This window comes from Bremia lactucae, linkage group LG6, assembly GCF_004359215.1.
Source record: "Bremia lactucae strain SF5 linkage group LG6, whole genome shotgun sequence".
In the NCBI taxonomy this organism is placed as follows: Eukaryota; Oomycota; class Peronosporomycetes; order Peronosporales; family Peronosporaceae; genus Bremia; species Bremia lactucae.
Window position 1 is genome coordinate 1,080,728 of NC_090615.1, and position 63,372 is coordinate 1,144,099.

General features: G+C 44.7%; 8 protein-coding genes across 8 annotated transcripts; 1 reads left to right on the forward strand and 7 right to left on the reverse strand.

Moving 5' to 3' along the window:
* Nucleotides 1-22,208: 22,208 nt before the first annotated feature.
* CCR75_007633 (uncharacterized protein) lies at nt 22,209-24,735 on the reverse strand (the record flags this gene model as incomplete). Its single annotated transcript, XM_067965691.1, has 2 exons — nt 22,209-23,263; nt 23,327-24,735. The coding sequence occupies 2 exons, from the start codon at nt 24,733-24,735 to the stop codon at nt 22,309-22,311; spliced, it is 2,364 nt and encodes a 787-aa protein (XP_067819114.1). The 3' UTR covers nt 22,209-22,308.
* A 1,768-nt stretch (nt 24,736-26,503) lies between these two features.
* On the reverse strand, nt 26,504-36,355 carry CCR75_007634 (uncharacterized protein; the record flags this gene model as incomplete). Its single annotated transcript, XM_067965692.1, has 1 exon — nt 26,504-36,355. One exon carries the CDS (start codon nt 36,353-36,355, stop codon nt 26,504-26,506), a length of 9,852 nt encoding a protein of 3,283 aa, XP_067819117.1.
* Nucleotides 36,356-37,135: 780 nt separating this feature from the next.
* CCR75_007635 (uncharacterized protein) lies at nt 37,136-39,122 on the reverse strand (the record flags this gene model as incomplete). The annotated part of the gene is made up of 2 exons (XM_067965693.1): nt 37,136-39,025; nt 39,114-39,122. The coding sequence occupies 2 exons, from the start codon at nt 39,120-39,122 to the stop codon at nt 37,136-37,138; spliced, it is 1,899 nt and encodes a 632-aa protein (XP_067819116.1).
* Nucleotides 39,123-40,118: 996 nt separating this feature from the next.
* On the reverse strand, nt 40,119-41,120 carry CCR75_007636 (uncharacterized protein; the record flags this gene model as incomplete). The annotated part of the gene is made up of 1 exon (XM_067965694.1): nt 40,119-41,120. One exon carries the CDS (start codon nt 41,118-41,120, stop codon nt 40,119-40,121), a length of 1,002 nt encoding a protein of 333 aa, XP_067819119.1.
* A 127-nt stretch (nt 41,121-41,247) lies between these two features.
* On the reverse strand, nt 41,248-43,518 carry CCR75_007637 (uncharacterized protein; the record flags this gene model as incomplete). Its single annotated transcript, XM_067965695.1, has 1 exon — nt 41,248-43,518. One exon carries the CDS (start codon nt 43,516-43,518, stop codon nt 41,248-41,250), a length of 2,271 nt encoding a protein of 756 aa, XP_067819118.1.
* Nucleotides 43,519-44,490: 972 nt separating this feature from the next.
* On the reverse strand, nt 44,491-45,963 carry CCR75_007638 (uncharacterized protein; the record flags this gene model as incomplete). Its single annotated transcript, XM_067965696.1, has 3 exons — nt 44,491-44,864; nt 44,925-44,984; nt 45,045-45,963. The coding sequence occupies 3 exons, from the start codon at nt 45,961-45,963 to the stop codon at nt 44,635-44,637; spliced, it is 1,209 nt and encodes a 402-aa protein (XP_067819111.1). The 3' UTR covers nt 44,491-44,634.
* Nucleotides 45,964-47,897: 1,934 nt separating this feature from the next.
* CCR75_007639 (uncharacterized protein) lies at nt 47,898-50,078 on the forward strand (the record flags this gene model as incomplete). The annotated part of the gene is made up of 1 exon (XM_067965697.1): nt 47,898-50,078. One exon carries the CDS (start codon nt 47,898-47,900, stop codon nt 50,076-50,078), a length of 2,181 nt encoding a protein of 726 aa, XP_067819110.1.
* Nucleotides 50,079-50,498: 420 nt separating this feature from the next.
* Nucleotides 50,499-51,842, reverse strand: CCR75_007640 (uncharacterized protein; the record flags this gene model as incomplete). The annotated part of the gene is made up of 1 exon (XM_067965698.1): nt 50,499-51,842. One exon carries the CDS (start codon nt 51,840-51,842, stop codon nt 50,499-50,501), a length of 1,344 nt encoding a protein of 447 aa, XP_067818762.1.
* Between the last annotated feature and the right edge of the window lie 11,530 nt (nt 51,843-63,372).

Here is a 63,372-nt window from a genome sequence, read left to right on the forward strand (position 1 = left end):
AAAGCAACGCGGAAATGATTGCTATAGTACCAAGACGAAACAAGATGAATGTGTTAGATTGCAGTCCGGCTAAGTCAGCCAACGTATGCGAAGAGACCAATCAAGAGCAAAAATCAAGTGACGGATCAGGAGCGGCTGATCTAAAGGTGTGGCATGCAAGATTAGGTCACCTGCCTACGAAGATGGTACAGGGTATGGCAAGTTGTGTCGATGTTTTAAAGATCAAGAAGCATCAAGGCGGTAAAGATGATACCGAGATCTGTGAAGGGTGCATCATGGGCGAAGCGAACGTCAGACGTTTCCGAAATCACCTTATGGACAGGTAAAATCCAAGGAACTGCTGGAGTTGGCCCATAGTGATGTCAGGATGTTCCGAAACGAAGTCTCGAGGAGGATCAAGATTTGTCGTGACATTTATCAATGATTTTAACGAGATATATAGTCGCATACTAATCGAAAGCAAGTTGGAATGACGGATCGCTTCATCGAGCACGAAGCACTTTTGGAGAATCAACGATCCAAAAGATCAAGTGTATCAGGACAGGCAACGGAACGGAATACGTCAACAGACATTTCTATGGTATGTGTCGGAAATTCGTATCGTGCACCAAATGACGGTACCATATTCGCCACAACAGAATGGGTTGGCCGAACGCATGTACGGGACACTTACTAAGCAGGCCAGAGGAATGCTCAGCCATGTGCAATTGGACAAGTTATGGTGGATGAGGCAATGAATAGAGCAGTATATGTGTAAAACCGAGTTCCATGTGTCAGTCACCCGACAACAACTCCATTTGACTATAGCCTTGGGAAAAAAACTGACCTCTCTGATATGTGTGTATTTGGGTCAAGGGATATGCACATGTCGACAAGTCAAAGAGGTCCAAGATGACCAAGAAGGCGATTCGATGTATTTTCTAGTTACTCGAAACAAATCAAGGAATTCGTATATGGAATGAAGGTGCTAAGAGGGTGACGTACGCGAGATCGGCGAAATTTGATAAGCAACCACCTCTTCAGTACGTGCAACATTACAGCAGAGTAAGTGACCAAGAAACTCGCGCTGTTCATGATGAAGACGTTGTTTTTATCGAGTTAGAGCAGACAAGAGGTATGGAAGACGTGGACATAGAAATTGATGACAGTCTTAATATACATGAAGAGAGTCACGTGCAAGATATGCGTACGACAACAATGGCTCTACCATCGAGATGCAACACTGAGATGCATGGACTCGTGGGATCTAAAGTAGAAGACCCCATGTTTGAGATTCATGGTGTGACAATGATTAAGAAGATCAAGAAACAATTGAAAAAGTGTCAAGACCAGGGCAAATGGTGATAAGACCAAGTCGACGAACAAGTGTTCAAACATCTTAAGAAACCGCGATGTGTCCATTTGAATCGGTGCAAAATGGACATTCTCAAGCGCTAGTACCAGTGGGTGGTACAGGTGAGGATTTTGATCATGGAACAGAAGAGTGTCAAGAAAGAGGTACAGAGAGACTGCGTATTGGGTATGAACAAGCATGAGCAGCGTTCGAGACCCCAGGGACATACGAAGAAGCTCTCAAGTCACCTCATCGCGATGATTGGTACAAGGCCATCCAAGGAGAAGAACAAACACCTGGATAGTACAAGCACAGCGACCAAGGCAGAAAGTGATTGGAATCAAGTGGGTTTTTGCGCTCAAACGGAACGAGCTAGGTGGAATTGAGCGATACAAGGCACGTCTTGTAGCACTTGACTACAGGCAGACGTATGGAAGTGATTACATGGAGACATATTTGCCGGTGGCAAAACTAAACTCAATTTGAGTGTTTTTGGCGGTGTGCCGTCAAAAGGAGATGTTAATTCATCAATGTGATGTCGACTCTGCTTTTCTATATGGCGTTATGGAAGAAGAGTATACGTATGCCCTCCTCTAAGAGTTCATGTAGGATGTGATCAAGTGCTCAAGTTGAATCGCAGCATTTATGGGCTAAAACAAGCGGCCGCAACATAGTACAAAACAATTTCGTGTATATTTGTTGATATGGATTCACATCATGCGCGGCAGACTCATGCGTCTTTGTTAAAGAGACCAAGGGATCGTGGATTCTCGCTGATTATATGTGGACGACTTTGTAATTGGGAATCTACTGGTGCGATGGATGATGTGGCAGCACAACTGTCATGTCGTTTTCAGATGAAGATATTGGGGGGGCGGTCGGTACGTTCTCGGAATCGAATTAAGTACCTGTGCGACAAACGACGTCTAAAGATAAGTAAAGGATCGTGTATAGCAAGAATGGTCGAGAAATTCAATCAAGTTGATGCAAAAGCTCAATTATGTTATAAGAAGGATCGTAGATTAAGTATCTAATCCAAGTGTTGAAGGGCAAGCGATGACCAAGATGAACGAAATTGACACGAGAATTAAGAATCGACCGTACGGCCGCTAGTGGGGTCGCTGTTGTATGTGGCAACAGGCACAAGACCAGATATTGCGTATGCAGTATGTCAGCTAAGTCGTCATTTAGAATTTCCGCACGAAGAACACTGAATGCGGCGATTCGGGTGTTGCGATATCTGAAGACGACGAAGAGCAAAGGAATTTGCTACGAAGGAGTTTCAGGCAATCTTCAGCTGAGTGCGTACACGGATGCGGACTGGGCAAGTAAAAAATGCAATCGCAAATCGATTTCTGGTAAACTAAGTCATGATTATGGCGCACCTGAATTTTTCAAGTCGAAGATGCAGCAGAGCGTGGCACTGAGCACGGCAGATGCAGAATATATTGCTCTTTATTTGTGTGTACAGGAGGTGCTATGGGCAAGAAGTCTACTCAAGGAGACACAAGTGCAAATCATTACGCGATCCCAATTCATGAAGACAACCAGAGTGCAATCGCTATCGCTAAGAATGACGGCTATCGAAGTCGAGCGAAGCGTATCGACATAACCAAGGAGCTAGCTGGATGATAATTTACTTTTCATATTACCTTCTTCTAAGCGTTTTCACCTTAATTCGTCCTTGGCTGCTGCCAAAAGTCATTATTTTGAGTGTCTCTGCGAACTCGCGAGGCAACAGAAAATCTCCGACGTGCTACAGATAAAGGAGTAGTATCGACTAGGGACACCTCCTTGAAGATCTTGGAAAAGGTGCAAAAAAGCATTGTTTGAGCTCGATCATGCTTAAGACGGCATACATCCAACGGAGATGACTAAAGTACTTAAGATAAGTTGACCCTCATTCATCAGATAGAAAATTTTCTACGGAAAATGTCCGTAACGTTCGCCCAAAATTCTAGTGAAAATATTTTTTTTGACAATTCTTCCAGATGCTGATTTCACATATAGTTTGTTTTGATAAGAATTCGCAAGACTGCTAATAAACCGCAACGAGAGAATAATGAAGTGTCTTTTTTACATGGCGCTACAAGCATAACCACAACTTTTGAGGATTGCATGCTCGAACTTAATAAAAAATGTCAGTCTTACAAATAATTCGTGTTTTTATTGAGGCGTGTATTATTCAGTTAGAAGTTGGAAAGAGTTTGTAGCGGGGCACCCTTCGCTAGTACTGCTTCAGTACTAGCCGACCTGCGCTGGTAATAGTATAGGTGAGGTGCCTCGAAAAAAATTCACGTGCACCACGTGCTAAACGTGTGGAACGGTGTCTCATTACATAAATAGTATTTCCTATAACTTGTGGAAAGAAATAAATTTTAAATGGTTGCGTGCACACCCAAATTATGCTGCAACCACACCTTAAAAATGATTTTTGTCTCCAAGCGTAATCCGCCCTATTTCACCCCACAAATATACCCCCTACTTCCGTACCGCCATGTCCGCCAGTCACACGTCCACTTCTAGGTGCTGAAAGTAAAGCCATGAAGAAAGACGGATATGTGCCAAGCAAAAGTAGCAGAAATCCCAGAAAGTGCATGTTAACAAGCTTCCCTTGAACATTCCGAGTTTCCGTGGGTTTTGTTTCAGGTTCCCTGCAACGGGGTGTCGCGTTGCGTAAATATTATTTTTATGATAGAAAATAAATAAAGAAGTACAAAAAATTATCTTGGATTAATTAAGACTTAATAGTTCCAATATTACAAAATCTGGTAAAATTGACGAAAAAAGGTATTAGCTTTATTGATTGATTGATTTAAGTTTAAAACAACCCCGCCAATCGTTACAAAACACGATTAGGCTTCGCGCAGAGAGCCACATTGCATAATTAGTTATTAATATATTATAGCCAGTAGATCGAAGATCGTTATGATATATATATAAATACAGTTTTGCGTTTCCTCTACTTTAAAGCCTAAGAATTTACCTTTAGTAGGTAAGACTTCTTCGCTACTTAAAACCTTCCTACGTGAAGTGTTCGAGGCTCAATACCTTCACTGTTATCAGTGTAGGTTCACTGGCAGAATTGACCAATGCTAATCCTAAGAGTAATACCGATATAGCAGTGGATATTCGTCACTGTAGTCGACACCGGAACTGAGATCCAACCTAGGTGGTGCAAAAGAGACCCGCGGTTTACTAAAACCGTCTCTAGTAAATGGTTCATGCTGCATGGCAGCGATAAGAATTCGCAACGGTCGGACATGGTTCGATTGATCCTTTCTTCCATGACGGGAAGATAAGAAGCGAGAAGCCGCGATAAGTCTGCAGATACGCGGGATAGGTGCTTTTTCAGCGTGATCCACGTGTGAAATGTAACGGGGCACCTTTTGCTAGTACAGATAACAGTACTAGTCATCTACAGTGATTACAGTGAAGGTGGGTGCCTTGACACGACGTGCAAAAAAGGATCAAATTAGCTAAATAATAGCTACTACAGTTAAATTCTAAGCTTTTACAAGAGAGGAAACGTACAAATATATCATTCTAAGTAATGACCTTCTATCTAGTACTGACTATATTATATTATAACAAATTATGTATGGCGTCTCTTTGCGCACCGCACAATCATGTCTTTTGACGATTGATAGGGTTGAATCAGCCATGAATTAACAATCGAAAGAACTATCATTGCGTTGCTTCACTATTATTTGGTGAATATTGGTAATGTTTAGCATGCAATTAATAAACGATAATAAATTCATTCTTCTTATTTATTTTCTCTCATTTGAGATAATATTTATTATTCCTTGTGTAGGTGATATATATATATATATGTTATTACGGACACCCGTTACATCATCCCACCTTAATCAACAGTCACAATAGTGGCTGATGTGGAGTGACAGAGAAATATTATCATGTAGTTCCCTGTAACTTTTGCACTATTTGTTTTGATCAAATCTCCAATTTAATTGATTACTCGTTCTTATTCGAAACTCAATAGCTACTGCGCGTCGACTGCGAGGTCGCAAAGCTGGCAGCTGCTAGTGATGCAAATCTTTCAGTAGACGCGACGCTACTGCATCTACTGTGGGAAAGCGTCACCTCCTACTCCAATTCGAGGTGACTGGTATAAGTCACCTGCTACTTCCATTGCAGGTGACGGTGACAATTCACCTGTTTCATTCATAGTAGGTGACTGGCACAAGTCGGCGTCATCGTTCGACTCAGTGGCTACTGTCAAGGCCTCCAATTTACCCGGGGCCATGTCCGTATAACCTACGGGCTCTAACGTGACAACCAAAGAGGTGTACACGAGGTTGTTTGACTCTCCGTAGATGTCATCTTGTGATGAATCCATGGACGATGATAAATACGGTGATGTCAGAATGCATCACCAGAAACGAAGTGATTCTAAAGGTCACTTCGATAAGCATACTACTGTTGGTGCTAGTATGCATCACCAGGGACGGAGTGATTACTCCGAGTGTAATGTTTGCGTTATCGTTAACATGAATTAAAGGGCGAGGGACCGCAATGTTATGCGGTTTGCTTCCGAATAGAAGCCCTGATTATCCTCCAAGGGCAACTTAATTGTTGGCTTGGTATGACCAACGATCGATATCAAATTCCATTCTTTGACTCACCCAGGCTTCATAAGCCTGGCCAGGATGAGACGGGACTCTTTATCGAAGTCCTTTTCCGGCATCGATGGTGTTAATGCAAACGGGCAAAGTATTTCACTTCTTTGTTCAAAGCTTGGGAAGCATTTGTACAGGATGTGCAAAGCATAGGCTCGAGGCCTGGCTTGACGAACTGGATGTTTTTCGTGACCGGTTCGAAAAACAAATGCACGTAACGAGTTTCACCGTTTGTCTGAAGATGCAATCCCTTCGCGATTGAGAGCCTCCAATCGATTTAAGAGCGGGGAATGCGCTCATTCTTTGATTGACCCTCTGTGGGAGGATCGGGATCGTCGTACTGTCGAGACCCCCAATGTCCATCAACAGTCAAGAGCGAGGTTTTTAGCTATCGTGCGAGGGTGGATGCCCTCGCCACCAAACAAGGTTACTCGTTCGAACCCCCTCTCCCCACGGCAATTTACGAAGCGTTCAGCTAGGAAACGCTTCTCACCACTCAAATCCGTCAACGAATGAGGAGGGAGAAAAAATCGGGCTCAGCTCATTCGCCGAACCCTAGTCAACATCGTAATTTTTTCACGTCCTCCATTTTTACGGGACGACGTTGATCACGAACGATCCCGTCGTCGCAATTTAGCGATGATGGTCGACGGTATTTTACGCGTGCAGCTGAAAAGCTGAGCCCAAGGTGCGGTTGATCAACTTGCGAGCGAACGGACACATTAGTCCCTTCAAAGAGAGCTGGTGGCAGCTCGTCAATCGAAGAGATAGATCGTGTGGCTTATGAGATCCTGGCTCTGTTCCGAGACTATCAGGCTTTGCTCGGGTCCATCAGTCTTTGTCTCGGACCGATCCGGCGTTTACGGATGCCTTAGACCGTGTCCGTTTAATTCGAAACTGAAACATTTCCTCGTCCTGATGGTACGGGCGGAGACGCCGACATGAAACGTAGAATGCGTACGCATTCTACTAAGGACTATCTGTGAAGTATTGCTTCGATAAGCCTTCTTACAATTGCCGCAGCCCTTTTATTGAAATCTATCGTGTATGCATTGCCTTGGCGGTGCAGTTCACGAAACGGGACGATATACCTGACGAGCAATTTATTACTGCTCACATTCGTCATTACATGTTCGGTAGGTTTACCGTAGACAGTAGGACTGATTCATTAATTATGTTGGCTCTTCTATTTATGTCAGAGTTCCGTTTTTGTCGGCCCACCGCATCAGCGATGTAATCCTGTACGAAACGAATCACTGCTTCTCTAGCCAGCAGGAATTCTCCTGCTGACTCGTTTCGTTTTTGACTTCATTGCGACCGGAGCGCACTGCGAAGATGTCATTCTCCACTTTGGTGAGAGCATTACTGTTCTCACTAAGAATATTATTTCCGATGCTGAGTATTTCAGCATCGTCATCGAAGTCAGTAATAGCCTTATAGATATTACTGCATTTTTCACATCAATTTTGATTGAATCAACATTGATGTCCTTCGCATTGACTTCGAGTCAATGCGTGACGAGCAACAGCTAGATAGCTCCTTGTTCGAGCGAGTTCTTCCATTGTCACTCCCAAAAAGAATAATTTTCATGGATGGCGTAAGCCAACCACGAAAAATGATGTAAGCTTGTAGAAGCAGGCACTAAACTGTTGATGGCAGATTCTATCATCGGCAAAAACTCGGTCTAACTCGTAAAAAAGTGGACGTAGCCGTGAAGTATCTCTTCGTGGATAAGATTTGCACATTCTGTCTGACCATTTATTTCAGGATGGTCAAAAGTTGACATTTTCAAATGTGTTCCAAGAGATTTGAAAACTGATTTCCAGATTTCGCCGTGATCTGGGGTCTAAAACATAGACGAGTTCACGGGGTAACCATAAAGATGAAATATCTTGTCAACAAAGACACGAGCACAGCCTTTAGATGTGATCGACTACGGGACTGCAGCAAGATATACCATCTTGCTAAAATGATGAATAAACACAAGAATACCATTTTCTCGTGGTCGTCTTCGAGAAATTTGAAGACGAAGTCCATAGATACGGACTGCCAACACTCTGCCGGAACAGGCAAAATTTGTATCATTCAAAAAGTCAATATATAATATTATCAAAAAAATTGTGCTGCAAATTATAGTAATAAAAACAAAAGATTTGAAATCATCTATACACGAGAGAGAGACCCTAACTTAGCTAGCGCGTGTTTCATGGCAAGGACTTCCTTGTCATGCACTAGATAGTTGCATTCAGCTGGTTGAAGCTGACGTGGTTGATAACAGATGACACGCTCTGCGCCGTCTATATTATAGCGCATTAAAGCACAGCCGATTACGAAATCGATGGTGTGGAGAACGGGATGAAGCACTATGCCTCATTCTTCGCAAGCACTTATGTACTTACGGACGAATTGATACTTGTGTGGCCAACAGATATCGCGGCTTATCGTGAGATAAATTTTCTTAAGTCCACGATGCCCACTTATTGGTGCATCGTGGCAATCACACATGATGCGTAGACGAAATCGATATGAGGGTGACGATACGAGGTGTGCCGCTAGCAATGGCAGTATAATACGGTAAACAATTGGATAATCAGCGTTCTATGATCACTTTACATTTTTCTTTAACAAAGAAGAAAGATGTGTGTCATTTTGACATAATTGCGGAAGTACTTATGTAAAAACGCCGCGGCATAAACCGTGTTTACCCACGATGCACCCATGAAGTGGTATTTCGCGTGCAGTGAAAAAAGAAAACTTCTTCAGGTTTGCATTCTACTTATGATTAGTGTAAGAGCCTTTCGGACATGGATGCGATGTGCTTCAACATCCGACTTTCCGTTAATGGCTCTGCTACGAACGAAGATGTCATCAAAATACCTCGGTGGGTTATCCTGCACCGATCTCAACAGATTGATTTCACATGTTGAATGTTGCAGGGGCATCACTAAGTCCATGTGGCATAACTAGCCATTACCATAGCAATCCACTTAGGGTGAATACTGCTGTGATCGGGATATCCTGTTCACACATAAGGATATGATAGAATGCATCCATCAGATCCATTGAAGACAACATTTTACTTTGACATACCATCATAATGATTACGTCTTTTCGTGGTATCAACGTTTGAACCGGTAATGTTGAGCGTTCAATTTATTAAACGCATGCACATTCACCATCTTCCTGTTGACAAAAGGTCGGAGACGGGAGGTCGACCCCTCACATGGCTCGCTGCAAAGCGAGCGGCAATGATTTATCGATCGCTAATACTTCACAAGGCAATGGCCACTACAGTATTTCGAACCTGGAATAAGGTCGATTCCGTGTCGAGTGCCGTTATCCTTCGGCAACTCGCATAGTACAGATTCAGGGAATACTTCCTTAAATTCGATCTCATCCTTATAAAAAGGTTTTGTCTTCGAAGATTCCCAGTATTGAGACGTAAAACGTTCAATCCGAGTATTCTCGTCAAGGACACTTTCGTCCATCGATGAACTGCCGATATACGTTCGTTCTTTGAAAATACTATTGCCGACCGAATATCGGCCACGTAGTTGTCATCTGTGACAAGTACGCTGAACTGGATGACTTCGCAATTACGTAGACCACGCAAGAACCGTTTCGGGTCTTGCGTTGCCAATTGACTTATCTCTGAAGTTAACTTCGGATGCACTATCATATCAAGTGTATAAGGCGCCTAGAGGCAGTTGGGGAGGATTCCCCACAATAAACTTGAGGCAATAAGTTACCAAGAATCTGACGAGAATAAGTTCCCAGGAACCTGTGGTCGAAGGTTTTCAAGTGCCTTTGGAAATTTCCAAAAGAAAATTGAGACATTAAATACCTTAGGAAATTTGGATTTAGTGTAGGCGCTTCTTAATAGAAAACTGAGACAGTAAATAAATGCCTTAGTAACGACGGATCAAGTATTAGCTGCGGTTGCCCAACCACAGAGGATCATCTACGATCGACTCTCCCCTCGATCAAGGACTTTCGAATTATCTTGTATAGACAGGCGCTGATTATTTTCGTGGATTTTGCTTTCCAAGCAAGCATTCTTGTTTACTTGTTTCTTACCACTCAACTTATTCGAGTGGTCTAACTTCGACGCTGCCAGAGCTTGTGCACAGCCGTTGATAACTATGTTCACGTCACAATGATAGACCTACGACGCTGCGTATGCTTGTGCACAGCCGTCAGGATCTAACTCCCCAGTGGGATGGGTATTCACACTGAGGTCTTGTGCAGTCGTTCAAACGACCGAAGTGAAGCTATCGCGCTCACTTGTAGGACATCCATACGCTTGTGGACGCCTTAAGACGCTCATCAGATGGTCATCCGATGAACGAGAGGCAGGAATTGTCACAGATCGATGCTGTCAGCTTTTTTGCATGGCTCGTACTTTCTGATCCATGAATCCTAGGATGACATCCAATTTGTTCTCAAATCAAGTACGATGATAGTATCATCGTACTGTTTACCCTTTTAACGTGTATAGGATACCAGCTACAGGTTCTTTACTGTTACAGATGCGCCTTTGCTAGGCGCACTGTCATCCTCGTTTGAGTGATATCGCACTCAATAATTTGAGCCTATGATCTTCTAGCTATTGGCGTCGAAGGAAATTGTTCGACGCCTCACAATCGAGTATGGCAATTTATTTGTCATTGTAATCTCTTAGGCGATGAGGTCAACCTCATCACCTGAGGCAGTTACGCACAATGTCTGTGTATACGGAGCAACTTTCGTCAAAAGGCCCGCAAATTCTATTGACGTTGCTGGATCAGTAGGATGTTCGCACATACTGACCCCGACCGTTTAGGACAATACTCGTCGCCGTTTCGATTTCGCAACAGCAGTGAATCCACGTCCTCCGCAGTTTCTAGCGGGAGGTCGATCATTTCGCTCAATTTGTCGAGGCACTGGGCGTGTGACATTATTCTCATAGGTACAGTGGCCGTTTGATAACGATTGCATTTTTGCAATCGTTTGTAACTTGAAGAGCGAGTTTTCCCGCTCTCTATATACGACCGGTCCATGGGTTTTTGAACCTCCGTTATCTTGTCGTCTCGGAAGACGATAGAAACTCCAGAATAAACGAAAGCCTGAGGCAGGCTGAAGTCCCCTGTTGTGCTACATAGATCGCTTAATGGTAGCGTCTCTAGTTCAAGCGGGAATAGGTGAGTCTTGACAGGACCGTCTGAATGACTTTTAATAAATACAGTTGCCTGTTTTGCTCATCTATTGGATGACTCACGATACACTTACTAGTATCGTTTATGTTGGGCATAAGCCTGAAGATCAAAATTGCCCTGCTTCAAATCCAGGAGATCGGCTCGATCCCTAAATTTGGCACGTGGCGACTCGTTGCCTGAGACGGGTCTTCAACCTCATACGACCGAAAAAATACAATGGGCCATGATGCTTGAGCGGTAAGGCCAAAGATTTGGTACGTCCGGCCAACTTGGACATGCCAGACTTCACTTTTGTCGCATCGTCATCGATGCGGTAAGCTTCTTTCGCATCGTCTAGTTCAACGAACCATGCCGTTCATCTGTGTTCAGAGTGAACAGCATGGTGCCAACGGCTGGCCCGCCTCCGACCGTTTTGGTCAAGGTCACTTAAATGAGTGAACCTTTCACGCGTTGCGCGATAGCCTCTTTGAGGGGTTTGAAAGCTTCATCCAACATGTTCATGTTGGATGGAACGTGCGCAGGCCGTTGAACGGATTACAAAGTTCTACCAGCTCTAACGGGGCACCTTTTACTAGTACTGATAAAAGTACTAGTCAACCTACGCTGATTACAGTGAAGGTTGGGCGCCTCGATTACTTTACGTACACGACGTGCGGAGGGATGTTGTAAAAAGCCAAGAAGTCTTAGCTACTACAGGTAAATTCTAACGTTTAGATTAGAAGAAAGTGAAACTGGATTAATATATTAAGGTTCCTAATTAACGATCTTCTATCTAGTTTTTCTGACTTTACTATATTAATAACAAACTATGTATGGCGCCTACTTGCGCGCCGCACAATCGTGTCTTTTGACGATTGGCACCACTTAACAGAACTGTATACGGAGTGCTTCAATATAATCGAAGTTGGTAAATATGGGGAATGTTGAGCATGCAATTAATAAGCGATAATAATGTCACAATTCTTAGTTATTTCCTCTCATAGGAAATAATATTTATTGTTCTTTCTTATAGGAAATAATATTTTTTTTATGTAACGGGATACTTTAGAGGACGCATCGGTAAGTACAAATTGCTTGTTGTATCGTTACATGAAATTAACACTTAAAGGTTGTTAATTAATATATTATCTAAAAGGCAGATAATATTTGGAGGATATTACTTTATATAGTAATGTTCAGAATTCTTATCCATAAATAGGTATAGACCATTATACCTATTTATTCCGCAGTCATAGAGAGGACAGATAAGATAAGGTAAGAATTTAATTGCATGTTTAGTATTAGATTATAATTAAGTTAGCATTTACAAGATAGAAAGAGAGATACTTAATTATATTAATACAGATTTCATTTTACCCTCTTTAAGCTAGTTACCTTAAAGAGAAGTCTTCCTCTGCACGTACTAGTGTACGTGAAATAACGTAAGGCACCACTCGCAACTGAAGCAGTGCGAAGTGGACTTGTACTGAAGCAGTACAAGTCGTAGTGCCCCGTTACACTTAGCGCTGCCCTCACAGCCTGTAGGGTTGGAAGATCAAGTACACCACCAAGTGTGGCCCATTACAAGCTGCCCGCCGTCCGCTGGCTTTAACGGGTGTGCGGCCGATCCTGGCGGATACCCGGGTAAAAGATTGCGTGGCCCACTCATGATGCGCTGTGTGGATTAGGTGCGGCGAGGTCAAAATGCATTGGTGAACCGTTGATGTAGTAAAATTTACTTTATGGGTAAAACACCCTTTTGTTCTATATAGAATTAGGTTATCACTAAAATCCTATGTGGCAGCCGCCAGATATGCTAATTAATTTAGCTAGGGTAAGGTTTATAGATTTAAATAATTAAATAAAGGTGCGACTATTCACACAGACGTGTTGACTTATTCGATAGTGTGGTGTGGCTTTATTATTGATTCTACGTAAGATACATTAAANACTTAATTATATTAATACAGTTTTCATTTTACCCTCTTTAAGCTAGTTACCTTAAAGAGAAGTCTTCCTCTGCACGTACTAGTGTACGTGAAATAACGTAAGGCACCACTCGCAACTGAAGCAGTGCGAAGTGGACTTGTACTGAAGCAGTACAAGTCGTAGTGCCCCGTTACACTTAGTTGATGAAATTGTACAAAAAGTGCTTTTTGTGATCAATGTTTGGGCGCTTCTATAGCAGCCACGCTCTACTTAAGCGCACACTTTCAGGCACAGTGAGAGAGCGGTTTGACTGTAACGGGGTGTCTCGTCACAATAATATTATTTCTAACAAGACGATTAATCAATATTATTTTCAATGAGAGGAAATAATGACATTATTATCGTTTAATAATTTCATGCTTAACATTCCCAATGTTTACAAAATTCGGTAAGTTTCAAGCAACCGGTTGATTGGTTAATTCAAGCTTGTATCAACCCCGCCAATCGTCATGAGATACGACTGTGCGGTGCGCAAGTAGGCGCCGTACATAATTTGTTATTAATATAATAAAGTCAGTAGTAGATAGAAGATCGTTAGATAGGAACCTTTATATTTAATTCAGTTTTACTTTTCCTTTATTCTAAAGCCTTCGAATTACCTTTAGTACCTAATTCTTCTTAGCTTTTTCGAACCTAGCTCTGCACGCCGTGTACGTGAAACAGTCGAGGTGCCCCGCCTTCACTGTAATCAGTGTAGGTTGAAAAGTACTGCTATCAGTTCTATAAAAAGGTGCCCAATTACACCTATAAACGCACTTCGTAGTCCGTTCAACGGCCTACCCACGTTCCATCAGACATGGACACGTTGAATAAAGAAGAAGCTCTCAAGCCCCTCAAGAAGGCTATCACGCAACGCGTGAAAGGTTCACTCATTTGAGTGACCTTGAATGGAGAGCGAACAAACAGAAGCGTTCGTTCGTAAGCAGACCAGTCGTTAGCGCCATGCTGTTCAATCTGAACACAGATTAACAACATTCGGCCATGGTCGAGCTCATACGACATGAGCTTGACGGGGCCTAGGGAAAAGTAGCCTTGCTTCATCAGAAAAGCTCTCAACACACGGAGGTGTTGAGAGAACAGCATGCTTAATAATTGGAGTTGTTGAGACCGCAGCATTTACATGCTACTGGGGGGGCGACGCTGGCGTGTCGCCCGAAAGCTGAAAGATCGAAATCTCTATTTTTAAGGCAGTCGAAGGCGACTTCCTTTTATAAGACGACGCCATTGAAACTGACCGCATCAATGATGATGCGACGAAAGTGAGCTTTAGCATATCCTCCGAATACAGAAAAGGGTCATTTAAATAGACAGACAATAGGCGCTAAGGTCTTTAGTCACGATATTTAGCCGGACGTGCCACATCTTAAGCTTTAAGGCCCGAGATTCACGACCCGTTGATTTTTAAGTCGAATTCGAGCCGCCACGTGCCGAATTCAGAGCTCAAGCCGAGCTGCTAAATTTGAAGCAGGGCAAGCGTCACATTCGCGCTTATGTCTAGCATTCACGATACCTCGTCAGTTGTATCGTGAGTCATCCAATTGATGAGCAAACACAGGTAATTGTGTTTATATAAGGGCAGACAGTCCTGTCTAGACTTACCTGTTCCGGATAGAACTATTGACGCAAGGTCAAGTGATCTCTGTAGCGGAACAGGAGGACTTCAGCCTGAATCAGGCTTTCGTCTACGAGGAGGCATTGGTTCTTAGCAGCATCCATCAGTGCAGACGGTGCCTGATAATAGCGACGATTTCACCCACATTTTCGCGACAGCCACTCCCGCTTCCGTTCCGTCGCAGGCGCTGAGCGCTGCTGAAAGACGGATCGGGGATCTCGAAAGTCAAGTCTCGCGACTGCGTTTGAATTTTCGAGATGTTCGCTCGAATGATCGCCAGGTTACCAAAGCCTGAAATTTCCGCTGGACCTTTTAAAGAAGCTTTTGCTGAAAGATCCGCGTTACGCGCGCAATATCTCTCGCTCTTCCAGCCCATATCGCGGTTGGAAAATCATTCAATTTGAAGTCTTTTCCTTGCCCGCATCCTTCACCCGCCCGACGCTCGACTCACAGTCGGCGTCAATATTGTTCTTCTTAGAAAAATGAGGATGTGTGATGTCTTCTGGATATACATATCGTTTCAGACAGCCAACGCAAAAGATGGGGTATACGGTGGGAGTGTGAGCCTATAATGAAGGTCTTCAACCTCCTTAACCACTGTAAACGGCCCGACGAAACGCGGCAATTATTTCGTGATACCTCCAGGTAGTACCGGAACTGCATTTTCAGGTAGAAGAGCATTGTTTAATAGTACTTCGTAGCACGAGACACACTATCATGGTGTCTTACCTCGAAGTCTAGCCTGCACAACAACGCGTCAGCCAAGACATTCGACTTACCCGGCTTGTATTCAACTTAAAAATTAAATTCAGAGAAGAATTTGAGCCATGTTGCCATTCTAGGCGAGAGGTGCGGTGAGTTTATTGCGGTACACAGTGATGCGTGATCTGTATAAACCACATATGTTTCAGTGCCCGATAGGTGCAAACGAACTTGACAAGAGCACACTTTATTGAAAGTAGCTATTTGTTCAATGACGGGATAATTTAATTTCGAATTGATAAGAGATAATACGGCCAATGCCGTCGTCATCCTTTTGCATGAGCGCGCCACCGATTGCAAAACTACTTGCATCGCAGACAACGCTTAAGGGCTTATCGACGTCTGGCAATACCAAGACCGGTGCCACTACAAAAGATTGCTTCAATGGTGTGGGCGCATCTACTTGTCTCTTTGAGCAAACTCATTTTGCGTCCTTTTCGAGGAGGTCAGACAAGGGGTAAGTTCGCTACGCATAATTCTTGCTATACTTTTGCAAGTATTTACTGAGCCCTAGGAACCGACACAAATCGTTCACGTGTCGTGGGGTTAGCCTTCTTTTACACATTTTAACTTGTCTGGGTCGTGCACCATGTGTACCCACGAAGCATTTTTGCAAGTTGGCGCACAATTAGGGGTCCTCCAGAGTCTGCAACACAGCATCTTGATGACACTTGTGCAAAATCAATTTCGCTTGCCCGGCCTCGGCGCTCTTATGAACAGATTGTTCGTCAAAGTAATGGGGCGCGTAGTCACGGTGCTGACGCATCACGTGAGCCATTCTGACGGATACCACTTGTGGTGCTTGCAACCGTTTTGGCTACATCGGACTTTCATATGAGGACCTGATTATGGCCATCATTCAAATCCAACGCGAAAAAGATAGTCGACTTTTCCATGGAGTTCAACTGAACATCTTTTCGTGAGATTGGCGTTTGTGCCGAAATTGTGGCCGTGTTCAGCTTACTGTAAGCGTGCACCATGCACCATCCACCTGTAACTTTACGCTCACAAAAGGTTGGGCTGCAGTGGCGCGATTTGCTCTCACGCACATGTCCCGCCTTGGCTCGTTTGTCGAAGAACTCGTCGATATAATCGACTTGCTCTTTCGGCAACGGCCATTGCCTGGTCACACAATACTTGGTGCCAGGTTCCAAATCGATTTCGTGCCCGGTGCTTCTATCTGCTAGTAGGCGGCTCGGCACTTCTTCCGGGAATACATCGCGATATATTTACAGAAGTTCAAAGAACGGGTTGTCTCCCAAAGCATCCTAACCTTGAGCAGCGAGCCGTTTCTTTTTGCCGTTCGTAGAACGCTCTCGTCCATTGTGAGCGGTGAGCAATAGTCCACCAAAATCTCTTCTGGTACCGGTGCGACCACTTCGTAGATCTTTCTTTCCTTTACTTCGGACAGGAATAGATCACACGACATCCCCGGGAGTTTCACAATCTCCTCGGTAGATTTCAAGACGTGCTGGAGCACCTCAACTGAGGATACCTCCGCCATTCCGTCTTCGACGGCCTCGAACACCTCGTTCGAAGCCCTGTCCTCCTTTACTGGGGCCGATCCAAAGGACACTCATTTGACTCGTCCTTAGTTGTCGGTACTCGTTTTCGAGTCACCACGACCTTTGACTGGGAAGCGGGTGACGTTGTTCTCATTGCTGACGCATCCCTTCAAACCACACCGGGCTCTAGGCTCAGTGCCGGCTCTTGCGACGCGTGACTTTTTGTCAGCACGCTATCTACTGGCACAGGCTCTCGGCTCAATGCAGGACCATTGGACGCATGACTACTTGTCGTCGTCCTTTAACTACGCAGTCTTTTCCGAATTGGGTAGGCATTGGCGACGGCTGACATCCAGTCAACGCACCCTCAACTATGTTGTACACGGCATCAGTTGCATAAGCTTCTCGCAGGAGCACATCCTTTTCGGTGTCCTGCGTAGAGTTTGCAACTGTTTTGTGTACGCCGGTCTATCCGTAGCTGGTGTCTTGCCAACTTTGGCATGCCTAGAATGACGTCATACGGACTCTCATACATAGCACTGTGAACTTCTCTTTACAAGAGAAGTCAATAAGCTGAAGCGAGTTCAAATACAACTCCTCTGATTTTGCAAGCGTGCTGATCTAATTGAACGATTGCATCTACTCGCTTACCAAACTGGCAAAGCGACTCATGAATCGCCGGTTTCTGCTTAAGAGCCGCGGGTTTCACAAAATTTTGTGATGCATTCGAATCCTAGAGAAGGGTCATCACGTGGTCATAGCCTATTACTCGCATCAACGCTATGGAAAAGCAGGGTTGAGGTCCGAAGTTTCGAAACCTTAAGACTTTGCTAAAACATTTTCGATGACTCTGAACTTAGGTATAGCATCCACGTCAGCAAGGCATCCCGCCCAAAATGCACTCCCGCATTTCCCAAACACCTATCGGTTGACGCAGAACTCACGCGTCTTGTACCCTGGCTCTTGCCATCACCCTTCGGGTAGGGAGTCCTCTTGCTGGGCGTCACAGGGACGCTCGCATAGCAGCGAACCATAGTATTGCCGTGTTTGCCGCACTTGTAGCAGACCTAGTTTACAGTGCCCAACCTCATTGGAGTGGCATCCGACCTCTCAACCGGCGGCTTGAACCAAGCAGTCGCCGAGGCACTGTTGAAGGATTGCTCTTCAACCATGGCAATTCTTGCCTCTTCTATCGTTGACGGCACCTTTCTAAAAAGGGCCTGTCGCGATGGGCCGTGCCGAAGTCTGTTCAGAAACGTGGGCACCTTTAGTGTGTTCCAGTATCGGGTCCACGCTATTGGATTCCGGCAGCGAGCGCATCTCCTGCACACATTCTTGCAGGATTGCTTCACCTGTCGCGCTCCAAGAAGTGCGCCCAAAGCAACACTTCCTTGTTCGGCGGCTGATACATGGAGCGAATTCTTGTCTTAAAGATCGCCTATGAAGTGGAAAGCTTTAACGTCCGTCATAAGCGCTGTGGAAGCTATTTCTGAGGCCTTACCACGCAAATGTGACAGGGTGTACGACACCACCTAGGTGTAGTCCTCGATGAGCTGGACGACACCGCATTGTATCACGGCTAACAACCAGTTGACAAAGTACATTTGATTATTTTACTTTCTGTAGTTAACGAGTTTGTGTAGCGTATGGCAACTTAGTCCGTTACATCCATAGATTCCGGACGTCCATTTTCTTGTCGTCCCGGAGGACGATAAGTTCCAGCCCAAGAAGTGGTATTTCGCGTGCAGCGAAAAAAACACTTCTTCAGGTTGCATTTAACTTATGCTTACGCATTAGTGTAAGAGCCTTTCGGACATGGATGCTATGTACTTCAACGTTCGACTTTCCGTTAATGGCTCTGCTACGAACGAAGACGTCATCAGAATAACTCGGTGGGTTATCCTACACCTATCTCAACAGATTGATTTCACATGTTGAATGTTGCAGGGGCATTACTTAGTCCTTGTGGCATAAGTAGCCATTACCATAGCAATCCGCTTAGGGTGAATACTGCTGTGAACGGGATATCCTATTCACACATAAAGATCTGATACAATCTATTCATTAGATCCATTGAAAAAAACGTTTTACTTTGACATACCATTAAATGATTACGTCTTTTCGTGGTATCAACATTTGAGCCGGTACTTTGAGCGTTCAATTTACTAAACGCATGCACATTCCGCCATCTTCCTGTTGATAGAAGATCGGAGAGCTATGTGCGGAGGTCGACCCCCTCACATGGCTCGCTGAAAAGCGATCGGCAAATGATTTATCGATCGCTAATACTTCACAAGGCAATGGTCACTACAGTATTTCGAACCTGGAATCAGGTCGATTTCGTGTCAAGTGCCTTTATCCTTCGGCAACTCGCATAGTACGGATTCATGAAATACTTCCTTGAATTCGATCACATCCTTCTATAAAGGTTTTGCCTTCAAAGACTCCCAGGATTGAGTTGTAAAACGTTCAATCCGGGTCTTCTCATAGTTGTCATCTGTGACAAGTACGCAGAACTGAATGACTTCGCCATTACGTAGACCACGCATGAACCGTTTCGGGTCTTGCGTTGCTAATTGACTTATCTCTGGAGTTAACTCCGGCTGCGCTATCATATCAAGGGTATAAGGCGCCTACTCTTGATCCATCGTTACTAAGGCATTTAATGTCTCAATTTGTTTCGGAAATTTCCAAAGGCACTTGAAAACCTTCGACTACAGGTTCCTGGGAACTTATTCCCGTCAGATTATTGGTAACTTATAACCTCAAGTTTAATTTGGGGAGTATCTCCCAACTGCCTCTAGCTGCGGTTGCACAACCACAGAGGATCATCTACGATCGAATCTCCAGTCGATCTAAGACTTTCGAATTGTCTTTTATAAACAGGCACTGATTATTTTCTTGGGTTTTGCTTTCCAAGCAAGCATCTTTTTTCACTAGTTTCTAAACCGCTCAACTTATTCGAGTGGTCGAACTTCGACGCTGCCAGAGCTTGTGCACAGCCGGATAAGTATGTCCACGTACAATGCTAAACCTACAACGCTGCCTATGCTTGTGCATAGCCGTCAGGATCTAACTCCCCAGTGGGATGGGTATTCTCACTGAGGTCTTGTGCAGTCGTTCAAACGATCGAACGAGAAGTGAAGCTATCGCACTCACTTGTAGGACATCCATACGCTTGTGGACGCCTTCAGACGTTCATCAGATGGTCATCTGATGATCGAGAGGCAGGAATCGTCACGGATTGATGCTGCCAGCTTATTAACATGGCTCGTCCTTTCTGAGCCATGATAATTCTAGGATGACATCCAATTTGTATTCCAAACCTAGTACGATGATAGTATCATCGTACTGTTTATTCTTTTAACGTGTATTGGATACCAACTACAGTTTCTTTGCTTGTGACAGATGCGCCTTTGCTAGGCGCACTGATGATAGTATCATCGTACTGTTTATTCTTTTAACGTGTATTGAATACCAGCTACAGTTTCTTTGCTGTGACAGATGCGCCTTTGCTAGGCGCACTGTCATCCTCGTTAGAGGAATATCGCACTCAATAAAATTTGAGCCTACGATCTTCTTGCTATTGGCGTCGAATGAAATTGTTCGATGCCTCACAATCGAGTATGGCAATTTAGTTGTCATTGAAATTGTCAAGGCGATGAGATCAAACTCATCAGCTGGGGCAGTTACGCACAATGTCTATGTATAAGGAGCAACTTTCGTAAGAAGACGTGCAAATTCTTTGCCGTTGATGGATCAGTGGGGCGCTCCACTTCCACTATCCCCGACCGTTTAGGACGATACTCGTCGCCGTTAACAGCAGTGAATCCGCGTCCTCCGCAGTTTCTTGCGGGAGGCCGATCATTTCGCTCAATGTTTCGAGGCGCTGGGCGTGGGACACTACTCTCATAAATATAGTGGCCCGTTTCATAACGATTGCATTTTTGCAATCGTTTGTAACTTGAAGAGCGAGTTTTCCCGCTCTCTACATAAGATTGGTTTATGGGTTTTTGACCCTTCGTTTTCTTGTCTCGGAGGACGATAAACTCCAGAATAAACGAAAGCCTGAGGAAGGATGAAGTCCCCTGTTATGCTACATAGATCGCTTAATGGTAGCGTCTCTCATTCAAGCGGGAATAGGTGAGTCTTAACAGGACCGTCTGAATGACCTTTACTAAACACAGCTGCCTGTTTTGCTCATCTATTGGATGACTCACGATACAACTTACTAGTATCGTGTATGTTAGGCATAAGCCTGAAGATCAAAATTGCCCTGCTTCAAATCCAGGAGATCGGCTCGAATTCTAAATTTGGCACGTGGCGACTCGTTGCCTGAGACGGGTCTTAAAGACCTCATACGACCGAAAAAAAAACAATAAGCCATGATGCTTGAGCAGTAAGGCCAATAATTTTGGCACGTCCGGCCAGGTTGGACATGCCAAACTTCACTTTCGTCGCATCGTCATCGATGCGGTAAGCTTCCATAGCATCGCCGAGTTCAACGCACCATGCCGTTCATCTGTGTTCAGAATGAACAGCATGGTGCCAACGGCTGGCACTCCGATTGTTTTGGTCAAGATCACTTAAACGAGTGAACCTTTCACGCGTTGCGTGATAGCCTCCTTGAGGGGTTTGAAAGCTTCATCCAACATGAACATGTTGGATGGAACGTGCGGAGGCCGTTGAACGGACTACAAACTTCTACCAGGTGTGACGGGGCACCTTTTACTAGTACTGATGACAGTACTAGTCAACCTACGCTGATTACAGTGAAGGTTGGGTGCCTCGACTACTTTACGTACACGACGTGCAGAGGGATGCTGTAAAAAGCTACGAAGTCTTAGCAACTACAGGTAATTTCTAACGTTTAGATGAAAGGAAAGTGAATCTGAATTAATATATTAAGGTTCCTAATTATCGATCTTCTATCTAGTTTTTCTGACTTTATTATAATAATAATAAACTATGTATGGCACCTACTTGTGACGATTGGCACGTTGATTAAAACTTGACTTCACCACTTAACAGATTATTTACGGAGTGCTTCAATATAATCGAAGGTGATAAATATAAGGAATGTTGAGCATGCAAGTAGTAAACGATAATAATGTCATCTTTCTTCGTTATTACCTTTCATAGGAGATAATATTCATTGCTCTCTTTTTATAGGAATAATAATTCTGTAAATGACCCCACACAATAACAATTCAAGTCTATTATAGTTTAAAAAAAACGGTTTTGATTATTCGCACTCGTTGTTTTTCCAATTCAATAAAAAACACCACCCTCACGTCGTTAAGAGTCCTAACGTCCCCGTAAACGACAATTGAAAGACATTTCCCGAATCCAAATCCGTGACTGTCATCAACGACAATTCCCTCCTTTCTTTCCAGGTGACATCGTCCTCTTTCCATGTGCCACGATCCCCTTGTAATTGTTGCAAATGGGTCTTTCGAAGCTTTAAAAGCACGGGATGAGTACACGAATCCAACACGTGACTTACGTGATTAATCAATTCCCCAGGCGTTAACTCCGCCCACACCCGTCCCAATGTCGCACTCACACGTTCAGCACTGGCATCCCTCTCCAGTTGCTTTAAATCCTTTTCCGCTACACAACAAAGGGCCACGGCCACACAAAAGAGGCCATCGACTCCCAATAAAAAACACACATCCCAACAACACAAGAGGGTTTCAAACCGTAATTGGGCTTGGGATGCCAATAACGTGACATCCGAAAAAAGTGTGGGAAACCACTTGTATGCAAGTAAACAAACCGGAAGCCCCGCGTGGTCTAAACGCATTGCAAATGACGGAAGATACGTTTGAATAACGTCTTGAAACACCTTTCCAACTTGAGGAAGGGAATGAAACAATTCGAAATGATGGCAACGCGTGAACTTGGAAGGGTTCATACAAATACCAAAGACATGGGGTAAAATACATGCCACAATGCCACGTAAAAAGGAGACAATCGTGTCGTGATTGTCGTGTTGCAAGACATGTAATAGGATAAAGGCAAGACCATTCATGCCTTGCATGTAGAAACTCGTGGGACACGATGAAGTTGTGGTAGTGTCGGTACGACGAGCGGTATGACAACTCGAGAGAAAGGCATGTAAAATAATGGCAAGGTCCTGGAGGGATTGTGTCCGTTCGAGTGGCGTGAATTGAGGCGCGTTGGCCGATGCTGCAAGCCATTGTGACGTGCGTGGAAGATCTTTTTGGACTTGGACGGCATCACTAATGACAGTTATTAGTGACTATGACATCGTCATGAAAGAAGAAGAAGAGGGGGGTACGTACTCTTTGGAAAGAGGACGTTTGATCAAGTCGGAGATGGTGGTGTTGTTGGGATCGTAGGTGAGAGCATAGTGAAAAATTAATGGCCAGTAGTCTTGTCGAAGTGTTGTGTGTTGATGCATGAGTTGCAATGCTTCTTTCATGCGGCCATTGCGTTGAAAGTGTGGCAAGAGTGTTAATACGTCGTGATTCGAAAGACACGATGGCGTTGGTATGTTTTTGGCGGGAACACAGACGGGTTGTGGCGGGAAGCGGATAGGGGAATATGGTGTTTGTTGCCAATGTGGCGTTGAGTGGCAACAATTGCTTGTGCGCGTTTGTGGCAACACAAGGTGTTTGGGAAGAACGCCGTGGGCAATGGCAAGAGCTTGTTGAATGGCTTGGATCCATGCATGGCAATCGTGTTCTGAATGTGCTTGAAAACGCCATGAATGCGACGTTGTGGTGGTGACGAGGAAACAATCTTGACGATCGAAAGTCAATTCAGGCACTTTTTGGACACTGGTTAAGACCATCACTCTTTTCGTGTTTTTGTTGCAAGGACGAAGTGTACCCGATGGGGTACGTTTGGAAACTTGACACGTTAAGTAATTTCCAGTTAATTCGACGGTATGGTCTTTCCACTGCATGCGACTTGTAGGACGATACTTACCAAAAGACGCCGAGTAAGTGGCAACTTGAATGCGAAGGGTACCCCATTTGACAGGACTGGGACAAAACCGTAACGAAATCGGTAACGTATCCGTCGCTTCTAAGAGCAATTTTCGAACGTTCTGTGACGTGAGCGTTTCGAGGTACACGTCATTGGCACTTACGAGTAACGACCCTCGTGGAATGTAAACCCCCGCGATTGTGACGTTCTGGGACGTTTTCACACATTTGTCGTGTATCCATTCATACACTGAACTTAATTGCGCCATATCGGCTCGTTGTGGCCTCGTCACTTCAAGAAATGCGTCTTCGTGGGACACCATAGAGTCATTCTCGCTACGCCAGGGACTCGAGCTGCTCATGTGTCGAGGAATTTCAAGCTGTAACGCAGCAGACTTAAGCGCCGTGATCCAATGAGCCATGTCATCGGCGTGCCGGGCACAAAGTACCAACTTTAGACACACTTCGTTCTGAATGATGGTCACTTGAAAAGCATGCTGTCGATTGACTCGTAAAAATGGCAACTGTTCAATTTGTGCACCTCGAATATTGACTTCTTGACGTAAAATTAGATCGTTGCGATCGGAAAAAGACGACGATTCGAAAGAAGGGCGACGGAGGCGTGATAGCAACTCCTTTTTCTTTCGCTTGTCGGACGTATATTCCTGGAGCGTACTTGCTTCGGATAATACGAAATAATGTCGGTCCCAGCCTCGTAAGAGCTTGCTGCGACCGTCTCGTGTCCACAGTATTCCTTCCATATGTGTCGGGAATTTGTTTACTTCAGACAATAGAAATAAGTTACATACGTGAACAATGTATACATTCTCACAAGTTACAAAAGTTAAAATAGAAATGGACTTTGGCCTTTTTCATTGTATACTCTCCCTTGTGTTGATTTTTTGCCAATGAACGACTAATTTGGTTGGGGTACTGGTGTTGGATTGGATAAAGCCATTCATGACCAATCACAATGCTCGAATGATGCAGTTTGAGTGGTGGGTATTTGTTTACTTACTAGACGGCCAGTTGGTACCAGGAGCTACGATATGGAGAACGCCGCTTCTCGCTTCGGCCAACATCTCGCGCATACTGGTTTGTGTGTAAAAGTATTATGTTCACATGCCATATAGTAAACTTCGTTGTTGTCATTCGACGGCGTAGAGAAAAAGTATCGCGACCGAGCATTTAAGAAATTGTCCGTCTACTTAACCAAGAAGATTAATTGGACACCTATTGAATGGGACAAGCTCTGGAAGGCGCTCTTTTACTGCATGTGGATGAGCGACAAACGCCAGATCCAAGACGAATTGTCAACGAAACTAGCTGCTCTCGTCCATAACCTTCCGAGTCCTGAATTAGCATTGCAATTCGTACACTCTTTCTTTCGGACGATGCAGCGCGAGTGGCACGGTATCGATGGGCTTCGTCTTGATAAATTCTACACTCTTGTGCGTAAATTTATACGCGAGACTGTGGTCTTTTTACGTCATCAACAGTGGAACCAAACATATGTTCAAACGTTTACAACCATTCTGTCCACGGAAATCCTGTCTCAGTTGCCCAATGGATTACGTATGCACGTTGCGGATGTATACTTAATTGAAATCCACACGGCAGCTGGCAAAGACGTAACCACGGCCGCCTTCCTTTCCCTTCTTGAGCCTTTTGTAACTTTGTTACGCTCCGAGTACAATGTAACCGTATGCAAACGAATCTGCGACGTGGTATTTGCTGCTTTGGCGCAATCATTTAAGTTCCACGGCCCGGACCTCGAGTCCCAGGACGAGACTGATGGAGAGGAAGAAACGACGCGCGTGTTTGCGTGCGTAGACCTCACAGCTGTGCAGCATCGGCTCTTTGCGCTAGCGTCTGCTGACGACGTGGCAGAACGGAATCGAGGCGCGCTTTATGCGCTGTATCAAAAGCTGCGTGCGATCACCCACGTGGACTCGCTCCAAGCTGTGCAAATACTGGAGAAACCTGCAAACGAAGCGCTTCTTTCCACGACAAAAGACACGGTGAAGACATTCCAGGAAGACGACAAGGCTACTGAATCGGGTGTAACTACAAGTGGCCAGTTGTTTCCGCGCTGTAGCAGTTGTGGAGGCTTTGGCCGTGGTGTTCTTTCAAAGCACAAGGCGCTGTGTGGACATTGTACGCGACAGGAAAAAGCACGGAAAAAGGAAGCAACGAGGTCGCGTAGGAAACGAAAAGCCGAGACACGGACGGTGAATCAAAACCTCGTGAAAGCCAGGAAAGTGACGTTTGGAAGAAGTAAAGCGTTGCGTCATGGTGTGTCGGTGAAGCGCTTGAAAGCTTCGGCGACACGGAGCGTTGTTTCAAAGGACAAGGACGAGCTTAAGAGTGTCTTAAAGGGGGCGAGGATTAGGACTAATGCATGATAGTACTGTGCTGCTGCCTTCCTACAAAGTATGCAATCATTTACGACCGGTTCTTATATGAGTACTACCGTTCCAAGGTATTTACAATATTCATTCCGTACTGCTTCCCTTCCTTCTTTTCTCATCATGACCAACACTTGGCAAGCAACCACCCTTGTGACGGATACGTACTCGAGAAGAGTGTCACAAAGAATTCATCGTGGTCCGCAAGACTTCGTTGGGCGTCACCAGCAAACAACACGACTCCATCCACGCGTCGTCCCAATTGAAACGCATCTTTACTCTGCAGCATCGTTTCGAGTGCATGCACGTGTTTCGCAGTCGTGCGCGTCATGTTCAATGGAATGCGATTTGTTACTCGCAAAGGTGCGCTACTTCGCGTTTGAAGACGTAAGAAAATTCCTGCGGCCAAACACGATACGTGAAATTCAATGCCATATTGCAAGGCTCCACCAAGCCCAATGGCTTTCATTAGGCCATTATGTCGACGGGCATGACCCGATTCGAGCAACAAGTCGCTCAATTGACGAAGCATTTGTTTCTTTAGGGTCGATGGAAGTATTGTAGCCAACGGCTTGCATACAAAACTTGTCACTTTGGCAGTTAGAAACAAGAACTTCATTTGAGCTACTGGACTTGAATCAATTCGAGCTCGAGCCATCCAATTCATGACTTTTGTCAGTAGCGCGAGACTCAACGACTCGGTCAAGACGGGTGCACGACGTAATTGTTGAAGAAACAAGACCAAGAGTGTCAAGAGGTTCCCATGCTCTAAACACGACGCCTCAAACTCGTCACTACTGAGCTCAGGCACTTGCAACCGCCTTGTCAATGCCTCCCACGTATCTCGTCGTTCCTCAATAATCCACTTTTCAATACATTTCTCAGCAACGTGACTCATCACGTGCACCGAAGCAAGCGCACGTCCACACGCCGCCAAACAAGCCAACTCGCCCCCTCGAAACGCCAAGAAACTCCACAATATCTTTCCAAGATAAATACCAATCGCATCAGCAGACGGTGTCCTTGCGTCTCCCGTCTTCGCAACGTCTTTGCCACCAATCGCCACGTGATCTCCGCACAAAGCTGTTTCTTTTGGCTTTGCAAATGCTTTTGGACACGATGCATAGTCACGAAGAAGAACATCAATCTCGACAAACACCACAGTACCACACTTGCTCCAATTTAAACACGTCGTTCCAGAAACTGCACCACGACTTTGTCCATTCCCTGCAAAACGTTGCATTTGCTGGAAAAACGGTTCGACTATTGATAAATTACAAAAACGCAAGACACTTGCAATCGTGATTGTCAAGTCTTCTTCCGTAATACTACCTTGAGTCGACACGTCCCTTGCATTCAAAATCTTGTCACACTTTTCAACATTCTTCTCAACCTTGTCCAATTGTGCAATTTCGTCCAGCTTTTCGTACAACGCAGTACAAGTGGCGCCGTACAATACCAACAGCCAGGCGTCGTGATCGGTACTATCCCGGTTGTCACGAAGACGCACAGTGCCACCGTCATAGACACCAAAGAGAAGATTGACGAAAAGATTCACACGTGACAGACTCTCTCGATACAAAAGTTTTTCGTGATGCATTGCCGTGATTTGGCCAAACAGTCGAAGAACCAACTGCAATCGAGTGAACGCATCTTGCATTGTCGCTGCACTTGGTGCCATTGGAAACAATTCCGTCGACACAATGCCCATTCGACTTTGTTTTCGACTATAAATGGGCTCCTTCAGTGCTTCTAATGTAAATTGCTGCAAATCTTTCAAGTCTTCCATCGTCATCTTCCACTTTCGCCAAAACACCGCCTGTTGAATCATAAAATTCATAAAATACGGAGGAAGTGCATTCGCTGACACAGCAGGACCCGACTGAAGCTGAAAGTGCGGCATGTCGAGCACCAATTCGATACATAATTTTGCAAAGGCCAGCAAAAACGATGAGCAAATGCTCTCACTTTGGGCGTCAAGCCACGTGTTGGTGGCTTTCCACGTGGTACGACACAAAATGTCACGTACAAGCCAAGATACAAAAGGATACGGTGACAATCGAGAGGCAAGCGGTGGAACGATTTCGTCGGTACTTTCAATAGCCACACGCGACAATTGCTGCTTTTCGGTTTGCACGAGCGCGCACATTTGCTGCACCACTTCAAGCGTAAGACACCAATGCTCCCATGCTAATCGCGTCAGATACTGATAAATGTGCTTGCAAATATGCATTGGTGCATGCGGAACGAGTGCTGTCAAATAAAACGACCAGATCTGTGAGAGTTTAGTCGTTGGTGTGAGCTCATTATGTTGTGAAGGGCTTGAGCCGATCGATCGGTAAATTGATGGCTTTAAATACTCGGAACAGATCGCAACAAAGCTAGAGCAGATGCTCGTTCCTGTTGACACCGAATCGTGTTCAGACCAAGGAGCACTACTCGCTGAGCCTTCCGCACTTGTGGCTGGCTGATACAACGTCGACAGCAGTGGTTCAAAACACAAGGAGATTATTGACCACTGGTGGTGTTCGGGAGCCACACGACAAAAGAGTGCAAACAAATCCAAAAGACTCTTGAGCACACCAAGACGTTGCCAGTAAACTAAAGGATAAGTCGTCAATGCTCCAGTCGACGCACTTGATGCGTCTTTAGTATTTCGTGAAAATTCACCACTTGTAGACTGACGACGACTCGACCAAATTCCGCCTTGCCATCGTATGGTTAGCATGTGCTGACTAAGAAATGTGACACATGCCTCAATCTGGACAAAAGCTAATTCCTTCCACGTACTGATTGGTATACCACCAAGAGCTTCCCACACCACAGCATCTACGGGACGAGGTAGTGCGGTCAATGCTGACTCGGTAATCTCGTCACGGCTGTCACTACATGGTAATAAACCTCCACTGGAAACGCTCGACGATTGAAACTGGTAATCATCTTGCACGTCGACTACCGCACGAATCATCGTTTCGACATGATCTGCCAAATGCGCGGAACAGATCACCAAGAGAATTTTTGCATACACACGTAGCACTTGGTTTAAATGATCCAATACAATCGTATCCTTTGCTTTTTGAGCCGTTTCCACCAGATTGCGGTCAGCAGGAAATTGAACGCGTACATCTTTTAAAATAATGCACAAAATCGTGTCGCGATCAAATTTAAATTGTGTCTGTGATGTTTTCGATTGCAACCACGTTTGAAAGTCAAAACGATACAACAATGTAAGCTTTTGTTCACTTGATAGCTTGGACGAATTGCTTGGACTCATGAGCATCGCAAACATTTCCACAAATCGCGATGGAGCGGCGGAAGGACAGAAACAATCGCTAAGGAGGTGGATTCGAGAAGGATCTTGTAACATGAGCTGGAGTAAAGTACATGTTTCGCGTTCATCAATGCACACAAAGCTGCGTCCCAATTGCTTGACAGACCGCCATAAAGCTTCACGCACCGATGGCACTGAGCGTAGAAGCTTCGTATCAAGGTTTGTCAACAGATGAAACCACTCGAGTCCCTTGCTGTGCAAGCACTTCAACTCTTGTTCAGTCTTCTGCAAAGGTGTCAATTCCTCGACAGCTGCACCACGAGTCTGCTCGCTCACATCTACATGTGCTTCAATCGCCACTGTCTTAACAAGCGCTTCTTTTTCCAACATTTTCTTCAGACGCTGAAGCTCCATGCCTAAAGCCCGCACAACTTGGTCAATGAGCAATATTTGCATTAACACAACATCATATTTCCCGTCAAGCTGTAAGAATTCTGTCGCTGTTACTGATGCTGGCAGAGCAAGGTCACGATTCTCATGTAGCTCATCCCCGTGATGACTCCGAGATGAAATCTCACTCGGTCGCACCATTGACGGCAAGTCACAGCGCTCTCCTTGTGCACGGATAGACAGAATCATGTCATCCATGCGTGGATCCATCATCCACTCGAGATACTCAAACTTGAAAGCCGCTGGACTGCGGCACTGCGTTCCTTCATGGCACGGCACATTTTGCATCACCGTCCTTGCCTTGCTTACATAGAGCTGCGAGACACTTTCCATCAATTCCGAGTCCAATGCTAATATCGTCGACAAATTCTCTGAAAATTTCATCGCCACTGCATTCAATCCAACGTGGTCGAGTGCGATGGATGGAGTTAAACGACATTGATCCTTCGTCAGGGTGACTGATACAGTAGGAAGTTTCGTTAAACATAGCGAGCTACACCAGTCAGACAGCAGCGGGAGCGGTCGAATCGTGAGGCTTGTCAACCCGTAAACACCTCCAAAGCCGTGACGTTGTTTCGAATATTCTGTTGCTTCTTCTACGAATGAAAAATCGTCCTCTTCACCCACCGGAGCGAGTGGCATTGTTAGCGATTGGGCCATCGTGTCAGCGCTGCTACTCTTTCCGCCAATGATTGTAGGATTTATTCGCCTACGAGTAAATTCAAACCCACACAAGTCTGTCCACAACCGCAATTGAGACCATGTTATGGCGTGTGATGAATTACAAAGTAATGCATCACTAAGTAGCAAAACCTCTTTCAAACGCTCTACTTCATACAGTCGTGGCAAACTCGTAAGATTGTCTTCCTTTAGCCACATATTCGGATCACGTTCCTCCATCCACGCATCCATTGCAGTATAAAGTTGCGAAAGTGCCACATAGTGCGCGTATTTCGGCTCTTTTAAATCAGCAGAGGAGCCGAAATGACAATCCGTTTGAGAATGAGATGAAGTTCCCGTGGCAGTCAGAGCCACTTGAGCTTGATTAGAGCAATAGCTTACAAGTTTACGCAACTTCATCTGGAGACATGTTCGCAAGTGCACGTGCTTCGGGCTACGGACGCCGGTATGATCGAGAAAGTGGTGACCATAGACACGGAAGCTACCCGCTGTTGCAAAGTAAAGCGCGAAAAATACTTGCCAGTATATAATTTGGAGAGGCTCCGACTCGGGTAGATCAAGACAATAGTTACACCAGCGATAGATTTTATACTGGGACAATGAATCCATACTTGTGTGACTAAATTGAAAAGCATCACTTAAACGTGACGTGCCATCCAAAGCTTCGTCCCGTTGCTCCTTTTCTTCGTTCTCTACCGCGTTATATTGTCCAAGAGCTGCAGCCAATTTTCCTTTCACTCTTTTCATTTTTTCGATTTTTTTCATTGTTTTTGGCTCATACTTAATCATTAATTGCCCCATGGCAAGAAACAGCGGGACTTCTTTCTGCGTTTCCACAAGCAAAATCCAAAACGACAAGTATGGGCATCCACCAATGTATTGCGCTACGTCATCTGTGTCTCGAAAAATCGAAGCAAATGTCGCTGACGTAGTGGCCGCTGGTAAGAAGCTCATCACAACAACTGATTCATTCTCGAGAAATTGTAGCTCTGGATCTCTTGCTTCTTCTCTCCGTGCAATTCGCTGACAAAATGCGTCAAAAGTAGCTTGAATAAGCGCGACTAGCTCGCTTAAAAGATCAGACTTATCACTATCGTGGACTGATTTGTTCAGCAGAGAAGATTCGAAAGATTTCTCCATGCTACACTGCAGCATCACGTCTAATACATGCCGAAAAGCAGCATTCTCATACCAAAACGGCACTTGTAGCAATGACTTGGCCCAAAATTGCATCGATTGCAAAAGCCTCGAGTCGTCTACCGAGTATTCAAACGACCGTCGAATAAAAGCACACAATGAAGTGGTGGACATTGAATAATCACCTCCTGAAAGAAAAACGACGGGTGCTGGCGTTGCAGTAAGGGAAGAATTTCGAATCAATAGAGCGGCACTTGTTGATGAAGCAGCCGACGGTGACAGTGCTCCAGTGCTATTCTCTCCACCCAATGTCGATGAAATCCATGATATAGCACCGTGATATAAAGCCGAGGTAGTGACGAAGACTGGACTTGATTGTGGAAAGCACTCATTAATTAGAGCGGGTAATACAACCGGATGCAAGTAGCGACTGCACTCACGGACAAAGCGAAGCTTTGCCAGTATTCTTGCTTTCGCTGTACTCTCCCAGCCACCAATGTAACCCTTCTTCAGCACTTCTTGCATGCGATGAAGTTCGTCGGTGTTAATGTACGAAAATTCGTGCAATGAGTCTAAGAGGCTCAACAACTCGTCAGTTGATAGCGCTTGCATTGCTGCCATACACACTTCCACCTCATAATCAAGTTCCACCGCAATAGCATTGTCAGAAAGTAAAGCACCTGCTTCTGTCTTCGTCTCATCAGAGCTAGCTGCCTCTTCATTCTTTTCGCTGTGTGTCACACTGCCATCAGGTTGAGATATCAAATCATTCTTCATCTCACCACGTCGTGATAAGACTGGAATAATGTTCTCCAGCACCTTTATAGCAGCGTCAAATAGCTCACTCTTCAGAAGCACAAGCAATGGTTCCCAACGATCAAGACGATCACTAAATACAAACGTCGTCAACTGGCAGATAACGTATGCTACAATTGGCTCTGTTCGTGACGCGACGGTAGCGGACACGGTGGTGTCACTATCCCCACTTTTCATGTTGTTCGGTGTCAGCAATAATCTGTTTTCATGATGGATCGGAACGCCTGTGCTTCTACCACTCTCTAACGCTACGGTGTCTTGTTCCTTCTTGTCAGTACCTCCGGAACGTTTGATATGATCTTCATGTGACCTATAAAACGGAAGCACTTTGCGAGAACGAAGAACTCGCAATACTGACGCTCCAGCAAACCATCGACGCAGCGTCAACGCTTCACGTGTCCGGTCGTGGCGAAGGTCAATAAGTGGCAGTAATGGCTCGTGTTCTTTTGGCGAGTAAAAGCGTAGCTTTAGCATTAATTTCCAGCACCACTTTTCAAAATCCACAGATTCGTTAAACCAAAGAGCTCGACGAATCGACTTGGCAATGGAAGTGACTTCGAGTTTCTGAGGAGATATACCACCGGAAAGCATCATAACCGATTCTGAATCGCTTGCCCGCTCCTTTCGCGTTTTGTAGAGCACAAGAGCTTCAGCAACCATAAGCGCTACTTGACGATGGAGCATTGCATCCGTAAATAGCCGCTGCATCTTGACATCGTATTCCCAATTAATGTGATCCAACAAGAAACGCGCTAATGCACTGCGAGGTGCGCTTGTGTCCTTTAATAAAAGCCATTCTTGTAGATTAACTAGATCCTGATGTGTTGGCATCCATCGATTAATTGGAAACGTCTCGAAAATATGTATCCAGGTGGCGGCACACTTGTGAAACTTGTACAGTAGCGTGATTAAAAGCGATAGTACCCACGGGTGAGCCAGACACAAGATACTCAAAGGTTCAGCAGCTCGCTCTCCATTTGCACCCAACGCTTGTTGACACGACTCGACAGTAAAGCCTGCCATAAATAATTCATGCACTGCTACAACCACGAGATCATGCCGATCGTCCAACGTTTGGGTCGTGCACGATGCGGCAATACTCGCTACGGCATTAAGGAGACAGAGGGAACTTTCTGTATCCGAGTCGATAAGATCATAGAGGTGTTGACGTACTAAAGCTCGCGTATCTACATCTTGCGATGTCGGCTTGCCAACAAATCGCATCCATCCAGACGCTGTTTTTGCTTCGTGAGGAATGCTATTTAGATTAAAAAGCAGCAAAGCCACAACATCCCACTTTGCCAATTCCGATAATGCACCAAATGGAATCAAATGCAAACTTCTCCAAGCCGCACGATTGCATTCAACCGCCATCAGACCATTCAAACTTGCTAGCACCAACTGATCAAATAAAGTCGGATACAAAGCATATTCCTTCGAAATAGTTGCAGTCGCTCGACCAGATCCAGCCACTTCAGCCGCCTCACACAGCAATTGGCCTAATAGCTGGGCAATACGCGTCGGTAGCTGCTCAAATTCCTGAAATGCCCGCAAACTATTCGTCAATTCATGCACGAGCGTCAATGCACGGCTAAAACTTTTTTTCACGTCCAATGTGCAGCGAAATACTTGTCCAAAAGCAAAGGTGTTTGGGAATTGATTGAGCACTGCCACAAAATCTTCATCCGAAAGAAAATAGCGGTCCAACATCGTCGGGTTCTCCAAAAGCACCCATTCAGGTGAGACCAATCCATTCTTATCAACAACACCAATCTCGGCGCTGTTTGCAGCTTTCGTCGCATTTGATGGTTTGCTTGACACAATTGTCGCCATTTGTCGCAGCTTTTCTGGGTGGAACACCAAATGGAGCATTGCAATGTAATGATCGACAAGATCTTCGCTCCATTCATTACAAAGAGATCCATCAGTGCGTACCATTGCACGCGGAAATTGAAAAAAGCGTAAGAACCACGACCGCTCGTCCGTGGAAATTCGTGGCAAATACATCACGTGCATCAAGAGATATGGCATATTCTGCAACGATGTTGTGCGTATAAGACTTTGTACGCAAATGGAGATCCATTTTTGCAACGACTGGCGAAACCGTAGCACGCTTGAATACCACTCACTTGACTTGGTTGCGACCGACGATGGCGGAATGTATAGCACCACATCGCAGCTTTCACATCGTTTACACCACTGATGGGTCTTCATTTCACCATTAATGTAACCACAAGCATAGCACTTGGTTTTTCGCTCCATCCCACTAGAGTGCCCTTTTGTCTGCGTATGTTGCCATATCAATTCACCCCGATAAAACGATTGTGGCACGCGACTAAAGACGCCCTCTTCTTCGAGTGTCACCTTCTTTTCAAAGAAAATGAGTACATCCAAGCAATATTTTAAATGATCTACGATAGCTGCAAGTAGTGATCCATGAGAAATGCCTCCGTAAAAATTGACTCCTTCAGGCACCAGATCCAAGTCTTCTCGACCATTGCTACCACCACAACATGACCTCATTTTGTTTACATGGGCTACTAAATTTGGATCTTGCAAGACCCTCGTTAAGTATTGCTCGACCTGAAAATACGAAATGGCGCGATCAGATGTATGAATCGATGCCTCCACGGTTCGCAATTGCCGCAATTGATCCAAATGCGACTTTAATCTCGCAAGATGCAAAGTCTCGAGCTTTGCGGTTTGAAATTCCATTTGTTGCTCCATTGCAACATGATCACCACAGCGTTTCGACATTGTCAGTCGTTTCTTTTCGAGCGTCCAGACTTTCTTCAATAAAACGTCCATTTTCCGCTTTAAACCCTCCATGGACGATGCAGCCATGTGTAAAAGATACTCGGAAAACAAATAGCGTTCGAGTCGCGCATACAATTCGCCCTTGTTCGTTTCAATGTGTCGCATCTTCATTTCTTGACGCTTTTGCGACGCTTCAGTACGCAACAAATTCATTTCATAATTTACAAATGGCTCAAGCTTTACTCGCGTCAAATTCTGCCGTAGGAGCTGCTTATACTTGGCATTGGCATCGTTCTCCACTCGTTCTACAATACAATCACGCGCGTGCTCTTCCAGTGGCAAAGATGGATACAGAGTTGCCTTTTGTTCGTTTAAGTGCGATTTTGAAAATGAATTCCGCACTGCAGCACTAGCTTCTTCCACCGTCACTAAAATGGATACATTTGTGTCAGTGGCGCCATTCGAGTAAGTGGCTACATTTGATGAAATGGCTCCATTCATGGATTTTCGAGCTACGGAAGGGGACTTCTCGGAGTTCTGTTGCGGTAAAGCTAATCGACACAACTTCTTTGACGTTGTAGGTGATAGCGAAGGCGCTGTGGGTGTTGTCGCTGGTAATACCAAATCATTCTCTAAAGGAGCTGACGGTTCATCCGTTGCAACTTCCGCTAACACTGAAATCTCATGGAAAGCCCGCAGCGTGCTCGTCTGTAGCCGTTGCTGCTCCACTTTAGCCTCCACACGCTCCGAATCGTCATTTTCAAGCGCTGGGGCGGACGGAGCCGCATGAATATGTCCCGAGTTTGTGCTGGCATACATGGTCTCCTGAGCATTCTCGATTACCTGATTCTTAAAATTCATTACATTATACAATCACATGAGTCAATGTCAATCGCCGCAAGAGGTTCTTGCTTTTCTTCAACACCCATCAAATGCTCTTCAGCGCTCAGATGCTCCTTCTCTGTTGTCTTGTGCCCGAATCTTCGTTTGCGGCCCGCAGTGCCACAACTATCTCTTCTTCATGATCGCTGTGACGATCACGTCGCTTGTTCTGTTCAAGCAAGTCCGATGGAATTTGAGCACGCACGGGCCGCTTGCGCACTGCTTCCATGTCGTAAAATTCCAACAAAAATGAGCTTAAGTTGAGAGATTAATCACTTAAACTGAGGATTTATTCGCTTCAACGTAGCTTTAAACCAACTCTTGAAGAACACAGGTGAAGTTCAATGAAGAATGAGTGCGGACGGCTGAAGTCCGCGCGGACAGCGAGAATGTTGGAGATTCGTTGCCGTTTGGTCAGATAAAAAAAATGGACTGGGGGTTGGGTGGATTCGGCGATGCTGATTGGCTGGATGAAGAGAGGTAGTAGGAATTTAGGACGAATTAAAGTCCTTGTGACGCGTGAACTGACATTGATTGGCGTTTAATGAGTCAGTGTTTGGCCAGAGTAGATTGTAATTTTATGAATGCAAAGTCGAGCGGAAAAAGAAGGGTATTGTAAATGAAATCAGAGTCCTAACACATTACGTGAGACAGTCGCAAGCTACACATTTTGAAAAAAAGATTTGTACATGCAATTGCTCAAAGACTTTTCAAATATTTTCAATTGAACAATATTTTCAATTACATTAGCTACAAAAATTAGCACCCGTCTCCTCCCGCAACAGTCAGACAGGATGTCGAAGGGTGAAGGGCAAGGACGGTAATAATCACAGAATACAAAAATAATGCCGCCGCAAATGTAACAATTGCTGAGCTAGCACACTTGGTGTACCCTCCAAAGCTGCGAAGCTGTTGGGTGTATAGCTTTTGTCTTGGCAAGAAATAGAGCCCAAAGAGTGCAAGCGCATTAATGCCGTAGTTGAATAAAAGTGCGAGAAGAACATCCATTCGTGCTTTCGAGGTGTCCAAAGCCACTTGAGCGATGTTGTAAAAGTTCGTACCATTAAGAAGGCCCACTGCGTTGGTCTGCACAAAAGCTTTGACTGAGAAACTCAGTGATAGCATCAGTCCAACCATCGCCCCCTCCGAACCTTCTTGTATAATCTCCGTGAGTGGCACCATACTGGCAAGCCAGCCCATTCCTTCTGCAACACTCGTAAAAATAGTCATCAAGTGAAAGAAATAACGGTCTCGAATGAGTCCTTGAGTAACAAAAATCGCCACAATTGTCCGTGGGATAACAAGAAGAACGATCGCCATGCCGTAGAACGTCCGCCACGATTGATTCATAAAGTAGTAGCGCCATGCCACAATCGCCACCAACATTGCACCGTACTGCAGCACTTGCTGTTGAAAAACATTGTCTCCACTCGTGCCAGACCAGACACTTATGACCATGGATGGACCACCAAACGCAATGCCACCAAAGAGGGTGAAAAAACACAAGAACGTCAAGATGCTCCATACGGCTTTTTGTTGCATAATTCGCCACAAAATCCGACCACGGGTCTTCATGGGCGTCGAGAGGGAATAATACTTTTCCTGCCACACTTTCCAGACGACGGGGATTGACAAGGTCACGACAAGACCGAAAACAGTGAGTGAGACGAAACGATTCGTTGACGTACTCGAGAAATAAAACACAATGACGTCCGTCATGATGAATACAATGCATTTAAAGATCAAAAACGTGCCAGTGATGGCTCCACGCGTGCTAAGTGGTTCACGCTGCGAGAGCTCGAGCACTCGAGTTTGCACACATACGTGTGTTGCGACGATTCCAGTGCTAGCCAGTGTCGAGAGCGCAATAATGACGGTGCAAAAAGCAGCCCCTGGCGCCCCTTTTTCCAACGTGTCAATGTATCGGTCAACCACAGCGAGCAGGAAAAAACTCACGGCTGTCATTGATAAACCAATAATGAGGTACCCTTTTCGACGAAACCCGAAGATCGGATAGCAGTCCGATAGCAATCCGACAAAGAAACAAAAGGCAAACGGAAGAGTTGTTAATCGCTCGGAAGCTGCTAAAGTCGCAGGTTTGAAACCATAGTGATCGCGAAGCATGGGCTGGACAATACTATTCAAGCATTCCGTTGAAAACGTAAAAGCAAACGTTGCGGCCACAAGGCCAAGACAATTCTGTGAAAAGAATGCAACGGCACCACCCTTCCGGAGGCTTCCGTAAATTTCGCCATTGTAAAGGGATTGACAGGCGCCAAATTCCACGACCGAGTTTTCGAGATCGTCCGTGTCGGCCGAAAGGTTATGAGGTGCGGTTGCAACAATTAAATCACTTCCAACTGGTGACCGATGGGTCTTAAAATCCGAACCGTGGTCAATCATGGAAGCCAAACGCAGGGCCGAGGAGCTAAGGAACCCCGACAGATCAAAAATCGGCACCTCGTCCAGAAAGTCGGAGACGCGACGACCCGATCGCACGGACCCTGGTGGGCAAGAGTATTCAACGGACGACACTATATTGCTTTGAAACTTGACGAATGGGTCGGTCTGTGGCTTAACTTCATGAAAGGCGTGCCAGATGCCTTTTCGTGGCCTCGGCTTGCTGACGGGGTTAGGAAAAAGGAGACGCTAGTAATACGCTACTATGCTCAATATAGCATCTAAACATTATCAAGCTTGCTTGTATGCTAAAATAATCCAAGTAGCACGAGTTTACCCCCGACATAAGAGGAATTGGAGTCAGTTTATTCAAAGATAGATTTTATTTGATACCGAACATCAAGTTCCTGTGTATTATTATTAAAACCCGCCAATCTTATCGAACCCTGCATCTTCTTGATCCGCTGTTCCTGGGCTCTCCCATGGACGCTTTTACCACACACACGATGGTGGTATAAGCGTATGAAACAGATGTCCTCGTCCTGCACCAACAAGACAGTTTCTTATCAATTGCAAAATATGCTTTTGCAAGACTGTAAAAACTTATGTTGGCTTTCTATATACTTATACCACCTCTGCTCGGCTTGCTGCAACTTTCGGTATGCATAAAGCACATTGCGGTGCGGCAGCGTGATGTTATTTGCCTCGCTAGCTTTGCTCGATTGATCGCCGCAGAATCAATTTATTGCACAGTTGATTGATAACATTTTGTAATTTGCCGGTGGCTTCGAAAAAAAATAATCGGTAGTGAAGTTACAAATTTTATAATCTATAGATACCATGTTTTAAGAAGTTTTACAGAACGCCAGTGGTTCTCGTTGCCATATGACTTCAAGAGGAAAAAGCTGAGCAAATTAAACACATAATCATTTGGGAATGCCTGCACAGGTGACTAAAGTTTGCGCATATGAGCATAGTCCTTTCGGAATGGTCTACAGCTCTTCATTGTAAATAACAGTAATACGACGTTTCCAGTTATAGCAACCTTTAATTTACGAGGAGTTGTAGGGTTATTAGCACACGTGTTTCGTCATGTACCCCTTCCGCTGCTAAAATTTTTCTAACAGAGGTAAAGCGAAGATCGATGTCACTAAATTACTGTTTTTATCATTATTTTAAGATTTGGAACCGGTATCGCGCATAATGAATGTAATGCGAATCGTTTTTTCTATATTTATTCAAAATGTAAATTGTGCCACATACACTGTTTAACATCCGAAAAGTGTGCCCTGATACAAAAGCATTGCCAATCGGAAAAGCGTGCATTTTTAAGCTAAATCATTTACTCGAGGTCCTCAATTTTGCGCTTTTTGCGCAAAGACCGACGCAGTGGTTGGCCAATTGTCTTCTCCTTTTTGCGCTTGATCAAAATACTGTCACAGTCAAGCTTTGAAAGACTGGTCGCTGTGTGTCTCTCGATTGCACTTGTGCTCTTTATCTTCTGCATTGCTGCCTTCTGCGCCGCCCCAGAGCGAATGAACACGAGCTTCTTTTGACTCGAACCTGAACTTGAATACGAGTACCCTTCAGTATGAAACCCCTTGAGATCCTCTATGGAGTCTACACGATTCTGAATCAGGTATCTACACATCAATCCTCGAGCTCGTTTCGCGTAGACAGATTTGATTTTGCCGTCATCCTTAAAAATACACTCGACCACCGAAATATTAGCAGTTTGTAGTGCCACACTGGGCAAACTTTTAAAATACTCCTGAGAGGCAACATTGATCAACACTCTTGTTCCTGTTTTGCCGTCTATTGCCTCTTGTTTACGAAACAATGCGTCCAGCTCGGACACAATAGTGTCCCCCCAGAATTCGTAAAGGTCTTTTCCACGCTTGGTTGCCAATTTTTGACCCATTTCCAGACGATACGGTTGAATTAGGTCCAACGGGCGCAAAATTCCATAAAGACCACATAAAATACGCAAATGGGTCTGGGCGAATTCGAGGTCCGATTCGGACAATGTAGAAGCCTCTAGACCTTGGTAGGCTGGACCATTAAAGGCCAGAACAGCTTGTTTAAGTGTCGCACTTGCAATTATAGGTTTTGTTACGCTTTCTGACGTATCAAAGTGCTGAAAGCGGTCACAATTGAGCTTAGCCAATGAGTCACTCACTCCGAAGAATGACTTGATCTGGGACTGCGATAGCTTCTGAAGTCGGTCAATTAATTCATGAGCATGTGAAAGCAAACGCGGTTGCGAACACTGCGAGAAGCGCGGACTCGACAAATCCAAGGTCTTGGCCGGAGACAGCACAAATACAAGGCGGGCCGAACCCATTGGACCCGTGACGTCTTTTAGCTTGCGTTTTTTCACGTGATTGGCTTAAAAATGGATATGATTTCCTTGCGAACTTTTATTTAAATATTTTGGCGAATAATGTACGAAGACGAATTGTACCAACTTGCTAGACAAAGTTTTGACTGTAATTGTCCTTTGGCCTTTGGTTTGTGGAGTGACTGAGACTGACACTAAAATCGTCAAAGATACTTGCAGCCATTTTTGCCTGTGCGCTTGTCTTTGTTAAGAGTTCGGCCTCTTTGCGCACTGAAAGCATACTCGAGTACACTGACAAGGCCGATAAAAATACAATAATCCCGGCAACACTTACCGAAAGACCCATCGGGGGTCCGTACGTACGACTCGAGAAGCTACTAGCACTTGTCGTCGATCCGGACAGTGGAGTCGTACAGCGTGGACCACCCCACGACGTCGCGTGCGTACAGTGGCAGCGTTTTTTGATGCACTTTCCGGTTTTAAGTACCGTGGCCCCGACGTTCCCACCAATGGTACAATCGTCATCCGTGGTACAAAAAGCTTTTCCAGAAACTTCTTGCCACGGATTGTCATTGTCCACGTATTCATCCAAATGGCCCTCGATCCATTGCTTTGTCGGATGCGTGGCGGGATCACACCCTACAGTCATGTAGTTATCACTTGGCAAGTCCTTGCTCTTCTCTTGGTACAATCGAATGTAATCAATCTTTAAATACATGGGAAATGCGTCACAAATGGCGTTAATGACACGGTCCGTGCCATTCCCACGACATTCTTTCCCCGGATTCGGTGGTGTCGTACTCCACGAACTCGATAAAGCTACATTAAATATAAGGTACATGGGTTCTTCTAACATGACCTTCTGGGGGTTACTCTGTTGAGTATTTTGGGGTACCTTTGAAAACGCATTTGTCGTGACTTCAAAGAGCGGAAACCCGTCGAGCATCCACCGAACGTACCCATCTTCCCCTGTAACCCACTCGATCTGATACTTGAGGTAATCGAGGTACCCTCCCAAGTGAATCGGCCAATTGGAAGAAATGGCATCCATCTGATAATTAAAACGACTCATGGTTGTCGTCTTGGGCGTCGTGCTATTTCGAGGAGTCTCACACTTCGCGTTTGTATTGTCGGGATCACACAAATACGCACCCATGTACGAATTCATGAGCGGATAGCACGTGCCATTGGAATTAATGCCCCAATGCAAAGTGTTGGTAGTATCAATATATCCCAAGTCGCTATTAACATCCCCGGAAGCAGGACACGTCTGCAGAGAACACGTGTTTTTAGTAATCCCACTCTTCATGGAAGCAGCCACGGTCTCATACTTTTGTTTCTCGGATAACACTTGTTGACAATTATGATTCGCTCCGTATCGTAACCCTTGGTACCACGATTCGTGCCCTCGTTCTTTCTTGTAATACGCCGTCGGCACACCAATTGTATTCGCCCCTGGTGTGAGACAGTCATTTGTGTAGATACAAAACGGATTGGTCGCGTCCTTTCCTTGCGTATCGACGGGAAAGAGGCGGTACTCGGGGGGCATTCCAGGCGCAATCTGTAACGATGACGAAATTGTCAAGCCACCACCTTCGAGTAGATCAATTTCAGGAGCCCCACGGCCTTGATTTGGGTGCATTCCAAAGCCCGGATTGTCGTCACACGCATTGATGCGCTGGTTCTCGGGGTTAAAAATTGCAGGTTCGCACGCGTTATACGAAAACGGCCACATGCGATTCGTCGAGGCTGAAAAGATAGCTCGACCGAGGTTCCCCATCATCCAAATACCAGGCCACGTCGGATAAAATTCCGCAGTCTTGACTTTGCTCGTCGGACCCGACGCGAGATCGGGATTCCCCGACTCTTTCGAAACCGCTCCTGGAAGCTGGGCGCGAACTTCAAGGAATCCTCCTTGAAAACAGAACTTGTTCCACGATTGCACCATCGCGGCGCGGTAGTAGAAATAGGCGTCTTCGAACCCTGGTGGGCGGGTATACATGTTGAATACGTGCATGACATTCACTTCGTCCATGGCTTGGATATAAAAGTAGCACGTCTCGTCGTCACACGCAGTGCTCGTCATATTGTGTGAATAGAGTTCCAACGCACCATTGACCCCATCGGGTTTTTCAAGCGACGTCCACATGTGGTCATCCCCAGGACGAAAACTGCGATTTTTGGTATTAAACTCGTCGCTCATGACAAGGTCCCACGTTCGTCCCCGAGAACTCGTGTACTGATAAAGCTCGATTGGCGTCGCGGGATCCACCCATATGTCAATACCAGACTTTGTGGGGTACGTTGCGCCAGTCGTGGCTTTCGACGTCGCTAGTCCCGTCGAGATTGAAAGTAACAGAACGGTAGCACTCAAGGTCGTTGGGATTCGTGGCATCGCCATGGGCCAAGTAGCAGATTTTATTGAAAGCGTCGAACGTAGGATCTTGTGAGGAGGCGCGTGAGCTTTGCTTTCTTTCTTTTCAAATGGCCCGCAAAGTGTCGGAATCGAATACTTTGCAACGAACGGGCGAGCGAGAGTTGCATGTTCTCGCTTCTTGCTTGTAAGCGAGCTTTTAGACGGCAGAGAGATAAACTTGATGTCGAGTTGTATTACATTTGGCTGAAAAGACCAAGCTTGAGGCGTTGGATCGAAGCACTTTTGTTGCGACTGACTCGTGAAACGACCGAATTGCGTAGGGTCGTTATTAATCGAAAGTTTAGATACTTTTCTTGTGTCGGAGACGGGCGCTGTCGATTTTGTTTTCAGTAATGAGGAGTACTTGCATAAAAGAGCAATTAGTTTTGGTCTTGTTTGTTATGAATCCTTGATAGGAAGTCATTTAGAGTAGAATTTTTTGGCAAGGAACTTATTGACAACAATACGATGCATTAACTTTGGGTATGCTTGACTGAAGTTAGTGTTGTAATTATTCCGAGTGGCAGCGTCTCTTCGAATGATAGTGCCGCGTGCGCACCACGAAATACAAATCAAGCAAACACAGCGACAGAAAACTTAAATAGCTCAAGTTTCACTGATTGGCTGTATAGAAAACTCAAGTTAGCGCAAGTGTCACATTGAACGCGCATAATGGCCAGACTTTGACTCTTCATTGCTAATTCGCTTTGCATAATTGATATTTTCAGCTGGGCCTTCTGCGCCACTTTGCTTCGATGTTCTACCTGCTTTGCAATTTATTGGTAAATCAAGTATATATAAAAATTTCGGAACGTGCAACGCCAATGATATCTAAATATGGAGGGACGTCTTTCATTTTGCCAAATCTTTTTTGGCAGTGTCGCCATCGCATTCGCAACGACTCTGATATATCGGCTACATTTTTCGTCATTTATCTCGGAAACGATCAGAAAGACACTAAAATTCACACTTTCTATTTGTAAGTCATTAACAGTTACACAAATCAATTCCACTGTCCAAAAAACATACTTTTGTCGGGACACGGATGAAAAATTATCGCAATGGCGAGTCCACAACGCGTTGCTTTTGCCGTGGAGGCGCCTAATTAGACACTGCTCGTGTTTTTGCAATCACAAGAGCATCCTCCGTCTCTAGCATACAAAATGGGCCAGGGCATTCCCCTTCTTCCCACTCGGCCATAGACCGAGCCGAGAGATTGATGACAAAGCGTTCTAAATAAGTTTGGTCGCTCGCTTCTCGCAATTCTCTCAATGAAGCTGGGGCCTGCTCCAACATACACACAACGACCTTTCGAGTAATCTGGAGCACCACTACATTCAAAAATGCTCATGAGTACCCTCCATTTGTTTAAGCACAACATGAATTCGTACCCCCAAACTCCATATACGTCGCACTCAGACGGTGCCAGATGGCGTCCATCTTGATAAAAGCTACACAAATCAACGTTATAAACCCTTTTCAACCACTTTTTTTCTTTGTCGTGCCCGTACCTAAATAAAACAATTCATAGAACGAGGCTGGGTCTTGAAACAATGGCCAAAACACGTCTTTTTTCTCGGTAAACTTTCCATCGCCGAGTTGCAAGAGCCCCGCTAATAGGCACGTCAGATTAATGCCAGCCACACACACGGGGTACCATCGTTTCCGTTGTGTCGCGTCAGGCATTTCTGTGTAATAGATTGCTCGCATTTCCACGGGATGGGCTTCAAACGCGTATAGTAAACATTTCATCGCAAGGACCCCACCTCCTCGAAAATCCGTCTCGGGACTGGCATTTTGAAATCCCAGTTTCACCCAATCCACGTCGTTCCGATCATACAACACATCCTTATTTCGATCACCCACTACTCTCCACAATCGTTCTAATGCTGTTTCAAACCATTCATCTCCCGCCAATACCTTGTGCGTCAGATCCTTTCGTAGTTCCATGAGTTCGCACGTTGCGTATAGAGACGGTAGTACCGCGCGCGTCCCCAGAGTCGCCGATTTCGTTCTCAACCGTCGACCTGTCCAGGATTCTTTTACCAATTGGAATTTGTTGAAAGCTAAGGTTCGGAGATCATCCGGCTCTATCTTGGGTACGAATGAGATCGTTGGCGTCGAGAACGACCGCACCGTTCGTCCAGGATGCTCCGGTTGTACGATCTTGTTATCGGCTTCGAAAGGGGCGCAAAGGGTGCCACACATTTCGCATTCGGGAAGCTCAGGATGGTTTCGAAACGTGCAGACGTGGCACGTCCAAGGGTTTGTGTGTAAAGAAAGTGTGCGGGAAACAGGAGCCGCGAGATTTGTTGACGCAGGGAAGGAGAGAAGGAGCTCTTGCTGGATATCTTGTGGCAATACGGCAAAGACGCTTGGGTCGATCGACGGAGGCGTGAACGATGACTCGGTAGGAGTGAGGTCGGCCATTTTCGCTTGAAGTGGAGTGTCTGGATTAAGTTCAGAAATGAGTTTTAAAGTATTCGGGGACTTTATTCTACGGTTGGCGCAATCATTTATTTATTTGGGGTTGTAGAGCTTCTGCATTCTATTTGTGAGACGGAGCGAGTCTGAAAGCATCTTGTGTTAATCCAAGATGTTGCATGTACGTGCAGATGCTCTCAGAGCTGGCGGACCTTGCAGAAACAAAGCCGTCGAAGGCATTTATGAAATACTTTTTTTCCGAGATTTTTGACGAACTTGCTTTTTGTATTGCATCGCAATTTTATATAATACTAACATTCACAGATCTTATACCATTTGCTTATTTGAGTCAATAAGCACGGCGTCCAAATACACATTTTTAATAGATTGATTTTTTCAGCACGACATTTTACCCTTCTACGGAGACAGATGATTGCAAAACAAATTCACCTAATTTTTGTCAAATAAAAATGCAGCATTGCGATGGTTCCAAGTCGCTTGCGATCAATCAATATTTACTGTGATCGCAAAAACTTTTTCTCGAAATGGTGATTGAAAACGTTGTCACTGCTTCGGGGAGTGACACCAATATTTCTACACAATATTGTGAAATCTCATTTAAAGACATCATAATTTGTACGAGTTTTCTCTAGCTGCGTTCTGCAGAGAACGCTATTATTCTACCTTCTAGCTAAAGTTATTCGGAAAGAGTCTCATTTCAGCTAGGCCAGGATTTAGCTAAGCAATCAGAAATGGTAAACTTTATCTTGCATTGTGATATCTGGTGGACTGTTGCGAGCTGACCAATAAAAGTCTGTCCGTAAGATTGGAATTGATTTTCGTACTATTGATGGACATTGCTTGGACAATGGCACACGCGGGCCTACGCCGATTTGAAGCTAATGAGATGCAAACACTGCTGTAAAAAACTTTTTGTATTTACATTCCATTACTTTCAAGATGTTCAGTCTACTCTCTTAGCGGATAATTACTGGAGCCAATCGCTACATTTTAGTTTAGCCTAACAGAACATATAAATTATTAATGTAGCTGTGAGTAGAATTGATAGCTAAGCAGATTCTAAATAAAAAAGAGCCTTTAGACTGATAAAAAGCAATCAAGTCTCTCCAATGTTAAGTTGCTCACTTAAACAACGCAAAGTAGGGCCATATTTCACTAAACAATAATAAACGGGGGGTCGTGAGTTCCTTCGATAGCCCAAACACGTACTTTAAACTTGAGGGAAGGTGGACGGAATGATCATTTTTTTGTTTTGTTGTCGACCAGTCTGATACCCATGTAAAAAGTAGGCAGCAACTATCCAAAAGATTTTACTCTCACCCGTCAACTGTTTCAGCGAGACTGTTGTAAAAAAGGAACCGAAATGCACAGGTTCTCTTCGTGCCCCTTTCTATGTGTGTGCCAACAATCACTCCTCAAATGCATTCGCCGCCCCCAAAAGCTTGGTGTTGCCTTAACTTTGCTAAAAAAAAACTAGAACTCGCCACTCCGTGAAAAAGCAGCTGTAAGAGTTGCGGGCGCAGATTTGGTAATGAAGAGATGAGATGGTAAAGTCACACATGATCGTTCACTCGCCCACTATCAATAAGCGATAGCCGTCTTATCCAACCGTCATTCAATAAGCACAACGTAAAGTTTGGTGCGCATAAAATAAAGGACAAGATTCAAAGCCTCCTGTCTTTTTCGTTCAAAAAGAACCCTCGAACACCGAATAAAGTATTTTTAGATTTGGTTCGAGGTTTTGGCTACTCCTCAGCAGCTGGTACGACAATTCACTCCATCCCACTTGCGCCAAAAAAGCCAAGCGACTTATTTAGCGATTCTCGACGCTCACCGCATAGATTGCCATGCAAGTTACTCAGTTCGCTGCTGTCTATAGCTTCGCCTGTTCTATGGCAATAGTTGCCGCTTTGAAAACCATGACATACCCGACAAAATCGGGCATTGGACCTTGGATTGATGTTGATACTCCTTCCGATAAATACGTCTATCAAACGTCACGTGGTCGACGATGGGACCTTGTCATGAGTGACGAGTTTAATGTCCCAAACCGTAGTTTCCGAGCAGGAGACGACCACATGTGGACGTCTTTAGAAAAACCCGATGGCGTCAATGGGGCCTTGGAGGTCTATTCCCATAACATGACGTCCACTGCGTGTAGCAAGGACGGCACGTGCTACTTTTACATTAAAACCATTGATGAAGTCACCAAGGTGCAAGTCTACAACATGTATACACATCCTCCTAGTTTTGAAGAAGTGAAATTCTGGTACCGTGGGGCCATGGTCCAATCGTGGAACAAATTTTGCTACCAAGGAGGGATGCTGGAAGTCCGCGCTCAACTTCCTGGTGCAGTCTCAGCTGAAAGTGGCAATCCCGACCGTGCTCGAGGCCCTTCAGGGAAAACGACAGCCACTCGGTACTACCCGACATGGCCTGGAATCTGGATGCTTGGAAACCTCGGACGTGCGATTTTTTCGGCGTCGACGAACCGAATGTGGCCGTTTTCATATAATCGTTGTGATCCCGAAGTCTTTGAGCCCAGTTACCAGCGCATCAGTGCGTGTAATGATAATCCGGGCTATGGACTTCATCCGAATCAAGGTCGGGGAGCTCCAGAAATCGATTTATTAGAAGGAAGTGGCTTAGTGATATCGTCATCCGTGCAAATCGCACCGGGCATGCCTTTGTCCTACCGTCTGTTTCCCGTGGATGAATCTACTGGGGACTTGAGCTACTGTTTATATGCTTACAATTGCAAGACCAAGGGCGCAAATAATATTGACGTCCCGACGACGCACTATCAACAAACTAGGGGACACAAGTCGTGGTACCAGGGTTTTCGGTACGGAGCCAATAATTATTGTGCGCCGAATCCAGCCGAAGTGCAAACGTACGAGACTGTTGTCGCTTCTGTACGAAAGGGGATTAAGGACAATGAATGTGCAGTCGATACGTGTCCGGGGTCCGGGGACGTGAATGCCGATCTGAGCTTTATGGATAATTCTACAAATCAGCACTGGGGTATCAATTCGAACGGCACGTGCTATCCGCTCTTTAATTCATACATGGGATCGTACTTGTGCGATCCCGATAATACACATAAACAATGTGCAAGTCCTCGCGACGAAGCCACGACGCCCGCGTCAGGTGCAATGAATTCCTTCAAGTATCAAATGGATGCTTTGTCGTCAAATTGGCCTATTCACTTTGGGGTGTATACGGGGTACTATGACTATCAGGTCGAATGGGTTACGGGTACAAAAGGGTACGTGCGATGGCTATTTCAAGGCGAGCCATTGTTTGAAATTACCACCGAATCGATTCTAAATGTACCCCAGGATGCCGACAAGTCCAATCCTATTAAATTGATGGTCGAAGAGCCGTTGTATGTGATTTTTAACGTCGCGCTGTCCAGTTCGTGGGGTGCGAAGCCTCCGAATCCTGGTCAAGAGTGTCGTGGGGATGGCAAAGATGATGTCGACAATAAAATTTGTGATGCATTTCCAATGTACATGAAAATTGATTACATTCGACTGTACCAGGACTTGGGTACGGACCTTGAGCCGGATAATTACATGTCGGTCGGATGTGACCCACCGAGTCATCCGACAAAGGAATGGATTGAAGGACATATTGAAGAGTACGAGAATGATGAAAACAAGGTCATTGAAGTGGCCGGCAAGGCGTCGTGTAAAACGAATGACGACTGTACCATCGGGGGTACCGAGGCGAGGACGGCGTTTAAAACCGGCAAGTGTTTTAAACAGCGGTGCCAGTGCATGTATAATTCCTGGGGTGGTCCACGCTGTACTACAGCGATCTCGGGTTCGAAATCGATGGAATCGAGTATGATGAGCAAAACCTATGGCCCTCCCATGGAAGTCTCAATTGCAATGGCAATTGTTGCATGCCTCATGTCGGGCACCTCGGTGTATTTCGCAGTATTTAAGCTATCTCGACAATCGGCAGCGGTACTAGACGCAAAACGGAAAGCTTCCGTAAAATCCGAGATGGCGCATGTGAGCGAAGCGAGTAATTCTCGGGAATCAAGTTTCATAGGGGGACCCCAGACAAATTATTGTCAGAATTTTGTCTAGGTATCGTACAAATGTGTTGGAAACACCTGTCGTTATAATGTTTACTTCCACGAAAGTTTGCTTTTACGAAAAAAGCACCCAATAGCAGCTGTGTTTGGCTGTGAAACGCAAATAACACAACAAATATTATTTTATTTACTGCATTCATTCGCTAGCATCCTTAGCATTTGAAGTATCGGGTACAACATAAGTTATAAACTTATGAAGTACACCGAAATGTCGCTAGTGAAGTGGCTCGAGTAGTAACCGTAACACATTTCAAAGGGCAAAGGAAATACATGTCTATGCAAGTGAAAAGGCTAGTATTGTAATTTGTCAACTATATTTAAAAAAAATAAACAAACATTAGCATCTAGGAAAAGTGACTCGATGAGTAGCTTCTTACCCTCTGTAGAAGCAAAATCCACAACAAAGCGAGTGCTACTTTTTATTGTAGTGCCGTTTAATGAGATCGTCCAGTTTGTCATTGATCTTAAAATTGCCAGGTAATCTGTCCCATTTGGCGTAGAGTTCCTTCTCAAGTTCCATGAAAGTTGTAAAATACTCTTCATTATCTCGATTGTCTTGACCTCCCTTTACAATCGCCCGAGCAATGCTTCTGTCGTCTGGAAAAATCTTTCGAAGGACTGCAATAAAGTCTACTTCAATGAGATTCTGTCTCGAATACTGTCGATACGATTCCCTCCAAACGACCAAAAACTTATCCAGTGGAAAATCTGACGGTTTAGCAAACAACTTGGAAAATTTCTCGTTCATTTGAAGTTCACGCGCAAGGCGAATCTGAACGAGCATGTCGAGTGCCTCGTTGCTTGCACTTTTTTCATACATTTTCAAGAGATTCCATTCAATAAGTTTGGTCGTTTCCAATGATAAGTTGCCTTTCGATGAAAGAACAAAAACATATCCATAAAACTGCGCAAACATCTCGACCTCCTTTTTCGTAGGGGCATTCACATCTTTGCAGAAATACGACCAGACTCGGTCTAGTGGCACATGGTCCTTTTTCCACGTCGAAAATAAAGCCAACTTGAGCGAAAACGTATCCAATCCTAACGAACTTGCTTGTGCTACATGAAGCGCTAGAAACTTGTCACCCCCATACTCTTCCGAAAGCACCTTGACCAATTTTTGATGTTGTAAGTCTTCGGACGAATCGGGGCTGATGCGTGCAAGATACGCTTGGAGTTCCGAGATTTTATTGGTTTCAAACGCTTTCATGCCATCTTCCTGAATCTTGAGTTCTCTGGCGTAAATCGTTCCCGCCTTTACCCAGTTCTTTCGGTACGCTTTTTCTTCTTCCAGCAAATATTTCATTCCATCCGCATTTTTTTTTCCAGATTCAGCGATGCGCATTGCGTTCTCTACCTTACGAGCGCCATGTTTTAAAACCAATTGCTCATATAGTAAAACAGGGTGTTTGTTTGATTTCTCGACGCGTTTGATCAATTTGTGAAGCTGCTTTCTGTTCATTTGAAGGATTTTATTTAAAGAGAGATCGAGCTCTTTCACTGAACTTGCTTGAATGTCCACGTTTGGACGCGACAGATGGCTTTTAATGGCACGAGCCGATGCTTTAATTATCTCCATCACGTCTCGCTCTTCGGTTTTTTCATTTATTGTTGCGAAACCTTGTAACCTCTTCGGAGCCGGAGTGTCACGGCCAGTACCATTAACCGGTGAATCGCTTGCCAGCGTTAGTTGGACAGTAGCAGAGGCACTAAATGCGAGGAAGGCTGTCAATGCGGCGACGTAGATACGAACCATGGGTAAGAGTTTACAATGGATTTTATTAGAAGATAATTCAATTCTGGGAACGGAGGAGCTACCAAATGTAAGCATATTGAAAGGGCCCGTCGTTCTATTAAGCATACAGCATCTAATTAGCATCAAATCTTGGCGTAGCTGCATCTTTAAGCAGGTGGATGAACCCCAATCCGAAACGAATTCATGTGGTCGAAACATAGAAGACACCCACATTTAAAAGCATAAGAATCATCGAAATAGAATAAACCTAAGCAAGTGAACTAAAACATATTTAAGGACACATTTTGCCCAAATGTTTTGCCAAAGAATAACATTTATACGATTTGTCGACGTGGAGCTTTTCCCGTACAACTGTTCCCGCGTGTTGATGGCAAATTGTCGCAACGTGTGAAGGTCTTTCGGACCTTGTCGCAAAGCAGACTAAGCGAAGGCGTCATCAATGGGGAATTGTGACAACTTTAGGAGAAAAGATGAGATGTGAGCTGGGCGGCGACAAGGACTCGGGAAACGTGGCTACGGAAGAATAAATCAATATTAAAAGGAAGAAAAAAATGCCGCGACGAGAAAAAAAGATAGCAACAAAGGTTAACCTATCTGGGCCGACGCTTCCGCGTCGACCCGAAAGCTTAAAGATTAAGATTTTTAAATTTTAAGGAAGTCGAAGGCAACTCCCTTCTGAGATTGCTCGTCGATTTAGACAATGCCATAGTAGCTCGCCGTATCAGTGATGATGCGACGACAGTGAAATTTGGCATGTTAAACCATGCTTAGGCGGGTGTGCGAAATATTGAGCCTTGGAGCTCAAGGGTAACGGGGTGCATCGTTACATGAAATTAACACTTAAAGGTTGTTAATTAATATATGAACAAAGCTAGAGAAGCTCGACGATTCACTTTAGACAGTAAATTCAAAATGTTAAACCATAAATAGGGATAGGCCAAATATTGAGCCGCAGACTAACCAGCTGTAGCAGTAATCAAAAACACTTAAAAATAAGAAAGAGATAAAATTCATTTACATGTTAAGTACTAGGTATACTTAAGGCAGCAATTACAAAGATAGTAAAGAGACACAACACACGAATACAGTGCACATTTTACCCCCTTGTATACTTGACTTAAGAGAAGTCTTTCTCTGCACGTACAGTGTACGTCACCTAACGTAAGGCACCACTCACAACTAAAGCAGTGTGAAGTGGACTTGTACTGAAACAGTACAAGTCGTAGTGCCCCGTTACACTTGGAGCTCAAGCTACACGGCTCATTAGTATTTGGGTCGTAGAGATCTTTATACCCGGCTCAAATAAACATTTGACCCGCCAATTGCTAAATTGAGGGCTCGAGCTGAAATCCGGATTTGAAGTAGGGCAAGTGTGACATTCACGCTTATGCACAACATACACGATACCTGGTCAGTTGTTTCGTCAGTCATCCAATTGACGAATAAACATAAGTAACGTGTTTTACAAAAGGTCTTGCAGATGGCCCTGTTAAGACTCACCTGTTTTGGCTTGAATTAGAGTCGCTTGACCGAGCGATCTCAATAGAGGAACAGGAGACTTCAGTCTGAAACAGGCTATCGTCTTCTCGAGTGCATATTGTCCACCGAGACGACAAGAAAGCGTAGATTTAAAACCCATGGCTCTCGCGTATGTAGAGACCGAGAAGCCTCACTCCCAGGTTACAAGCGATTACAAAAGTTTAATCGTTGTAAAAAACGACGGGCCAATCACGCCTATGAGTGTAGTGTTTCACGGCCAATGCCTAAAACACTAAGCAAAAAGACCGACCTCTCGCTAGGAACATCGGAGGATGCAGATCCGACAATGTTGCGAGACATCGCAACGGCGAGGCGAATCGTCAAAAATCGATCGGGTCAGTAGGTGCGGAGCGTCCTACTGATCCAGCAACGTCAAAAGAATTTGCAGGCTTTTTGGCGAAAGTTGCTCCGCACCTACAAACATTGTGTGCAGCTACCCCAGGGGATGGGACACCCTGAAATAAAAGTGTCAAATTGTCAATTAAGTCCCTTGTCGATTGTGGGGCGTCGAAGTTGACGCCAAACGCTAGAAGATCGTAGACTCAAATTATTTAGTGCGAAATCCCTCTAACGAGGATGTCAGTGCACGTAGCAAAAGATGCATCTGTACCAGTAAAGAAACTGCAGTTGGTACCAATACACGTTAAATGGGTAAACGGTACGATGATACTTTCATCAACTTGATTTTATGACAAATTTATTGTCATTCTAGGAAAATAATGGCTCAGAAAGTACGAGCCATGCATAAGCTGGCAGCATCAGTCCGTGGCACACACAAATTCTGCCTTTCGTGCATCAGATGACAATCTAATGAATGTCTTAATGCGTCCACAAGCGTGCAGGTGTCCTACAAGTGAGTGTGATGGCCTTACTTTCTGGATCGGTCGTTTGCACGACTGCACAAGGCGTCAGTGTGGATACCCATCCCATTGTCGATTTAGACCCCACCGGCTGTGCACAAGCACATGTAGCATCGAAGCTCGACCACTGGAATAAGTTGAGTGGTACAAATATGGATGCTTGCTTTTAAAGCAACATCCTAGAAAGTCTTAAACACCAGTCTATAAGAAACAGTGCAAAAGTCCTAGATTTACGGGAGAGTCGCTCACAGAGGATCTCGCTGTGGTAGCGCAACCACAGCTAGAGGCAGTTGAGGAGGAAACTTCGCGAATAAAACTGGAGGGAATATGTACACAAGAATCTGTGGGGATAAGTCCCCGAAAACATGTACTCAAAGGTTTCCAGGTACTTTAGAAATAATTTCCAAAGCGGAAACTGAAACAATAAATGTCTTAGTAAGCAATGGATCTAGTGTAGGCGCTTTAAAACTGATGGCATATTCTACCATCGGCAAGACTCGCTCCACCTCTTAAACGAGTGCACGTATCCACGAATTACTTCTTCGAGAATACGGTTTGCACGCTCCGTCTGACCATCTGTTTCAGGATGATTAGAAGTTGACAATTTCAACTGTGTTCCGAGTGATTTAATCACAGTTCGCCAAAATTCCGCCGTAAATCAAAACTCGATCTGAGACCACTTGCGGGGGAACCGATGGAGTTGAAATATCGTGTCGACAAAGATACGAGCACATCCTTTGGTTGTGATCGACTCCGGGACTGCAGAAGATGTGCCATCATGTAACGATCAACAAAAACCATATCATTAAACTTGTGATCGTCTTCGGAAAAATCGAACGAAGTCGATAGATACGGACTGCCAACACTCTGCCGGAACAGACAGAGATTGTAACGGAGCACGAGATGATGCACTTGGCTCCACGCGCTGACAAACTTCGCAAGCATGCATATTTCTGCGGACGAACTCATACTGGCGTGGCTAGTAGAAATCGCGACTTGTCGTGAGATAGATTTTCTCACGTGCACGATGACCACTCATACACGATGCGTAAACGCAAATCATTATGCGTGAAGATGACGACACGAAGTAATACAGTAACCTATTGCGTGCTGTGTATGGATCTGTTGAGGATCTACACAATTTCGACGATTCCTTTGAAGGATTTTTGGGTTTGGTTTCTAAGAAATCCGTCAACATTTTATGAGCATTCTCTTCTTGATAAGCTCTTCTAAAGTCGCCGAGTAATGTTGACGCCGGAACACTTATTGTTGGAACAGTGGCCTTATGCTCACTGTTGATTTGCGCAAGGGCTTAAAATCGGGTCGGCGCGAAAGGGCATCAGCAACGATTTAAGTCGTCCTGTTTGATACTCCACGGAGAAGTCATACTCCGGGAAGAAAGACAACCATCAAGCCATCCTTTGCAAAAGGTATGGGTGTTTACGGCCGAGCGTAAAGACGCATGGTCCGTATATACAATGAACGGTCTACCTTTCAAGCGATAGACCCTAAACTTAGCCAGTGCGTAGTTCATGGCAAGGAATTCCTTGTCACTGAATATTTGCGTTCAGCTGGTTGAAGCTGACGCGATCGATAATAGACCACGCGATCTGCGCCGTCTGTGACATATTGCATTGCGCACAGCCGATTACAAATTCGCTGGCGTCATAGACCACATGAAAGTGTCGGTAATGATTCACAACCGCTCGGATTGGCGATTGCTTCAAGCTTTGCTTTATACCTTCAAAGCAATGCTGACAATCAGCGTTCCATGACTACTTCACATTTTTCAACGACGATGAAAGATATACTGTCATTTCGGCATAACTTTGTGAGTACTTGTGCAGGTTCACCGCTAAGCCGAGAAACTTTTGAAGTCCCTTGACATCGACTGGCCCAGGCCAATCGGTTTTTGCCTTGATATTTTCCGGATCCGGGCGTACACCGTGTTTTCCCACGATGCACCTATGAAGTGGTTGCAGCGAAAATAAAAATAATTTTTTTTTTTTAAAAAAAAAATATCACTTCTCGAGGTTTGCATACAAACTTGTGTTTACGCTTAATGTTTGGGATATATTCGGACGTGGTGCGATGTACGTCAACGTGCGACTTTCCAATTGCGGCTCTGCTATAAACAACGACACAATCAAAATAGTTCGGTGTTAAATTCCACACTGATCTCATTAGATTGGTTACACATCTGCTAAATGTCGCAGGGGTATTACTAAGTCCCTGTGGCATGATTAGCCACTCCCATAGCATACTGCTTGGGCTGCTTACTGCTGTGAACGAGATGTCTTATTCTTGCATAAGGATAGAATCCATCTATCAAATCCATTGACGAAATTATAATACTGTTTGACATATCATCAATGGTAACGTCTTTTCGTGGTATTGGCGTTTGAGCCGGTACTATTGCAGCGTTCAATTCATTGAATGCACGCACAATCCGCCATCCTCTTGACGATTTACGCACACTGAAGGTCAAAAAGCTATGGGGAAGTTGTTGTCGACACATGGCTTGCTGCTGAGCGATCGGCAAAGAATTTATGGATCGCTAACACTTGTTCACGAGGCAATAGCCATTCCTTCATGACTCAGTATTTCGAGCCTGGGATTTCGTCCATTTCGTGTGGAGTGCCTTTATCCTTAAGCAACTCGCACGGGACTGATTCAAAGAAGACATCATTAGATTCCATTAAATACTTATATAAAGGTTTTGTCTTCAAAGACTTTCAGGATTGGGACGTAAGACGTTCAATCCGAGTCTTCTCATCGAGGATACTATCGTCCATTGATGAGCTGCTGAGAACCGTTCGTTCAAAGTAAATCCCATTGCCGACCGATTATCGGCCATGTTGTTGTCATATGTGATAAATGCGCAGACCTGCTTGACTTTGCCACTACGCAGATCACGCAAGAACCGTTTCGGGTCAAGCGTTGGTTATTGAGCTATCTTTAAAGTTGATTTTGGAGGCGCTATTAGTTCAAACAATTCAGTGCATGCTTCTACAAAGAATACACCAGTTTTCGCGAATAGCTTACGCCACACACGTATATCCACCTTGTTTGAGAGTGACTCTTATCGAAGGGGAGGGGATCGCCCGAGCAAAGAACATTTAGCACTTGCGGATCACGTATAAGCGCTAAGGTAAATGCGAAGGATACCAATGTTGATTTAATTGACATTAAAGGAGGAGTGGAGAAACTCAGTAATAACAATAATGCTATTAGTGACTTTGATGACGATGCTGAAATACTCAGCATCAAAATTAGCATTACTAATTTGAACGCTAATACTCTTAATAATAAAGGGATTGTAATGTCCGCACTGCGAGCCGGTCGCACTGAAATCTAATATAAAACCGAGTCAGCATGTGATTTCCTGTCGGCTAGAGAAGCGGTAATCCGTTTCGTAGAGGATTCCATCAATGATGCTATGGGCCGACAGAAACGGAACCGTAATAAAAATGCAAGAGCAAACATTCTTCGTTTACCGTGAACGATCTAGTCCTACTGTCTTCGGTAAACCTACCAAAACATGAAGTGACGAATGTAGGCAGTGATAATACTAACCAGGTATATCGGCCCGTTTCGTGTTCCACATCGCCAAGGCAATGCGTACACGATCAAGCTGTCTCGTAGTATGCGTACGCATCCTACATTTTATGTTGGGCGTTTCCGCCTGTACCATCAGTACGAGGCTTCTTCCGATTTCGGATTACACCAGAACGGTTCAGGGTATCCGCCAAAGCCTGATGATCTCGAGCCAAAGGCTCATTGTCCCGGAAAAAAATCTGCTTCTCTTGAACCAGATAATGCACCCTTCCCTCCAAGGAAATGATCTTCCGACGAGATGTCACCAGCTCGTTTTGAAGGGACTGATTTGTCCTTTCGATCGCCAGTTGATCAGTCGCAACCTGCGCCTCATTTCTCAACTGGTCTCGTGAAACCATATCAACCTCACCGCTAATTTGCGGCGACGGAATCGCTCGGGTTTAATATCATTCCTCAAATAATGAAGGGTGTGATCCAAATCACGATGATTCACGATTTGATTAGGGTTCGTCAAACGAGGATAGTTCAAATTTTCTTCACCTCCACATCCGTTGACGGGTTTTAGTGGTAAGAAGCGTTTTCTTGTTGAAAGCTTCTCAAACCACCGTGAGGTAAACGAGGCTCGAACGAGTTATTTCGTTCGTTGGTAAGGGTATCCACTCTCGCCTGATAATTAAGGAACTCGTTTTATACTAATTTTGGACGTTTCGGGTCTCGTCTTGCAGTACGACGACACCCATCCTCGTCGACAGAGGGTCCATCAGAGTACGAGCGCTTCCCGCGCTCGTTAAGAAATGAAGGTTCTCAATCTCTTGACGCATCTCGTAAGAGATGAGCGTCGTCCAACGAGGATCTTCAAAAAGGAATATGCATCCTTAGGGGTATGACCTGCACCCTTGGGGGGGAACCCCCCCCCCCAAGGGTATCTTTGCCTCTCTAGACAAACGGTGCAACTTTTAGCGTGCATTGACTACGGCCCATTTCCGATTTTTTTACGGAAAGCTTAAGCTTTTCAAGCCAGATCTCACGGCCTATGTTTTTCTTTACATATTCTATACACAGCTGTCCAAGCTTGGACGAAAGGTTCGACATCCTTTGACCGTTTAAAGGAGTACCACCGATGCCGGTAAAAGGCATCGATGAAGAATTCCGTCTCATCCTCACCAGGGTAACAGTAACGTGAAATGAGCCAACATGAGAGGGACCGCAATACGTTGCGGTTCCCTCCTGGAAAGAGGCCTTGGTTACCTGTAAAAGAAATCTCATTTGTTGGTCTGGTATGACCAACGATCGTTATTACATTCCGTAACTTGACCCTTGGAGCGATCCCGAAAAACTCCTTTCCTGGTGATGCAGACTAGCACCACCACCAGAACTCTTTCCTTCACAACAACTTAGTTCCAGGTAAACTAGCACCACCATTACCACTCTTTCCTTCGCATCCACTTAGTTCCAGGTGACCCATATTAACGTCACGAGAGTGGTCATCGCCCTCGGAGATGTTGGCTTCCTACCAAAGAGGTGCGACAAGTCGAACAACTTCGTTATTACCTCGTTATCACCTCTCTGATTGTCACATAAGAACCCAAATGATTGACGCACCTGCCCTCGCTGATACGGCGGCCTCCACAGTAGCCACTGAGTCGGGCGATGCTGGTCACTTAGACCAGTCACCTACAGTTGGTGTAGCGGGTGACTTGTCTCCGTCACATGCTACGTCATCAATAGATGACATGTTCCAGTCACCTTAATGGAAGTAGAAGGTGACGTATTCCCCACAGAAGACGCAGTTACGTCTACTAAAAATTTACATTACCAACAGCTGCACTGATCCGTGCAGCTACCAGCTTTGCGGCCTCATGGGCCACGCGCACAAACTTATTTTGTCGCCATGTTGATTTTGTTCAAATCAGCGCAAAGTTAAAAGCCAAAATACTCGCTCACCTAGATACCATAAAGGGTGTTGGTTCATTTAGACAGCAGGACGCTGGTCATGGTATTGCAAATGAAAGCGGTATTTTGATCAAAACCAATAATGAAAATTTCAAAAAAGTCATAATAGTATGTCCTGTCACCCTACATCAGTCACTATAGTGACTACTGATAATGGAGGGTGATGTAACGGAGTGACCCGTCGCATAAGAAGTATTTCCTATACGAGAAATAGTAAATATTTTTTCTTATGAGAGAAAATCTCTAAAGAAGTACAAAATTATCATCTTTACTAATTTGATTTAAATTGTTTCACTATGACCCAGTCTAGTTATATTGATGCAATAAGACATTAGCTCTATTGATCGGTTGATTTAAGTATAAATCAACCCCGCCAATCGTTAAAAGACACAATTGTGCTGGGCGCAAGAAGGCGCCATACTTGTTTTTTTTAATATTATAAGTTTAGTAGTAGATAGAAGATCGTTACGTAGGAAACTACATATATTAACATGGATTAACTTTTTTCTCTGTTCTAAAGCCTTACTCTAGACCTTTAGGCTAAAGACCTTTAGCTTCATAAGAAACCTTCCGCTGCACCTTTGTGTATGTGAAGTTTCGAGGCACCTTACCTACGCTGTAACCAGTGTAAGTTTATTAGTACGAGTGAAAGGTGCCCCGTAACATTATCTGTATACACGGCTTCATAACGAATAATAAGATGTGATACATACTACGAGCAATATTGCCTGCTTAACAATATAGTTAATATAAGTATATTCATTGTATTTTGTAAGCGATACTCGTATCGGCGATCTCCAGAAAGAGACGTGGTGGCCAATCTATATTAAGATTTATCAAGGGCTGAGTACCTAACATTGAGAAATAAAAATATGGTTCAGTTCCCTTTTGATCTAAAAGCGTTCTGAGCGTTACTAAAACTTGTGCTGTGATCCCTAAAAGTTAAATTCTTCTCAAGGCATTAGCTCTTACGCAGTATTGCCACTTGAATCTAAATAGCAATTAATCTCTTGAACGAGACTAGATAAGCTCTACGAGCTTACACGACTATCGTTAACAATACTAACTGTAGTTGTATAGAACTACGTGACTTTTTAAGCCAATGCGACTTTCTGACTCAAGGGCTAGATAGCTTTGCGATGCTCGGAAGCGATAAGCCATACGAGGGCAACGAAAAAAAACTATTTTATTGGATCAGAGACGTGAATAAGGCCAAGAACTCGGCTCTGGTCAGATCGGAGCAACAGCGAGTTGGCCTGGCCATCTGTAAAATCGTTGGCAGAGCCAGAGAATGGCATATCTGTATACTCCCCTTATCGAAACGCTGAAATAGCAATTGTTCCTGTGTATACCCCACCTAAGGAGATTTACCGTGTGCGAACGCACATTGTCAAGGTAGAAAAGACATAGTGGACTATGTTTAAGCGTAACTATCTCTAGTTGCTGCTATGCAGCTTTGCCCATTACTAGTGGCTTTTACGGACGGTCTTTACACGGGCGTGGCCAAATCGGAAGTCTTTCAAGTCCACCCTGCTACGTTTTAAGCGGCTGTAGACGTATTGTGTTGAACGGTGTGTTCAACTTTACTTCAGCCAGGCTAGCTTTTTGAGCAAATCTACTTTGTCTAACAGACTCAACCAATGGACTTCAGCCTCGTTGAAGAATTAAACCAGATCCTTAAGCTGTTAAAGAGCACAGAAAAATCGATATTTTACGTACATAAGCACCACGCTTGTCCATTGCTCAATCTGCGCAAAGCTCGAACGAGCATATCCCAGAAGGGCCCCCCGCGCCTCCTGGAAAATAACTATGACTTGAGGAGCCTCTACGAGGTGGAGATAAACATGGCTTAGCCCCAATATGTTATGTGCCTATTGACAAAGAACGTGGTACAGCGTGGAGACTGTGAAGGGCTTTGATAAGCCATATTCATATTTTAATTGACTCCGGAGCTTCTTTCAAGTATGCTCGGAGTCTCTTCACTGAAGGAAATCAGCAATATGATGTGGCACTTAAAAGGATAAAGGTAATTTGGTCATTGTTTGCTTAGCGAATAGGAATCGTGACACCGTTCCTAAAAATGCATCGAACCTTGGTAACAGTTACGGACTTTGACAGCATGGAACGCTGTCTCGTCCTTGACCTATATTCAAGGTATGTTAATTATAATTATGGCCTGGCTTCAGCGCCATGAGCCATGAATTGATTGGAGCTCTAAGACCTTAGGCGCAGCGCACATTACTCCAAGCGATGCTTTGGCTAGTCATGAATCCACCTTTGCCAGCCAACAAAAGGGCTATTGGCGTGATCCACGAATTGAGAACGTCATCAGTGTGCTGAGCATTAGAATGTTTGAGTTAATTTAATTCAATGTTAAAAACAATAGTCTTGAGTATGGCTCATTGATGGGTAGTTGAACAGCACGTACTCCGTTGACTGATACTCGTTGAGATAGCGAATCTTCGGATGCTGAAATCATTGTTGTTTAAGGGCCGAGTCATTAAGGGTGTGATTTCTTCTATGCATGTGGAATGGCACGTAACAATTTACCGTGTGGTGTTGGCCGTGATAACACCTCGGTTGATGTCGTTAATGACATTGTCGGCAGAATGGCAAGATATATCGAGTTTCGCCTGCTTTAAGCACGTGGATTGACACGTAGGAATTTGCTAAGTGATGAGCGCGGGGTATGTATTTCTTCATCGGATATCAACTTAATATCGTCTTTAATTTAGAGCGGAGTTAGCTTTAGGAGCATTCTTACCTGGGGAGCAACGACGTTTTGGCCTGTATGAGGTTTTGCGGTTTCTTCCCAAAGATTGTAGAGAGATCAATCAATTGCTGCGAGGTGCAAAGCGTCGATACTGATACTAGCAAACAGCTTTCAATATGCACTCGTCAGCCTTAAATTATCTTATCATCCCATTTTCAAATAAATTTGAGCGAATTGTCTTAAAACTAGATTGGCCAGGCATTGAAGGCTGAATATTTATCGGAAATGGTGTTCGTTTTGACCTATATCGTCCTTGAGAACACAAAGCGGCATTTAACGCACGTAGTAGATCATTGGTCCTTGAGGATACTGCAGATTCAATCATTCCGTTGTTTAAAATTTTTCGAGAGGCTGTGTATCATAATCTACCGTCAGTTTTGCCTCCTGATTGAGGTGTCCGTCATGAGTTCGACTTGTTCCTGGCAACAGGCACTGTGTAACACGCAGTGACTTTATCAAAGGAACAGTGTGACGTTATTCGCGTTTATTTTCGCTAAGGGCGTGGCTGGAAACGTAAGTCTCCCCAATCTACACCGACAATTTGTGTCAGAAAGCCAAACGGTAAATGACGTATTGTGCATGCTTACAACAAGCATAACGCTGCTGCTATGCCAGGAAAGTCATTTATAGAATGTCTTACGAACAATTAGGTGGGGTACGGTGCGCTCGACATAGTGGATGGCTGTTATCAGCTGCTCATGCTTGCTAGTAACATCTTGCCTACAGCTGTAAGCACCCCGAATGAGATGCTTTGATAGATGCTGGTGATACCTTATGAACTTTCTAAATCTACGGCTAATTCTACAGTCCGGTGACGCTACTGTTCCGTCCTCAACGAGGTTATGCA